At 41.8% G+C, this 65,301-nt stretch overlaps 1 protein-coding gene and 1 non-coding gene across 2 annotated transcripts; both read left to right on the top strand.

Moving 5' to 3' along the window:
- The first annotated feature begins 7,838 nt into the window (after positions 1–7,838).
- LOC129080577 (nuclear body protein SP140-like protein) lies at positions 7,839–62,853 on the top strand. The gene is given in 28 exon segments (XM_054586113.1): positions 7,839–8,093; positions 9,015–9,183; positions 11,420–11,503; positions 13,288–13,437; positions 15,931–16,014; positions 17,788–17,791; positions 18,179–18,297; positions 19,379–19,509; positions 20,204–20,336; positions 22,979–23,059; positions 24,974–25,051; positions 26,177–26,257; positions 28,727–28,813; positions 29,026–29,142; positions 29,961–30,014; positions 36,716–36,781; positions 42,150–42,251; positions 43,166–43,219; positions 46,464–46,529; positions 52,344–52,448; positions 54,310–54,452; positions 55,591–55,638; positions 58,104–58,148; positions 60,214–60,329; positions 61,034–61,142; positions 61,439–61,516; positions 61,711–61,854; positions 62,690–62,853. Coding segments are annotated over 28 exon segments (2,811 nt in total). The 3' UTR covers positions 62,798–62,853.
- On the top strand, positions 41,831–41,975 carry LOC129080827 (small nucleolar RNA SNORA62/SNORA6 family). Its single transcript, XR_008530225.1, has one exon. It is a non-coding gene; the product is annotated as a small nucleolar RNA SNORA62/SNORA6 family (small nucleolar RNA).
- Positions 62,854–65,301: the final 2,448 nt, after the last annotated feature.

The following is a 65,301-nucleotide window of genomic DNA, read 5'->3' as shown; positions in this document are numbered from 1 at the left end:
TTCTAAGATTTTTCTCTTTGTCTTTAACCCTTTGCATTTTAATTATGGCATGCCTTAGCGTGGGCCTCTTTGGTTCATCTTGTTTGGGACATTCTGCACTTCCTGGACTTTTTTTTTTTAAATTACATTTTATTGATTATGCTATTGCAGTTGTCCCAATTTTTCCCCTTTGCCCCCTTCCACCCAGCACCCTCCAGTCCCTCAGTCAATCCCCGCCCTGTCGTTCATGTCTTTATGCTTCCTGGGCTTGTATGTCTCTTTTCTTCACCAGGTTAGGGAAGATTTCTGTCATCATTTTTTCAAATAGTTTTCTATTTCTTGCTCTCTCTCTTCTTCTTTCAGCACCCCCATGGTGTGAATGTTGGTACATTTGAAGTTGCCCCAGATGTTCCTTACAGTACCTTCATTTTTTCCAGATTCTTTTTTTCTTTCTGCTGTTCTGGCTAGGTGTTTTTTGCTTCCTTATACTCCAAATCACTGTTTTGACTCTCAGTTTCATCTACTCTACTATTGATTCCCTGTAAATTATTCTTCATTTCAGTTAGTGTAGTCTTCATGTCTGATTGTTTCTTTTTTTTATGGATTTCATGTTCTTTTTTATGCTGTTGGAGTTCTCTCTAAGTTCATCTACTCTTCCCTTAAGTTCATTGAACATCCTTGTACCCAGTGGTTTGAATTCTGTATCTAGTAGATTTCTTGTCTCCAATTTGTTTAGTTCTTTTTTTTTTTGAGTTTATGTCCTGTTCTTTAATTTAAGACATGTGTCTTTGTTTCCATATTTTGGCAGCTGCTATATCTCCCAGGTTTGGTAGACTGACCTAATGTTGAGGTGTCCTGTAGGGTCCAGTGGTAGAACCTCCCCGTTCACCTGAGCTGGACACTATAGGTGCACCCCCTGTGTGGGCTGTATACACCCTCCTGTTGTAGTTGAGCCTTGATTGCTTGTTAGCATATCCATGGTAGGAGTTTACCCCCAGGTTTATCAGTTACTAGCACTGGCTATAACCTCCATGGAGGATTAGCTGTGCAGGGGCCCACCCCATGGAACAGGACTTACTTCAGTGGGGCTCTGGTGCCTGCTGAGTTTGCCCTTTGAGAGTGTTGCTTGTAAAGGTGGTTGGGTGGTACTTTGATATGGCCTGAAGCTATCTACTGAGTGCCTTTGCCCTGGGCCTCCACGGGGGTGCAGACCAAAGTCAACCACCACCTATGTTCTGCTGAGGCTACCTGGCATAGCTATAAAGTGATCTGTAGATGGCTGCTATTGTGTTGGGCTTGGAGGAGCCTAGGAGAGGCCAAACTATGAAACAAAACAAGCTGTTACTAGTGCCAGGCCTGGGGCCACTTAATGAGAAGTATGGGGCATGCCAAGGTCAGATGCTTTTTGTTTGAGAGATTTTAGGAAAGTCTGAAGCATGAGCCAAGACAGGCTATTCATATGGAAAAGCCACTGGAAGTTGCTTGGGTTGGCTCACCAGTTGGTTGGGGAGGGGTCTCAGGGAATCACCAGGGTGGGGTATACAGCGTTAGCCAGGTTGATGGGGGCTCAGCTATGGTTCCTGCCCAAGTGACTTTGTGGGGAAGGGGTCAGCAAAGGAACAATGGCCTCTGCCAGCACTTTTGTCTGGGAGAAAGCCACCCCTCCAGCCCTTGTCTTAATGCCAGACAATTCAGTTCTTCCTCATATGTCCCTGGTGCCTTTTGTGCTGCTTTCCCAGTGCTGGAGTTCAGAAGGAGTGAGTCCGAGTTAAGTCTGTGAATGGGCCCCTTAAGACTAACTGCTTGCGGCTCCAGGAGCCCTCCATCTCACTCAATCAAAATCGCTGCTGATTTTTACAGTCAAAATTTAGGGGGACTTCTCTTCCTGGCACTGGAACCCTGGAACCCTGGGCTGGGTGGCCTGTTGTGGGGCTGGGATCCTTTGCCCCACATGACACCTTCATAGCCCTCCTGGTTACTATCCTCCACACATGGGTGTGGGACCAGCCTGTTCTGCATCTCTGCCCCTCCTACCAGTCTCAGTGTGGCTTCTTCTATAAGTCCCTACCTAGTTGTAGAACCTCCAATTACCTAGATTTTAGGCAGTTCTGAATGATGGCTGTTCTGTAGTGTAGTTGTAATTTTGATGCGGTTGTGGGAGGATGCTAGGACCACATTTACCTATGTCACCATCTTGGCTGGAAGTCGATGCTACTTTCTAAGTTGCATACGCATTAAGGGTTGCCATGTTTTCTTGGAAAAATCCACCTCTTTGTCGCTAGGTAATGCCCTTCTTATTCCTGACAATTATAGTTGATCTGAAGTCTGCCTTGTCTGAAATTAGTATAGCTACTACAGCTTCCCTTTGATTAGTGTTGGCATGGTATATCTTTCTTCATCCATTCACTTTTAACCTATCTGTGTTTTTATATTCAAAGTTGGATGTTGTTTTTTTACCTCTGTCAATCTCTGTCTTTTAATCAGTATATTTAGACCATTCACATTTAAAGTGATTATTAATGTAGTTGGATTAGTATCTACAATTTTATGTTTTTATTCATTGTACTTCTTTTTGTTTCCATTTTTTCCCTTTTCTTTTTTTAATTTTAATTGAGCATTTTATGATTCCATTTTCTCATCTCTCATTATACCACTTTTACTTTATTTAAAACATTTTATTGGTTTCCAAAGAGTATGCAATAAATATTTACAACTAGTCATATCCATTTTTAAATAGTGTACTGCTTCATGGTTAGTACATGCATCTTATAATAAGGTATAACAAATTCTTTCTCCTGTTCTTTTTAACACTATTGCCAGTCATTTCACCTATCCATATGCTGTTATCACATAGTTGCTATTGTTACTTTGAACAATCAGTTCTCTCTTAAATCAAGTTAGAATAGGAAAAAAATGATGGTACCTACATTTATTTATTTTCTGATGTTTTTCCTTGCTTTATGTAGATCTGAGCTTTTGATCCATATCATTTTTCTTCTTCCTGTAGAATTTCTAAAAACATTTCTTTCAGGGTAATTCTTCAAGGAAAAAATTACCTTAGTTTTTGGTTTGTTTGAAAAAATATTTATTTCTTCTTCACTTTGAAGGTTAATTTCAAAGAATATAAAATTTTAGATTGGTGTTTTTCTTATCACTTTCTTTACTTGCATGGCTTCTGATGAAAATTCTGATGTAGTTTTTATCCTTGTTTTTCCATAAGGTAAGGTTTTTCTCCTTATTCGTTTGGGTTCTTTCAATAATTTCTCTTTGTTTTTGTCCTTTGCATTGAATATGAAATGACTTGATACAAATTATTTGATATTTATCCAGTTTGGTGTTTATTGTGGTTCCTGAATCTGTGGTTTGTTGTCTATTATTAATTTTGAAAAAAACTTTGTCAGTTACTACTTCCACTCTTCTGTTTTCTTTTTACCTCCTAGTATTCTACTTATATATCTATTACACTTTTTGAGATTCTTTCATTATTCTTAGATAGTGTGATCGTTCCCCACCCCATTTTTTTTTTTTTTTGCATTTTAATTTGAAAAGTTTCCATTGACATACCTTTAACTCACTGATTTGTTCCTTGGTCATGTCCAATCTGCTGATGAGCCCATCAAAAGCATTCTTTTTCATTTGTAGTGTTTTTGATTTCTAGCATTTTCTTTTATACTATTTCTCTGAGCTTTCATATTTTCGCTTACTTAGCCCTATGTTCTTGCATGTTGTTTGCTTTTTCCATTAGAGGCCTTGATATTTTATTTAGTAATAGTTATTTTAGATTCTTAGCTGATAACTGGAAAATCTTTCACGTCTGAGTCTAGTTTTGATGATTGCTTTTTCTCCTCATGCTGTGTTTTTTCTTGTGTTTTAGTATGGCCTGTGATTTTTTTGAAAGCCAAATGTAATGTATCAGATAATAGAAACTGAGGCAAGTGAGTGATTGATGTGAAGTTCTATATTAATCAGGCTAGGAGATGGGCCATGTTTAATATTTGTTCTACCTGTTTATGCCAGAGGCTTCAAATTCTTCTAGTATTTGTGTCATTGTCTTCCCTTTTTTCTTTGGATTTCTCTAAGAACTCTTTTATAAGTTGAGCCTTGCAGCATTTTCAGCTTAATCCACAGTTATTTTTATTGCGGCCCTGTTGGTGTAGTGGTAAGGGGTGAGAGAGGAAAAACATTCTATAATCTTATGATTAAATCTCAGTCTTTTAGTGGAACTGTGTCCCTGGACTGAAACTTTTAGAATGATGTCATAGCTATATCTCCTCTCCCTGCAGCATCTGGGGGAGACTGAAATGCTGGAAGGGCCTGGATTTTGGTAATCCCCCTTCCCCTGGGTCAGGTAAGTCTTGGGTAAAGTGTTTTTCCTGGGGAGTAGGCTTTTGTTATGAAGGGTGGCCTGCTTGTTCCAAAAGGTTTTGTTTTTCCATCTTCCTGCCAGAAGCACAGGGGATTTATCTTGGCTCTTTACCAGAGTACCTGGTGAGGTTCCTGGAGGTAAAACCCACAGAAGGTTCTCACTGTCATGCAAATCAACAATCAGCTTCCAGCAATTCATCATACTTACATTGAAGTGTTTCTAGTGGTCTATGGATCTAGTGACTTTTGCTTCTGGTAGCTGATCTTATCTGTGACTCTCCAAATGTGCTTATCAATAGAGATTTTGGGGTGGTAGTTTGCCCTGTGACCTCAATTTTCCTCTAGGTACATAAAGAATCATTGATTTTCAGTTTGTTCAGCTGTTTCTTTCTGTAAGGATAAAAGTGATGACTTCCAAGGTAGTTGCATGTCAGGGCTGAAACCAAAAGTCTAGCAAACTTTTAATATCTCTCTATATTTAGATTTTTTCTTTAAAAAAACTTTCTTTTTGTTTTAAAATTTAATCTTGTTGTAATATGATCTTATTGCCAGAACACGTAACTGTTCTCTTTCTCCTTATTATTTATTTAGATTAATTCAAGACCAAATACTTGATATGTTCTTGTGTGTTTAAGACTAAGGATTATTAATAAATATATTTTACTAATTTGTAAAACTTACCATATATATTTTAAATAATACTTTAGGAGTTAAGAATAAGATGTAAAGTGGTTTTTAATCACCATTAAGTTTGTCTATTTGTAGTCTTAAATTTTACTTTGAAAATACAAATATTGTGAATTTTGCTTCCTAATTTATTTGCATTTGTCTGATGTAACTTGCCCATCTTTTTAAATTTAACATTTTTAATTTGACTTTATTTTTATTGCATCTTTTGTAGTTAGATTCTATTCTACCCATTTATAGATTAAGATGATAATTTAATCTGTTTTAAATGACAAAGTTTTGTTACAGAATATTGGACCCGTTGGGGGGGCAGATACTATTACTGAAACGACACCCCCCTTCCCTGGGTCCCTGGTCTAGGTCCTTTGCCCGCCGCCCTTAGAAATTATGGCTCTTAATGGCAGAGTTTGGTGAAAAGGAAAGGAACTGTTTATTCAAAAGTTATACAGGTTTTGAATAATGGATAAAGGTTGCTGTTAAATCTCAAAATCTCTTTAAAACACCCATCGACACACACAGTCCTGCCTTCCCCGCTTTGCCCAGTCGGGTCAGTCAGGCCAGTCAGGGGTACCGTCCTTCAGAAGAGAAAGAACAGAAGCCCGGGGCTCGGCTAGGCAGGCCTCTCGCGGTTCTCAGCACCATCCTCTGCGTTGCCGCGATCTCCAGCTCTTAATCCAAAACCACGTGGCACCTTCTCATGGCCCACTAGCAAGGGTCCTTTCTCCCCTCTATTTCCCGCAGGGGCTTCACATTGTTCCCCGTGTCTGCGTCCCGTAGTCTCCCACGCAGGCCCTATAACTCCTTCCCCGTTACCTCCTGCATTAAAGTTATGCAAAGCTTCCTGGTGAGCCTTGTTGAGATGCAAAATAACCGTCTTTGCATATGAGGTCTGAAGCTCTCCTGCTGTAATTGACATGCACAATGACTCCCCATGGCCCTGCTCTGTGTTTGGTATGAAGCTGGCCTGTTATTGACACGAAAGTAACTCTCAATGGCCCTGCTCCCTGTCTCCCACCCCTCATGGTGGCCCGCTTCGTGGGGCGGTAGGGGGGGATGAGAGAATATCCCATATTTTTCTTGGATGCCCCACATTCTGGACCCTGTTACAAATCTCCCCTTTGGGGATAGACTTAACGCACCCCATTACAATTTCTTGCTTATGAATTTTATGCACTTTTATTTTATTTTATGTTTTTAAGGATTTTAATTATTTATTTTAGAGAGGCGAAAGGAGAGAGAAAGAGAGAGCGAGAGAAACATAGATTAGTCGCCTCTCGCACACCACCAGCTGGGGACTGGCCTGTAACCCAGGCAGAGTGCTGGCCAGGAATCAAACTGGCGAATTTTCAGTCAGCAGGCCAGCGCTCAACCCACTGAGCCACACCAGCCAGGGCTGCACTTTTTTTTATATCTTATACCTCTTTGCATTTTCTGATTAAAAATAACCGAGTATATTTTTCTACACTTATTTTTTGGTAAGATTTATGGTCTCATTTTGGCTCTATTTGTTACCCTTAGTTTTTCTAATTAATTTTCTGATATATATATTTCTTTGATAGCATCTCCTGTGAAACTGTGTCAGTTGAGTTTACTGTCTTTGAAATGAGTCATTTAACTGACTTTTTATTGTTTAAAACATTTTTAATTGAGTTTTAAAATTGCCCCATTCAATTAAAATTTTAATATGAATTAATATGTTTTACATTAAAATTATTATAATTTTACTATTATATTCTCTTTTTCTAGAACAGTGCTTTTCAAATTTTTTGGACTCAGGGCCCCTCTGTATATATACTTCCATATCACTGAAAGCCCCAAAGAGCTAGCCTTTGTTCATGTGGGTTATATCTATTAATGTTTACCACATAGGAATTAAAACTTTGAACACTTAAACATCTTTATTTATTCATCCAAAACCCCCTCCCAAATTCATTATTTGCTAACATAAATGATACGTTTTATGAAAAATAACTATGTTTTTCAAAATAAAATAAATTTTATTAAGGAGATAACAGTGCTTTACATTTCTGCAAGCCCTTTACTAGCTGGTTCAGTAAAAGACAGGTAAATTTTACATTCTGCTTTTGCATTCAATCTGTTGTGATACCATAGGCCACATATCCTCTGGAAAATACATTTGTCAGAGAAGGAGAGACAGGAAGGGAAAATATACGTTTGTATTTGTTATGAAAAGAGTTTTTACTTTGGCGATACCTGAAGGGGTCACACACAGTCTCAGGGAGAGAGGTCTGAAACATGTATTACCAGAAATTGGCTCACATCACACAGAGGCTGGCAATCCAAAATCTGCAAGTGTGGGTCCATAGGCTGGAGCCCCAAAGAGCTGATGGAGCATCCAGACTGAAAGCACTTTGCTGGAGGATTTCTTACTCGGAGAGACTGGTCTTTTAGTTCTATTCATGCTCTCAATTGATTGGATGAGGCCCACCCTCATTATGGAGGGCAAACTGCTACTCAAAGTTTACCAATTTAAATATTAGTCTTGTCCCTAAACACCCTCCTAATTAACACATAAAATTAACCATTGCAATATCATATCAATTCCTGTAAAGATTTTAACATGTAAAAATTCAGTGTCTTCCTTAAAGGGTTCAGGTGAGTCTTTTTACAGTAATTTTGATTAGCACAGGGTGAACTCTTTCACTTTTATGTACAAATCTTTCTTAAGCTCAATGTTTTTCTTCTATTGCACCCTTGATTATTCTCTAAATAAATAAATTTCATTTATTCTGGTCTTTCCAGAAGGACACTATTTTCATATGTTGGTCCTCTGAGGACTATCTTTCATGTCTAAAATTTTCCAACCCCCACAAACCTCTTAGAAACCCAATGTCTACATTCACATCATGTTTTTGTTTCTCAGGATGCCCAATGGGGAAGAGAACCCAGAGGATCAGAACCCGGAGGAGCAGTTTCTCTATGAGTTCATTTTCAGGCTCTTCAAAGAAAATAAGGTGGAGATTGCAAGTGCAATAACGAAGCCCTTTCCCTTCTTTATGGGCCTCCGAGACCAAGGCTTCCTCCCTGAGCAGATGTATGAAGTAAGTGAGGAGACTTTCCTCCTGCTAAACAGCCCCTCACTGTATTATTGCAAACTTCAGGGTGCCGCAAACCCCTGTGTGGACCTTCACTGTCCTATACCTTAGGAGGCGACAGGCGAAGCAGAGCCACAGAAAGCGTTCCTCCTTCTGTAGTGAATGTTGGTGGAGGGACGGGGGATGGGGACGTGGCAGGATCGGAAGCGGGAATGCTCCATAGGTACAGAGCACCTTAGGTATAGCCATGCAACACGACACGGATAACTATAATTAACGTAAGTGAGTTTGGTAACATTACATTACAAAGCCCTCTTATTTTACGCACTTGAACCTGAGATTATTGAAACTCACAGGGAAGATGGGTCACATTAGGATAAATTTGAAAGCAGATGCTTGCTGCTTTCTCTCCAAATCGTTTCTTGTTTTTTAGACATCTCTGGAGCCCTATAGTGCAGCTAGAGCTGAGCAGTGGGTCTTCCTAAGGATATTGAGGACAAGTCTTCTCCTTATCTGTGAATTTTCATTGCCCTTTGGCCAGGTCCACAGCAGGGGAGACTGGGTTCCTGGGACTTCCAGCCAGATCAGTCCTGGGTGGAGGGTGGTGGGGAATTGTCTGGTCACTAAAGTGGCTGCTCATTACCAGTCAGGCCACTTGTGAAGCATCTTGGCCAGACTCCTCGGGCCCCCACACAATATTCAACTCTGAACCCACTTTTATTCTTCAAAGTAGCTCTCTCAGTGTAAATCAATGTCAAAGAGTAGGGTGCATGAAGTCTATGTGTCTTGTGGAGAACATTTAAGGGGTCATCTAAATATGTGTAACACTGTAACATTTTGTGAGAAAACAGATGGTTTACTTGCAATCGGAATATTCTATGACTCATAAGTGCATATTTACAAAATTTTCCATTCAATATCTTTAAGCATTTTCAAGAAGCTTGTAGAAATCTGGTCCCCGTGGAGACAGTGGCGTATAATATTCTCAGTGAACTGGAGAAGACATTTGACAAGACAGTTCTGGATGCATTGTTCAGCAATGTCAACCTCAACGCCTATCCTGCTTTACTTGAGATTTTCAGAAGCTTCCAAAGTGGTAATTATAGCTTTCTATGACATTGGGGGATTTGAGCCCATTTCATTCACTGATTCATTCATTCACTCTTCATTAATATTTGGCAGTTATTTTGAGGGACTACTGTGAGGCAGGCATGAGATAAGACAGTGTACATGACCTGAGGCTAACCAAGCAGTCCCACAAATGATTCCTCAGCTGGGACCTGAATTTGGTGTTAAGAAACATAGTATTTCAGTCCACTTTTTCGGGGGTGGGGGGGGTGGGGCGGTGGCAAGAAGCGAATTTTGCTCTTGTAGCAAAGAAGAAAGCCCTCTCTGATGTTTGCAGAAATGTTTAAAAATGAAAAGATTCCCTTTGGGTCAGAAGACTTTTCATTAAGTGCTTTGCTGTGCTAACTTATTTCTGCAAACAAAGAGTGAGGAGTCAGAAGAGACCATCAGTACCTACCCACACACTGCGGCCGGGGCAGCCGGTGAAAGCTACAGAAAGCCAAACAAGCTGTACTGAAGTATTCTGTGGCTAACAAATACAGCGTGGGTGAGGGAGCTAAGAAGCTAATTCCGAAGAGGAAAGTTGGAAGGAATTTTTGAGGGTCCAACACTCTGTGCCAAGGAATTGGATGTTTATTACTTGGGAAATAAGGAAGCGTTAATGATTTTTAAACAGAGAAAAAGTAAAAGGAGTCAATGTAAAGAATGGGATGTGTTGGTTTGCGAAAACCACATCTTGATTATAATAGGAGCCATCTCATTTCCACACTGTGCTGTTTCTAAGTCAGAGAAAGGGATAAAGAAATCAAAGGCTTGTCACAAATGTCAAGGGTGTCCCGGGGCCATGGGTACAAATGGAATGGTGGCTTCCTTTACCACCTACATCATAGGGGCTCTAATCCTCTTCACGGACTGGGGGGCACCCCAACCTTGGGCCCAGCGCTCACATCACAGGGGACCCTTAGCAGGGATGATCTCCCCCTTGTGCTCACTGTCACTGCCGGGGTGGGGGGCTGGGACAGCACGGCTCACTGCCTGGCCCAGTGCAGCTGCCCGCCTGCCCCCAGAGGAGGTTGCTGCTGGTACCTTCTAGAACCTGCCATCCCTGGGTGCTGAGGGTCAGCAGCCTAAAGCCTCACTTTTGGAAGGGTGGCACACAGGTGTGAAGAAGGCCCTTCATTTGTGAAATGCCTGTGCTTGGCGACCCTCTTTATGTTCTCCGGACTGCCGACCCACCCAGCGTTTACCCGCCGTGTCCTCCTCCAGACTTTGCCTGGACATGAAGTCAACCTGTCCTCAGCATGGCAGATGCATTCGCTGTTCTGATAGGTCCTGTCTACCTTCACCCCTGACTAGTGCCCTGACTCCTCCATGGGATTTACACCCCGAAAGTCTGCTCCAGTTACCTGTCTTTCTAGGCGGGCATCTTTCTGCATCGTTTGGGTGTTTTTCTCACGCCTTGGGAGTCTGGCTTTTTTATCTGTTTTCTGAGTCATCTTGACATGCAGCTCTGAAGTAGGGTGCCCTGGGTTGGTTTCCTGAACTTCTGGTTACCACTTCCTGGGTCACAGATGCAGCGGTGGTACAGTCATTTCCTGTTTGTGCCTCTAAGAAAAGATTCATTCCTGATTGTGCCTTAGAGAAAGTGACTTTCCTGTTTCCTGGGTCCCTCGCCCTCATTTCACCCTGGGGACATTCTAGTTTCTTTTTAGTTTTATGTCTGTTTGTTACCAGATTATCTTCCCTGACCCAAGATCTCCTTACTTCCTTCCCTCCTTCTTTCCTTCATTTAAAAAAAATTCTCCATCCTTAAAGATGTTGGGGCTTTCTTTTATTTTTAAATGTAGGTCTATTTCTCTATAAACATTACCTTGCTGCTGAAGAAATCAAACCTCTGTGCTTCTTCTCTATTGCTGTTGCATATAGAATTTACAAAACACATTCCGCATATACTATTTATCTTAAATTGGCTTTCACTGTTCTCTGATCATTTTGAAGGGGTTTAACCATGATTTTCAACGTGTCCGCTGTGTGTCATTTTTAAACCTTGAGATGTGCAACTCTGTGTGGAATAGCTATAAGGTTCCAGGAGCCACATCAAGTCACAGGTCATGGGAGACCCACAAAAGCCCAAGATTCCCTGAGAGCTGGAAGTTTTCCCTCTGAACTGCTGGAGTCCGGAACGTATCTGGAAGTGTCATTGTGAGGCGCAGCTCCCCGTCCCTGCCTGAGACCTCTAATTGCATTTTCTTTCTTCTTCTCAGTGGTCCATGACTACCTCCATTCCCAAGCTACTGATGATGAAGAGACAAAGGAGATACTTAACTCCCAACAAAGCTGTGGACAAGGTAATTAGGACTTGATAGAAACTTACTTCCTCATCTACTAAGACCAAAGGAGATCACAGATCAGGGGACTGAGCTCCTGAGTGGGGGGTGTACCCTGTGGGGGGGGATGCAGGAGGAGATGGGGAGCCAGAGCAGTGGCGGGTTGCGTGGGTTCCCAATTAACCAACCGGGTGTGGAATCTAAGAATATCTTCAGACAGATGTAACACCTCAGAAGCTGGAACATACATACACCCGAGGGAGAAGATCTTGCTGAGACCATAAGACAGTATTAAAGAGGGAAGTGACGGCTGTAGTTGTGAGTTAGGAATTCAGTGGGTCTGTGAAGGAGTAGGGGTTTGGTCCTTTGTAACAAGTCCAAAAAGGAAGCCTTTGGTATGTCTAAAGGAAGAAATGTTGTAAATGTTACTCATAATACGAGAAAAGAGAGGAAGAGAGTGAGCGGTAATTGTGTGTAGAAAAGAATGTAGAAGGAGCGGTGCTGTGCAGAAAAGAAGGGAGGGGAAAAGAGGAGTAAAAATGGGAGAAGAGAATAAAGGGCAGTAATGATTTTAACAGTGACGATAGAAACAACACCTAATTTTATGCCCCGCTAGGCATAATATCAGCGCTTCACATAGAACAACTCATTTAATGCTCGTATATGAACTGTGTATGGTTGTAACCAGTAACCACCAATTCTAACTTTTCAACCATCTTTTCATTTATATTATTAGTAACAATTAATCATTAAGTTATAACGTATATAAGACATTAATACTGAAAACTGTGGTCTCTTGTAAAATTACTATAAACCAGATACTCCTTTATGAGTAGTATCCCACTTAATCCTCATAGCAATGCTGCCATAGGGGGTTTGTTATTCCTGTCTTTCAGGAGAAGAAACTGAGGTGTGAGGGAGGATAGTTAGTGATGTGTGCAGACCACACCACTAAGTATCAGCCTGTCTAGGACTCACACCTTCTGCTTCACACCGGCTGAGAGTAAAGTCGCCGAGGCCCCACTGCTGGGCTTCAGATCTTGGCCCTACCATTTGCTTACTTGGGCAAGTTACTTAATTTCCGTGTTCAAATATCCTCATCTATAAATCTATATCTGTAGCTATATGTAAAATAATGTTGTTGTAGGAATTAAATAACTCAATTTATGCAAAGTACTTAATTTGTGGCACAGAGTGGCCCAATAATTCACGGCACAAAGTAATTGCTAAATGCTTACTACAGTTAATACAATGTATATCTGACTACAACAGCTAGACATTAGTTTTCCCTCACACACTTGCTGAAGAAAAAATTATTTTTCAGACTAGAGTAGCATGAGTGAAACAGCCTTTAAGCCCGGGAAGAAGCCATCATCAGGCCAAATGGTCTACAATACATTTATTCACTTGCTAAATGTTGATTTTTTTGCTTTGGAAATAGCCAATGTAAGAAAACAACATAAGAATACAACCAGCTTTGTAGAATGCCATTAATATGTATCCTTTAATTTGTACACCTCAGGTATTATACATTTTTAACTGTAGCAATACATTTGTATAAAATCTGGATCTATTTTAATAATCATACTTACTCTTTTTAACAAAGACAAATTGTTAAAAGTATAAAGTGTACATTGAAAATACAGAGTGTATGAAAATATGCTTAGAGATTCATCTACTACTAGGGTAGGGGAAATGAGACCGGGGTAGTAGAGGGATTAGTAGTTGATATTGGTAAAGAGTAAAAGAGGTGTGTCATGAAGGAAGGAGAAAACAAATTCTTCAACATTCTTAATGTGATTCAGATGCCATCCTACCTGGAGCCGAAATCCAAGAGAATCACAGTGATGGACAGCAGATGAGTACAAGGGAAGAGGATTCATCTCTCGACCCAAATATTTCAATACAAACCCAGAAAATGACAAATGAATCTGCCCAAGAATCTCAAGACGCAGGTAAAGCTGACTCAGTCCAACAATTGCCTGATGATTCTGAGTGACTTCAGCACATAAGGGACGGGGCTAAGGGCTGTGTCATGTGGTCATAACTCAGAAGGGAAGTCCCAAGGAGCCTGAAATAGGGCAGAAGAGTAGACCTGGTTTATATGGCAAAGGAGGGAAGGGGAAAACCACAAAGAGACAGAGAGGGTAGGATGCTCAAATAACAGAGAGAGAACTGGAGGGGAAAGACAAGAGATGAAGGGGAAAGAGGTGGAAGCCTCCTTGAGGAAGGCAGAGGCAAAAACACGGAGTGGCAGGAGTGGCCGGGGAGAGAGACGCCCTCAGAATGGAGGAACAAATAGTTCCTTGGGCAGAGGCGGCAGCAGGAGCCTGACTGGAATCAGAACTGTGAGTAATGGAAAGAAGTAGAATGAGGTGTAAAAAGATGAAAAGAGGCAGAACGAATGTGGAAAAATGAACCTTTACTCCTATTTCATACCATTCCAAGATAATTCTTATTGGGTCACACATTTAAAAGTCAAGGCTAAAGTTATGAAGCTTCTAGAAGAAAACACAGGAGAGTATCTTTGCAACTTAGGAAGGCAAAAATTTGTTATGCAAGACACAAAAACATGGGTCACAGAATAAAAAGTTGGGAAACTGGACTTCATCAAAACTAAAAACTTCTGCTTTCCAAAGACACCATTGAGAAAAAGACAGGCAAGTTGAGATATTGGGAAAAAATATGTGCAATACACATATCTGACAAAAGGTTTTACCCAGAGTATATAAAGAACTCCTATGAACAGATAATAAAATGATATACCACAGATTAAAAAAAAAAAAAAAAAAAAAGGACCTGAACAGACACTTCATGCAGAAGATAAAAATGGTCAACAAGAACATAAAGTATATTATGTCATTAATCATCAGGGAAATGCTAATTTAAAACCACAACAGACCACCATTCACTCACTAGAATTGCTAAAATAAATCAGACTGAAAACACCATATGTTGGCGAGAATATGCAGCAAATAGAACTTTTTCCTATACTTTGTAGGAATGTAAAGTGATATAACCACTTTGGAAAACTGTTTAGCAGAGTCTTATAAACTTAATCTAACCTAGGGTTCAGCCAATCCACTCCTAAGCGTGAGAAATGAAATTGTGTGTGCACACAGAGATTTGCATAAGAGTGTTCAGAGTAGCTTTTTTCTTAATAGCTAAAATCTGGAACCAAGGTTTATCAACAGGAGAGTAAATAAATAAACTACGATATAAAGTAGAACACCAATCAGCAATAAAAAGAGAATGAACTACTGGTATACATAGTAACATGGAAAAATCCCAAAACCATTATATTGAACAGAAGAAGACAGACACAAGAGTACATGCTGAGTGGCCCTGTATGCAGGAGCCCCGGTACAGGCCAGTACTGAATCAGAAGGGAAGAGCTTGCTAATGGTGATAGAAGTCAAAGCAGTGGTTGCTTGCAGTAGAAACTGACCGGAACACAAAGAACAAGGGAGTTTTCTGGTATAAAGGAAATGTTCCAAATCTTTCTTTTTTATACTCACAGTTACATTTATTATAGGAAAAAGATACACTAAAATTAGCCAAAAGGTGCAGAGGGTGTAGTCTGGAAGGCCTCCAACAGGTTCCAACCTCAAAGCATCCCTTTTTCTCAGGATGCATTCCCCTCCTGACACTGACGTGTGACAATGCCCACATAGTATTGCCAACAATATTCCGTGCGCATCACCACTTCAGGAAGTTCGCCCACGCTTTGGTGGGCAGAGTTTTTATTGGTATGATTGATTGAATTGTGGTTGAATTGAGTCTCTAGTCCCTACCTCCCGTCAACCTGGCCGGCCCACACAGAAAACCTGTCTAGTGTGGCTGCCTCCAACCTGTGTCATCTCGTTAACATAAACTACCAGGTGTGGTCCAAGGAGCTCACTGTGAATAACAAAGACACTCCCAATTACTTGAGAATTTCCAAGCATTTAGAAGTTATCTCCAAGAGCCAGGATGATACCAGACCACTGTTTTGGCAAGGCCAAGCTCTTTACTATTACATAGGACCCTTTTTCCTTTCTTTCACTTTTATTTATTTCCTTTCTAAAAATTGAATTTATTGGGGTGATATTGGGTAATAAAGTTATATAGGGTCAGGTGTATAACTCTATAACACATCATCTGATTATTGTATTGTTTGTTCAACACCCCAGGTCAAGTCTCCTTCCATCACCACTTACCCCCGCTTTATCTCCTCTTTCTACCTCCCTCACCCCCTGAAATCTTTCAAATATAGACTATGATGTTGGTTACACAACTGTTTTCAGTGATGTGAGGAGCATCTCAATGAAAAAGGGGAGCAAGTCTCTTGTTTGGCCTCTGGTGGAGTCTTTGGTGCTTGAATATTAGAGTTCAGTTTGAGCACACAGAGGTCTTTTCTCTGGTCTTCCCATATGTGTTTTCTGTAACTTTCTTGTCACCTTCTGCAGTGCGCTGTGAATTCTCACCTGTCCACATGAATAATGTAGGAGGGCCAGAAGATAGAGCCAGCTTATCGCCACGTGATGGACAGGGTAACTATCACCTAACTTATCAAATCTGTATTGTCTTTGTTTTTTTGACCTGTGGAAGCAAAGGGGACATTTTATCTTATTCTAGGCCTGTGCTAGCCCTACTTCCCCTACATGCGCTTAGCTGCCCACAGCTGTGAGAGAGACCATGAGAAAAGGAATCTGAGCTCCTGAGTAGACAGAGTATCTGTTGATGAAAAATATAGAAAGAGAAATTAAAAAAGGTAGACAGGAGGTAATATATGACAAATTACAGGAATGGATCCAGGTTTTTTGTTTTTGAACATACAATTCTACTATTCCAGTTTGGGATGGGAATAATTTTCAATTACTTTCCCAGAACAATTTAGGTTACTTTCTAAATAATGGGACATGTCAGTTTCATGTGGGAAACCTTCATTGTGCAGCCAGCCAGTTGGAGGTCCCTGGCACTGTAGTCAAAGCCCAAGATAATTTTGGAGAGGATGAGAGACAGGAACCTGGAGGATTAAATCCCAGGGAGATGAAAGTTAAAATAACAATGGCAGACAGAACGTCAGGGTACAGTCAGAGATACAGAGATGGAAAGGGAGAAATATAAGGCATATCATAGAACAGATAAGCTTAGAAAATATTTTAAAGATCAGAGGTAAAAATTGAGAGAAAAGCATCTGGAAAAAGAAAGATGGAGAGGAAAATAAATAACAAGAAATGGGAAAAGTCAGGGAGAGGTACAAAGGCAACCACATGGAGAAAGAATTAAAGGTGAATGGATGGAAAATAGGTTGAGAGTGAAAATGAATAACAGGGAAAAAGGCACAGATTGGGACACAGCAGGTTTGAGGTAAGAGCTGGGTATAGGCATCTTTGGGTACAAGCGTTGATAACATTAGCTGTGAAGTTTCAGATGGAGCTGTCCTTAATTATCAAAGTGGCCCTTGCAAAATATTCAGATGGCAACAGGCTCTCCCTGAATGTTCCAATGATTCCCAAGATCGAATCTCCACCCAGGCTATCTTAGACCTGAGGAGAAGGGGTCTGACAGAGGTCTACACTTGAATTTTTGGAAGAGCCTTAAACTAGGCAGTTCCAGATCTGAAAGCAGCATCTTCATTATGCATACTGGACCTAATCCCTGCTCAGCACTCTGCTCTCAGTGAGGAATCACTACCGTCCTGTCGTTTTTCAAGTTGGAAACTTAGCAGTCATCCATGATGGCCTTTGCCTTCAGATACATGCCAATGTCCCACGTAACAGTCATTGTCTTTCAGAGTATCTCCCACCTGTCCTCCCATCACCTGGCCTAGCCTGAGTCTCTAACCCAGATCGCGGTCATGGTTCTCAGAGCAACAGCCATCTTCTCATCTCCTCGTCCTAATCTTGCTGCCATGAAATAGGTTGTTTGCATTTCAAGTAGATGGGACATTTGAAAATAAAAATAAGATTGTATTATTTTCCCACTTATTAATAGATGAGGATTAAATAAGTGTTTCTTTGAGTGGCATCCAAGGTCACCCTCAGTGAGCCACCTGCCTGTTTCCCCAGCCTCATCATCTGCCTCCTACTCTATTCAAGATAGAATAGACCTTCTTTCCCAATGATTTTAATTGTTGACTTTTTCTTTCATTTCCAAGCCTTCTCAAATGCCTTTTCAGAACAGTCTTCATGTTCTACTACTCTCCAATTACCCTCTACCCCCTGGTTAAATCCTGCTTAAATTAGACTATCTCAGAGAGGCTTTTTTTTTTTTTAGAAAGCTAGAAAGAACATTTGAGAGACAGAGTAGGCAAGGAAGAGCAATATCACAGAAGGCAAGAGACAAAGTTGTAGGAACGGAGAAGAGAGAAATACACCCAGAGAAAGGAAGCTCTAAGAGACACCAGCAGAAACAGAGGCAGAGATTGGTAAAATGTACAGAATGAAACAGGAAGGGAAGAGGTAGGAAGAGAATGAGGTGTAAGAATAGGAAAATTTCCCCAGAAGAACGAATCCTTCTCAGTCTGTAGGGAAACCTACTGAAGCAAAGTTAACCTTCAGGTCAGGTTGTTTTGCAGAATGGGGCATTCCAGTTTCTCAGACTTTCTTGGTTTTCTTATTGTTTTCTTGTGGTGATTCCTTTCACCACAATTGTGGGACATTGGCATGTATCTGAAGGCAAAGGCCATCATGGATGACTGAATTTTGTCACAAATTCAGATGTCTATGGGATTTCATTGTTTTCTGAAGAGAACAGCAAGGCCTGCTCTGTGACTTGTGGTGGAGAAGAGCCCCAGGAAGCCTTGAGCTCCCCATTGAGATATGAGCCAGGTAAGAAAGGGGGGATCATCAGTCCTGGGCTTCAGGATGTCAGGCGGCTGAATTCAGGACTGGTGTTTACTGAGGCATGTAATTATGAACACACTCCATTGTCACAAGATTTTGTGTGTCCTAAAGTCTCTTGAGTCACATAAGTGTTCCTAAATGCATATTTTAGTATAGATATATAAAGAAAGGGGATGCCTTTTGCATCTACTAATACTAAAGACTTTAATTTACACTTACCTACCCTTTCTCTTCCTTACAGAATAAAAAACTAAATACTATTCTCTTTGTTTATAATGTTATTATTGTGCGCCTAACTTTGGGAAACCCTCAAAAGAAACATGGTCCTTTAGATCACCTGCTCTCAAATCCAAATTATAATGTTTGCCAAATATTTTGCATTATGTTATGTGATTCCTTAAAGAACTTTGGCAAACAAGGCATCGTTTGATCTGAAGCATATAAGGGTCTTTTACCAGTTCAAATTAGTCAAGCTAGTGGACAGAGCAGATTCCTCAATGGCTCAGTGTGGTGATGGTCATGTGGGACAGACAAAGGGTCAGGGCAACCAGGGTCACCTGGGCCTTCCCAGGGCCTTCGCAGGTAGCAGGGAAGAGGAGCAGGGCTGGGTGCCAGGAGACTTTCATTCAACAAATATATTCATTGGTGAGAGCAGCGAAAAGCAGAAAGAGATGGTAGGATGGGACTTGGCCTATGGGATGCAAGAGATCTAGGTAGAGCTAGAAGGAAAAAGAGAGCCACAGCAGTAAATGGTAGAGAGCAAAAAGAAGCAAAGGACTGAGAGGGAATCCAGAAAGTCAAGGACATGAATGGTCCTTCATGGAGCAGAAGCAAATAGCATGGTGACAGAAAATGAGGTGACTGAGGGAAAACAAAGGGAAAGAGCTAGAGCGAGGCTGTGGGGGATCTTAGGTGAGGTACTTGGAGCAATAGTATTTTTTTACCCAAGAGAAGCTCAGTTGAGCACTGAATATAGAATTCAGCATGAACTCCCTGAGTCTGTTTCTTGTACTCTGAGAGGGCCTGCTCACCATGTCTTGTTGGTCATTTCCATGTTCCTCTTCAGTTTCCAGTGAGCATGAAGCTCTCCAAGGGACTAGTGGAGGTGATTCTGAAGAGATACCCAAACTGCTACCAGTTGATGGAGGAGGTAATCACGACTGAAATGACGAAATACTTCACCAAATTTGTTTGTCTGTCTGTATGTAAGTGAAGCTTCCTTTCCCTCCCTCCAGCATAAATTTGCACTTTTCCTTTTCCTCTCTGGTTGTTTTCTCCAGGTATGTAGAAGCAAGTGGGAAAGGAGGACCAAGCCCCTTAATGAAGGGTCTCCTGGGAGAAGAAGTTAAGGGCACAGAATAATAAATATGTAGACTGGGGGCACCAAATGGAGTTGTTTTCACTGGGCCCAATTTTATCTAAATGTATATGGAATCTAAATACTACCAATTTGGAGTATGGGAAGAAAGATAATTTTAAACTTATTCACCATGGATTGCACAGGAACAATGAAATACTATGTATAAGAAAAACAAAGAGAAGTTGAGTTGAAAGAATAAATAGAAAGACAATGGAGAAGAAATGTCAAGAGCATGATGGAGGAAGAAAAAGACAGAAATACAGGGTGGCAGGAGTCTGGCACAGAAAGTCATAGCCAAAGAGATCCACAAATAGCTTCAGGGTGCAGATGCAGCAGTGTGCAGAAACTGGGCCAGAGGGATAAGAAAGAGAAGGAGAGAGAAGGAGAAGGGGGGAGAGGGTCTATCAAGGTGCTCAATGATACAGAGCGAAGGTTGTTTGATGCTACATACTTTTATTCCCAAGGAGCAGTTCTTCTGCGCTCTAAACATCAGAGCTCTGGTACACTCTGAACATGACCTCACCCAGGTAGAGTTCAGATCACTCTCAATTATTCATCATGGTCCTGTTTCTCTTTTCAATGTCCTTGGGACTCATAGATCTACAAATGGATGGAGGAAGAGAGTCAGAAGAAATGCCCAAGTTGCTGCCTTATGATGGAGAAGGTAATTAGGATTTAAATGACCCATTATCTAATTAAAGCTTTACTTTCCTGTCAACAGAGAAAAAGACCAATTCTTTTGTATTCTTTCCTATTCCTACATCCACCCACCCAACTACTTATCCACCCACGTATCCATCCCTCTCTCTGCCTGCCATTCATCCATCACATACACATAGACTATGCTCAGCTGCTAATTGCTTTCCTCTAGAGACTCAAGCAGTGAAAGAAGGATGAGCTCTGAACATGTGGGGTTCCACTGGTACAGGACACAGGCAGACAGGGAGAAAGATGGAGTCATTATATGGAGAGAGATTGGAGTGTTGCCAATTTTACCTAAATAAAATTGGAATGTAACTATTACCAGGTTGGATGTGTTATCAGGCAGAGAGGTAGTTTTCAAGCTAGGAACATGGGTGTAATGATTTTAATTGCAAAATAGAAAATGCTTATGAAAAACTTTCAAAAGAGACCTGGCAAGGGGAAGGATCCCTGTTCATTTGTCAAGAGCAAAAGAAGAGAAGTTTGATGATATAGGAGAGAAATATGTAAGATGAACAAAATAGATAAGAAGGCTGAAATTTAAATTTTTTAAATTTAAATTTTAGGTTCAAACCTTGGTAATAGAATGTTAAGAACTAGGGAGAACAGATAGAAACAAGGAAATGATCACCACAGAAGAAATGAGGCTAGCTTAATAATCAAAAGAGGTGCAGAATAAAAAGATAGAGAACATGATATCGAAAAACTCAGAGAGGAAAGTGCTCAGAAATAGAAAGAGTTGGGGAGAGGCACATAGTTATACAAAGAGAGGGAGATAAAGGAGAATGAGTGAAAAGTAAGTATGGCAGGAGCATTGTATTCAAGGGATAGAGAGGATGGTTGGGGTCATTGTAGGAACTGAGAGACGACCTGCACAGAAACAACTTCTGGCTCTAGGAGTGACACATGTTAGCAATGAGTTTTCAGATTACGGTGTGCTCAGTTATCAAAGTGGCCCCTGTGAGATCTTTAGAGGCCAAGGGCTTCCCCCAGCCATTCTTGACTATTCCCATCATACCTTGATAATCCCAAAAATCTTATCTCTATCCTACACTTGTCTTCTAAACTCATTCATCTAAGTGCCTGAATATGTTTCTGCAGGGATCTGAGAGGCATCTTCATTTCGAATTTTTTCCAGGAACCTCAGTACAAGATACTTCCACAATTGTGCATACCGTCTTTCTTGACGCCAAATCTGCCTCCTTTTCTGGTGTTCCCTGTGTCAGTATGGGACACTGCTGTTCCTTTCCTCAAGCAGGAACCAGCACCCCTATTTTCTCCAGCTCAACTCGATGACTGTTTGAAAATGCAAGTTGGCTTATATTACTTTCCTACCTTAAATCAATAACTTCTTGTTGTCATAAGAATTAAATCTGTTTTCCTTTACATGGCTCCAGTCTCCTACCTGCCTCTCCTGCAATCACTTCAAAACTTTGTATAAAACTACAGGAATTTTGATTTTTTTTTTTTTTTAACTACTCTTTCCCATCTGAGTCTTTGCACATGCTTAGCTCTGTGCCTGGGACAGTTTTCTTGGCCCACTCTGTTCTCCATTCTGCTTACTAATTTGGTGCATTTATGTGGAAATTACATTCTGTCTCAGAGATGGCACTTGTGACTGACTGCTGGCTTGGGAAAGAAACAGGATGAGAGACAGGGAGAAGACATAATGCATAGCATTGGAGATGCAAGACAGAAAAGAGGGAGGTGGGAACAGACCTGGGAAAAGAAACAAATTTGGACAAAGAGAAGTAACAAGAGATTCCATCAGCAAGATGCAAAGGTAGAAATAGAAGAAGCAGAGACAGTTGAAAGAGGGAAAATGAGAAAGAACAAGGTGTGGAAGACAAAGACACGAGGTTGTTTGACAGTTTCCATCAAATTACGGGATTGTGCAAGAATTTTTACCTTCACAAAACCTAAGCCACAGACACAAACTGTTGTAACTCTGTTTTATGGGTGGGGAAATAAAGCACAGAAAAGCGTTCTGGTCAGTTTTCAAGGACAAAGTTAAAAAGGGAGAGTGGCACAGGAGTCCCTCCCGGGCGTGTTACTGAAGGTGACGGTTTAGGGAAGCCAGCCGACAGTTAGGGCAGAGTCACGTGGTCAGAAGAGAAACAGGAAGTCAAGGAATTCTTCAGGTTCCCATGAAGTGCACCAGATTCTGATGTAAGACCTTAAAAAAGGAAAAAAAAATAATGTTGATGGGGAGGGAAGGGAAACTACTGAGAGCACAGGACTGGCCCAACCTCCTGGGCTGGGGGAGATCTAGAATCAGAAAGATAAAAAGTGTAATTGGAGAAATGACACATTATCCCTGAAAAAAAAACCAAAAAACCCCCTAAAAGCCAAAAACTAGACCTAAAAAGAGATGGGGAGAAAAACCTGATAACTGAAGCAATGCAGAGCAAGGAAACAGAAATGTGTGGATGCAGAACTGTAGGAAGGACACTGAGAAGCAGAGAGAAGCAGAAGGAGGTGCCTTAGGATGGTGAAAAGGCTGAACAAGAGTGGCTCTCAGGAGCAGTGCTTGGGGCAGACAAGCAGGCGGAGGTCCGCTTCCAGTTGCCCTCCACGGTCCATCATTTTCTCGTTTCTCTGCAGTGACCTGGGATCCCGAAGCTTTAGAAATGACTAACCTAGAAACACACAAAGTGCTCAGCCTACTACCTGCTGAAGGACAAGGTAATTATGATTTAAGTTCCCTACTTCCTCAATCCTCGTTTGTTTTCTAGCCAGCAGGGAAAAATATCTCCCTGGTTCCCCACCCTCCCATTCTTTTCCTCACATTCACATGCATACAGATGAGATTGCTTTGTTTTTCCCAAACTGTGAGAGAGAAAAAGAATAAAGATGAGCTTGGCTCCTGGGAAGAGAGGGGATCCTGCAGAGAGAACAGAAGGAGACAGAATATGCCAAAGGTGGGCTAGGGCACTGAGGCCGATGTGCTCAGGTGGTTTTATTAAATGTACACAAAACCTAGATATCAGCAGTTATGGCAAATCAGGCAAGGAGATCCTTTTCAGCCCACCTCTGGAAGTACCAGGAACACGGATCTAAGTTTTGTGAATGATTGACAGGCCTGTCTCAGGCTCTCTGGCACTGTGGTCTATGTGAAATGGAAGGGTTTTTTGTCAGTTTGGGAGAAGGGACCTGTGAGAATGAGGAAAATATGTAAAGTAATAGAAAACCTTATAGATGTCAATTAGGGGAAGACTCAGAGAAGCAGAGATAGAAACAAAGAAAGTGAGAGACAAAGTAAAAAGAGTATAACCCCAATAGGAAGTGAGATACAGAGATAAAAATTAGAGAAATCATATGGACAGGCAAATAAATACAAAAAAAAAATGCAGAAGGAAACACAAGAGAAACTACATAGAGAAATAGTTTTAAAATCAATAAAGAGCGAAAACTGCTCTATAAAGAGGAAAGGAGAGAAGTTAGGATCCTGTAAGGCTCAAGCACAAGTCACTAGACAGAAGCATCTCCCATCAAAAGGGGGCATGTCAGTAATGAATTTTCAGGTTAAGGTTTCCCCAGGTAGAGAGTTGTGCCCATTACATGCTCAGAACAATGCTCTTCTTCCTGCCACCCTCAGCCACCCACAGGTAACAGAACAGGAGTCTGAAGTGCATGTCTGCTAGGTAGACCTGTCTCCCAACCCCATTAATCTATGAACTGATAGCCTTTATCCAAGATCTTGTCCATTTGTCTGTCTTTCAGGAACTGACTCTTCCAAAACTGAAACCGACATCTCATTCTCCTGCTCCAGGATTGACTTCCTCAGTAAGGCGGACATGGATATCCCCCTTTCTCTGGCTCCCATCCCACACCTTTTTTTGCTTTAGCAAGCTGTAAATGAGATCATATTATTTCCCCACATAAACCTTGTGACCTTTGTTGCCCTTGGATTACATCAGTTATCCTTCTTCCTGGGGATTTTTTTTGCTTTCCATTCACCATTGGGCTCCAACCTATTTCTTCTGCTTCATCTCTGATGAGACTATAGACATTTTCAGTGATTACAATGTTCTAGTCTTTCTTCCATAGATGGGCTTTTGGACAACTTCTCCTGTGTTTGATGGTGTCACCTTGGCCTACTTTGCTCCTTATCCCATTCCCTGACCAGGTTACATCATACTATTTCAAGGATGCCTCTCCTGAAAGGCAGTGAGAAGGAGATAAGTGAGACAGGGAAAGTCAGTAAAGAGCAGTGCCAAGAGCTCAAGGGAAAGAGTCAGGAGTAGAGGAAAGAGAAAACATCAAAACGAGAAACATCTGGAAACTCTGGCAGCAGGAAACGAGGCAGAGACACAAACAACGTGCAGAGACAATGGGGCCAGGAAAGAAGTAGAGGGAGGATCAGGTGTACGGGAGGGAGGAAGATGGTGGATGGCTCCTGGCCTCTGGTGACAATGACAGCAGTTAGTCAAACATCAGGCCAGGTAAATGCAAAGGGAAGCCCAGGATCATCTGCCTCAGGGACAGTCTCGCCTCGGGGATACTTGAGCGTCCTACATCTTCACTGTGAGTTTTCTGGCCATGATTCCCCCTGGTTGTATACTGAGACCTCTGAGGGGTTACAATTTTTCTCTGCAGAGGACAGCGATGCCTACTGGGATCTCAGCAATGGAGAACTCCAGGAAGCCTTGAGCTCCTCACCAAGGCGTGAGCCAGGTAAGGAAGTGGGGATCGCCAGCTCTGGGCTGCGAGGTGTCAGGAGGCTGAATCCAGAGCTGAACAGCAGGGCTTCTAATGTTAAAATAGGTGTGTCCCCTCTTCATTTTGTAGTAGATAAATACCAAGGAAAGGTAGAGTCTTTCATGTTCTTTATACTTATTTGTACTAAAGACTCAATAATGTGATTTTAACCTTGCCCACCTTTATTTTCTATATAAAGCATAGAAACTTAGTATTTATTTCCTGCTTAATAATAGTATGTTGCTATTAACTTGGATAGGCTTTAAAAGAAACATGGTTCGGAGATCTACTTGTCAAAATAGGAACAATGCCTCTGAAGCCCAAATTACAGGTTTCCTGCCCGCCCCCCCCCGCCCCTCCCCGCCATATTCTTCACTAAGCTATTGGATTGTGTAGCACTTCTTTTTTTCAAAGTACGTTGGCAAGTGAGATTTCCTCACAAAACTTTAGGACTTAGCCAGGGAAACTGTTATTGTCCCTCCTTAGAGATAAGGAAATGGAACCACAGAAAAGGGGTCCTTGTTTCTCCCCCAAGATGTCTCAGGCATCTCCCTACCGGTGATGGCTGTGAGAGGTTAGTTGGGGTCAACGTGGTGCCACAGTCAGAGTCCAAAGGGGGACCTGTGGGCTCCCAGGGGAGGAGAGCAAGGCTCTGTGCAGTGATGCTCCCACGTCACAAATAAAGGCATGTCAGTAGGGAGGGAAGAAATCCAGAGAGACGGTGAGAGAACATCCGGATCCTGGTGTAGGGATCGGAGAGACCTGGGAGAACAGAACTAGAGAGAATGAGCAGGAAAGAAGAGGCCAAGATGACCACAGAGGAAAAAAAGAAGAGTAACAAGATAGGAGAAGTCAGGGGGAGCAGAGCATGCAAAAATCAAAGGTGCACAAATACTCCTGGTGCAGATGGAGAAATACCTGGAGGCAGGTCTACAGGTAACTGAGATGCAGAAGCTGGAGTTTGAGGTGAATGAGACAGAAGCAGAGGCAGGTCAGGGCTTGGTTGGATCTCAGGTGAGGTCCTTGGAGAAAATGTTCCATTTCCCAAAAGACAGCTCACCTGTGCTCTGGATAGCCTGGCTCGGCACATTTTCTCTTCAGTGTCCTATGAATCTGAAGCTCCCCAAATGACCAAAGAGAAGCCAGGGCGGGTGTCTAGCCATCTACTATGTAACGGAGGAGGTAATGGTGATTTCAATTCCAACTTAACAAAATGAATCTTTGTTTTTCTGCCCATGGGAGGAAAATCTCCCTCTTTCTTCTCCCCTCCTACCCTGCTTCCATTTAATACCCAAACAGACGAAGTGTGTAGAACCAAGGGTCAAGAATATTGAGAGCATTACATGGAAGGGAAAGGCGTGAGATGGGTGGAGTGTTTTTGGCTTCTGGCGATAATGACAAAAGCCATGTTAACCTCCAGGTCAGGTTAACTCCGAAGCAGGAGGATCTGAGGGCAGGGACATCCCCACTAGGAGACCCTGAGTCACCTTCCTGGAGGGTGGGCTTTCCTGCCTGTTTTGTTTCTTGCCAGTAGATCTTGAGTCGTGCATCGTGTAGGTATAATAATGTGCACATTAATTATAAATTAATCATGTATAAAAGAATTTTCCAGGAATTCTAAAATTAGTCTTCCTTTAGGATATCTAATCTATTAGTTTCACTTGTGGAATAGATCCTTACTGACTAAATATATAGGATTTTTCTTTTTTAAACAAAAAGAAAGGAGGTGATATTAGATAATGGTCTGAAAGTAACATTTAGTAGTTGGGACATAGGAACTTTTGGTAATTTATCTCTCTTTTTTATAGAAATATTATCAGATGCATTGTTTACTCTGATGTGCCACAAATTCCCCATTGAAAACATCTGTGAAGTTTTGTGATTTATTAAGCCACGTGCAACAGTTAGAACCACAGTGAGAACACCAAGAGGAAGTGGCGTTCTGCCTGCAGGAGGCGGCAGCTTTGGCAAAGGCAGGCTCAGGGCAAAAAGCAGAGAGGCCACAATACTTGCATAGGGTGAATGGTGTCCTGCATGTGAATGGAGTATGGGGTTCATCCACCAAGCAGAGAGGAAAAAGGGGACATATGATCACTTACACGGTAACAGTTGACCTCAGATTGTGTGCTAAACAAAATGGTTTTCTTAACAATTTGACAGGAAGTCAAGTGTCTTCATGAAGTATTTGGAGTGGGGATTCAAGACTAAGTGTGACCAACTATCTGCACAAATTGGGTGCTGTGCAATGGACCCACACCCATTAAGTAGTCGCTGAGACTAGCTTGGATAGTGGCCTACCAGGTCTATGTCTCCTTCCACTTGCTTTGGATCACTTTTTTCTAACATTCAAGAAGCAGAGGAAAACCAGGAAGAAGCACACTTGAGATAAGATGTCTTATAATAGACGAGAGTGAGAGTAAATGAAGTAGTAAAAGGATAAGCATCTTAACACAATATTTGCTAAATGCTGCACCTCCAAACTAAATGTCTAATTACTTTGCATCTAATTGCATACACATCATTAAATAATAAGATACTTTCAGGCATAAGAGCTTATGAAACAACGAAGAGTTCAAGTACTGTGTTTACTGTGTATAATGCATACCTACTCTTTGGGGCCAAACTTTCAGGAAAAAAAAAATCTTTCATTTTAATTTTTTAATTCAACTTTTTATTTATTCATGTTTAGATATTTGTTTTTTAAATTATAAGTGAATATTAGCATTTATTTTTGAACATACTATGGTACAAGAAATTTTAGGTAACAAATAATTATAAAACACAAGAATAGATACAAGGTATTTCAGATACTACCCATGTATAATGCACATCCTTATTTTTCCCTCAGAAATTTGGGCAACAAAGTGTGCATTAGACCCAGAAATATGTGGTAGATGTTGAGACAGGATTTATACCTATTGGTCCAAGGGTCCCACAGGACTTTTGTAAGCAAAAGTCTTCAAGAGATCTTGGTGGCAACTCTATTTTGAAAGGGGTCATCTATCACACAATATCTGAAGCTAAAGGAGAGATTTATTTCTTGTATAACAAGGCACATGGTAAGAGGAAGAAGTGTACTTATTGGATAATGTTTCTTTAAAAATAGAAACTATTGATTTTATATGGAGTTTTGTCAAGCATGTGTTTCAGGGACTGCAGACTTTCAGAAACAGGAGTGATTATAACACTCCAGTTATATTGAGCCGTAGATGCAGGTTTTCTGGAATATGGTTGTTGCTGACTGGCTGATTTTTAGAATTGTACTGCTTCAACTGATTAGCCAGCTTTAAATGTGGTTGGTGCTGTAAGTAGTCATTGGCCAACTGGGATGAGTTTAAAAGTGGTCTGGTACTTACTTTTACCATTTTCAAAGAATAGTTAGTTCTTTTTCCTGGAAGAATATGATCTTTTTTCTTATTCTTAGGACTACAAGTAGAAAAATAAAAGTAGAAGAAGCAGAATGAGATGCAAAAATGGGGAAAATGTGACTCTATAGGATCTCAGGTGTGATTATTATAACAGGTATATATTTTTTCTGGGATGCAATTCATCTTAGCTCAGAATACCAGTGTGCCACATAGGCACAGCGGGAACTCTTCCCTAATCACTGTCTTGGGATCTGTGGACACTAACTTTCTTGTTTCTCCTCAGTTTCTTGTGAACCTGAAGCTCCCCAAATAAGTGGAGAAGGAGAATCTCAAGAGCTTACCTTTAACCTATTACCCTGTGATGAACAAGGTAATTGTGACTTATAATAAAAACAAAAACAGGGTTCTAATAAAGGGGAGAAAATAAGGGAGGAAAATGGGAGACTTAAAAGAAGAGTCAGGTATAGGGTGAATCAATGGAAGACTGCGGAGAAAAAAGTAGAAAACAGGATCAATGCGTTTACATAAAAGAGGATCCCTGGAGAAAATGAAAGGTCTTTATAAATCATAATTTTGTCCCAGGAGGAGAACTACCAACAGGTGGAAATGAGAAGTGTCCCTGTGTTATGTGCTTCTCAGAAGATGTGCCAGGATGTCTGGAAGCAAGGACTGAAAGAAGCCAAGCATGTGACACAGAAGGTAAGGCTGTCCAAAGGTCATGGTATGTCGGTGGATCCACCAGGAGAGTGTGACAGGTGGTCCAGTGCATCCCAAGGTCCTATTCTCTGCCATTTTTCGACCTGACCCTATTGGGAACAGCAGGGAGGCAAGAGTCATGTTTAATAGGATAGGCTCTGTTGATTATACATGGCTGATACAGTAGAAATATATGTACACTCTTAAAATGACAATATCTAGTTTACTACATTAGTATATTAGTAATAAACTCCGTATTTATGCAGTGATTTCTATCCCTGCCCAATCCGAAAAATCTATGGAATCCCTAAAAAGGAAGGTGTACCTCTGCTAGTAGATAATAGTGTCACTCATCAGAACCATAGAAAGACCTCAAAGGCCACTGATTCTGCCATTTAATTGTCAGTAGGGGAGACTTCAGATCAACTGTTCTTTACCCAGCACATATTTTTAATGGATGCCTTCTAATTTATGTAGTGTTTTCCTATAAACTTTTGCGCCTTAAATAAGACATTATTTAATTCTCATAAAAAAATCTTCAGATCTAGACAGAATAGGATAACTGTTTCCATCCTTGAGTAAGTTGAAGTGCATAGGTATTTAAGAGTGTTTTTCAGAGTCCCATTGAGAAATAAAGGAAGACCCAGGGCCCCTCTGGGACTCCAGCTTCTCAATTCAGAAGACTTGTAGTTCCTTCAGAAGGAAGAGAAAAATGATAACCCAGATACCTTTAAAAACTCAAGTCTTCTGTAGTATGATTCATCCTAGGGTAGGCAATTTTAGTTATTAATTTGTTTCCTTACATCAACCTCATTTTCTAGATACTGTGGACCTTGGAAACCACTCAACTCTAGGAAAACGCAAGAGGAAACGAAGTAAGAGTGCATAAGGTTTTACTTGATTTTGATGTTATGAATTTTTTAATGCCAGAGTTTTATATTATTATTTGCAACAATATGTGATAATAAAAAATCAGTGATAGTAATATGATATTCCCTCAAATACGTCCATATCCTAATCTTTGGATCCTGTAATACATTTTCTTCTATGGCAAGAGGGGTTTTACAGATATGATAAAGCTAAGAACCTTGAAAGGGGAGATTATCCTGGATATTTGCCACCAAGGATAATAAATTGGCTTTAGAGTGAAGAACCATTTTCAGATGTGGAGGGAGAAATGACTCTGGGATGCAGTCAGAGAGCTGCAATGTTGCTGGCTATGAAGATGAAGAAGAAGAACAAGGAATATGGGTTCCATGTAGAGAAGCTGGAAGAGTCATGACAATAGATTCTCCTCCAAAGCCTCAAGAAAGAAATGGTGGCCTACTGAAACCTTTATTTTAACCCTTGTCAGACATACTGTAGACCCTTGTCAGACTTCTAACCAACATATCTGTAAGATAATAAATTTGTATTATTTTAAGCCACTAAACTTGTGGTCATTTGTTATGGCAGCTACAGGAGAACAATACAGATTCTGGTTATCGTGCACTTAAAAAGGTGGATGTGACTTAGGAATTAGGAAATGGGCAGAGGGGAATTTGGGCAATGAAAAGAATTTTAAGTAGAATGGTAGAAAATGTCTGCATGGCCGGGAGCAGTTTGTTAGTAGAAATGTGCAAAGATTACTAGCGAGGACTCGGAGGTGAAGAACGTGGGAAAGAAAACATCTATTGTCTTAGAGAATACATAAATCATGCCAAACAGATGTTAGTAGAGTCATGGAGGTGCAAGGTGTACCTGGTGATGGATGAGAAAGAAATAAGGAATGTGTTTTTGGAAACTGGAGAGAGAGGATCTGGATTAAACAAAGGCAGAAAGCTAGTGAAATTCTTTTCTGAAGATATATGGAAAGCAGAACTATCTGGGTGTATATCTAAGGAGATTTCTGAACAAGTGATAAAGATTCAGCTTCTTTTTCTGCTTAGAGTAAAATGTTAGAAGAAAGATAAAATCAAGGGAAGAACTTCTCAACACAACAACAAAAAATAGGACTTGATTATCTGAAAAATTTTCAGCCTATTCAGGTTACAAAAGATGCTAAACTTAGTTGATTCACTGTCAGGAAAGTGCGCTCTGTAGAAGTGACCAGGAAAGTGGCTGAATAAACTTTTTTGCTGATGCCTTACAAGTAACAAAAGATCAAAGAATTCGGTCACATACAGGGGTCTTCGAAGAGATTAAGCATGTGACTCATAGACCCTCTCAAGCCACCTCAACAGTAATAAAACACAGATATATAATTATAAGGGAAAACTCTGTGGAGGAGCCTCTTTTTAATGGAGTAAATCCCCATGACATACATGGCAGAGCCATAGGATTCTTGAGAATTTTACGCCACCAGAAACAGAGCTGTCGATGTCTAATACCTGTAACCTGGAACCCGTTTCTTTTCTTGGAGAAAGGGAGTTTGAGGATGTGGTCTGGGATCTTGAGGTGGGGAGGTTATTTTGGATAATCTGGGTGGTCCCAATAAAATTCATGGGTCCTTAAAATCAGAAAACCTTTCCTGCTGTGCAGAGAGGGATGTGTGTCCCTGGAATAATAATCTGAGAGATGCAATGAGGCTGGCTTTGAAGATGCAGGCAGGGACAGGAGCCAAGAAATTGGAAGCTGGAAAAGATTAAAAAAAAATGGATTATCCCCTACCGCTTCCAGAATGGAACAGAGCCCTGTGGATAACGAGATTTTAGCCCATTGATGTTTGTGTCGAATGTCTGACCTTCAAATATGTGAAATAATAACTTTGTGTTGTTTTAAGCCACAGAGCTTATGATAATTTATTTATAGCAGCCATGACAATTAATTCTTTTTATAAAATAAAAAAATGAACACTTCCCTTTAATATGGTTAGATTACATCTTTTAAAATAGCAATTTATATTTTTAAATGCTCACATCTGTGTCTCTTTAATTTTAAAATATATAAACTTTGTAAATTTAATGTCCATATTTCTAGATTTTTTCTATATATGTATTAAAATATTCAGAATTTTATATCTAAAAAGTCTATTTGTGATGTTACATTTCTCTTACTTTAAATTAGTATATCATGCACAAGACATTACAAATATTTAACATATTGCCAACTTTAAAAAGTTTTCTTTTGAGATAAAATTTACAATGAAATGTAATAAAGTTGAGGATACTACTTAATACATACTGATAGATGCATTCTCCTGTATAATTCTAATCCTATCAAAATACAGAACACGGCCATCACTCTGGAAAGGGCCCTTATTTCCTTCTTGTATACCCTTCACCTTTCACTCATCATACACAATTACTATTCTTATTTTTTCATGATAACTTAATTTGGCTTGTTTTCAAACTTTAAATAAATGAGGTTTTAAGGTATATTTTCTTTAGGTGCAGTGCTTCACTCAGCATATTTTTTGAGTTTTACCCATGTTGTTGAATGTATCAGTAGCTTCTATTGATTGCAGGTAATGCACTTTGTATGAACATACCAAATTTGTGTACATATTCTCCTATTGATAGACACTACAAGTGTGCCAGTTTTTGGCTAATATGAACAAGCTGCAATGAACATTCTTGTAGAAGTCTCTCTGTGGCTCCATGCCTTCATACCTTTTGTATAAATTCTTGGAAATGAAGTTTCTGGGATATGGTGTAGGTGCATCAGTCCTTTCCCCCCAAAAACCCACAAAGGGGTGATGAGGCACACAGAGACTGTGCCAAGCTAAGGGATACAAGCCTCAGAAACTGTTCTGATCTGTCAGACACTCCCAGTCTTAGAAAAGGTTTAATAAACCTGTTAGTAAACTGGCTGAACCTTACCCATGAAGGAGGCATTATTTCTCAGCAAATATGGGAGACTTTACTATCTTGGGATATTTCTAAGGAGGGAGATGTTCTCTATTTTATACTGGTCAGGGAACAAATCCACCCTCTTATCTGGGCAGCTACATTAACCCTAGATACTCTGAGGCATGTGGAAATGCCACAAAGAATTGCCTCCTAACAAATCCACTTCACCCAGTAGACTGGTGAATATCCCCATGGAGACCCCAGTCCATCAGCCACTTCAATGTTTGTGACCAGTGGGGATGGGACCAAATCCATTTGATTTGTTTCTAGCAGCATTTAATATATTTCACAAGCCACAAATGCTCTAGGTCTCTCATGACCATCTCTAATCTGCAGTTTACCATGTTTGCTTGAGGGAGGCAAGTGAGTGCCTGGCTTTCACCTAAGAAGTATCCGCTCAGGGGCACATGCAGTGACCCTGGAAAGGATGCGTCTATAGTTACTGAGGTCCCCTAATAGGACGTACCCTAGCCAGGAGGAAGATGGAGAGTGCCCCAGTGTGGGCCCTGGCTACAGGCTTTATAGTTCCCTGTTCCATTCAGCGTGTCTAGTCCCTGATGTTCAGAGGGGTTCTGCACGGGTGTGCAGATGCAGAGGCCAGCCCCTATTTTCTCGTGTCTGGTGCAGAATGGCCGACTCGGCAACTCCATGGGGCCGGGGGTGCAGTCGGTCTGGACCATGCTCATGGTCCGGGAAGAAGGATTCAGGGCACCCCTTAAAGAGAGACATTATTAGTGATTCTCCCTCTCTTGTATGTCTTGTATGGCGCTCCTTCCTCAGAAGCCTGGATCTTCGCTCTTCTTTCAGGGCCAGAAAATATGCGTGTACCATTCCAGTGGCTGTAACTTCATCTCTCTTCCCCAATCATTTTTACTTGTTGCTCAGGTCTCTTGTCCAGAAGGGTCAGATACAAGCAGGAAAAGGCATTTTCATGAAATGTAACCAGGATTAAATGCGACTCTCCTAGGCATTCCAACGCGGGTTAGGGAAAGAAGGCAACCTCATCCCTGGGGATGGTCAGAACAGAATGCTGAGTTTTTAGCATTGGTCTATATAACATTATTTATCTTTTACTGCTTTTGTTCTGATCATGATGCAGGAAGGAGGTGATTCTTTTCTGGGGACAAAGAGCCTTACTGAGGTCTGTGAACAGGAGGAGATAAGGGATGTTGAGTCAGACAATCAGTGCATTGGGAGCAACATTTTGTAAAACATTTTTATTTTTATTTATTTATTATTGTTCAAATACATTTGTCTCCATTTTCCTGCTGCCACTTTCCCCTGTCCCAGCCACTCCCCACCTCCCACCCTCAGTCCTTCCCCACTTTGGCTTTGTCCGTGGGTCCTCTATACACATTCCTTGACTTGACCCTTCCCCTTCTTTTCCCTGTTACCTCCCTCCTGTTTCCCCTCTGGTTACTGTCGGTTTGTTTTTTCTTTCAATGTTGCTGGTTATATTTTTCTTGCTTCTTTGTTTTGTTGATTAGCTTCCACTTATAGGTGAGATGATATGGTATTTGTCTTTCACTGCCTGGCTTATTTGGCTTAGCATAATGCTCTCCAGTTCCATCCACACTGTTGTGAAGGGTAGGATCTCTTTCTTTCTTTCTGCTGCGTAGTATTCCATTGTGTAAGTGTACCACAATTTTTTGACCCACTCATTTACTGATGGGCACTTAGGCTGTTTCCAGCACTTGGCTATTGTAAATAGTGCTGCTATGAACATTGGGGTGCATGAGTCCTTTTGAATTGGTGTTTTGGGATTCTTAGGGTATAGTCCAAGCAGTAGAGTTGCTGGGTCAAAAGGCAGTTCTATTTTCAGCTTTTTGAGGAAATTCCAAACTGTTTTCCACAGCGGCTGTACCAGTCTGCATTCCCACCAACAGTGTTCTAGGGTTCTCTTTTCTCCACAGCCTCGCCAGCACCTGTTGTTTGTTCATTTGTTTATGATGATCATTCTGATCAGTGTGAAGTGGTATCTCATTGTGGTTTTAAATTGCATCTCTCTGATGGGTAGTGATGCTGAGCATCCTTTCATATGTATCTGGGCCCTCTGTATGTCCTCCTTGGAGAAGTGTCTGTTCAGGTCCTCTGCCCATTTTTTAAATTGGATTGTTTGTCTTCCTGGAGTGGAATCATGTGAGTTCTCGTGTATATTTTGGAGACCAAACCCTTGTTCGAGGCATCCTTGGCAAGTATATTTTAATAGAGGCCATACCATTGTCAGGCTCAGATGATCCAGCCAGGCAGGCTCATGACACTTGTGAGCTCTTAGGGTCACAATGCTGTGGCCAGAATCAGTTGGCCGGTAAGTTGAAGTGTAGACTGTGTTGGTAACCCACCCATAGCCTCAAGAGGGGTTTGAGAGCTGATGAGTGTGTCAGGAGCAAGCAGAGCACAGCCCTTTGTGATGTGGCTCCCCGACCCATGGGATGAACAGGTTGACTTTAGCAGGTGTCATGAACCTGGTCTGTAGCTTCAGCCCTTGCATCAGAATCACGGTGTCAGCCTCTGTCAGCAGAGAGCAGGTACTTGGGCATTTCCATGAAGGGTCCAGACTGGGCAGTCAGTACGATGAGTTCATTTCTGCAGTCATGGCCCAAGTGATAAGGATGTTAATTTCACCAGCTTGTACTTTTCCACTTGTCTGACAGATAGGCCATGTGTGGAAGTCAAGTTGTCTGAGTTCTGCCAGCCAGAGGAGTGACCGAATTTGCTTTTGGTTCTGCAAAATTGGCTCTGAGGTCAAGCTGCCATGGAAGCCCAGTGGACAGCAGCTGTCACTTCACCAAACATTAGGGGACCAGGTGTAGGTCACCAGGGGAATCTGGGAATCTTGCTGATTTAAGGACCCTGCAAGGCCAATGTTTGCTGCAGGCCGGGAAGGAGAATAGAAAGCCCAGGTGTCCCTGGGGCAACATCTCTGAATTCTTGAATACACCTTTTCCACTTGAAGAGCAAGGCTTTCAGGCTCTTACTGACTTGTAGGTCCTGGAGTTGAATTGACCCACCTCAAAATGAGAATCGCAGGAGAATCATAGGCCTTCCTCCATGGACTGAGGCTTCACTTCTAGCAGTAAAAATCTAATAGCTGGCAGTTATGGCATTCATAATAATAATAATAATAACAAGAAATGATCTCTGTTCACCCAGTGCCAATGGACTTCTCACATTCACCTGTTTTCATATCATTCACAAGAAAGCAAAAACACAACATGCACAAACCCATTGTGGGTCTTTGAGTTCTCCATGAGCTTCAGGCACTAGATTAAATACAAATGAGATAATCTGTTTTATACCTGCAAGAGCTAAGAGATTGTTTCATGAAAATGCTCCACATTGAAGTTAAGCCTGTTTCCTTGACTCCTAGCCCAGTATGTTATCCATGACATTATGCAGGAATATAATAAGAAGTATGCTTTCTCATTGCACATTTGAATGGACACTTGAAAAGGGAACACGTTGCTACATAACCAGAATCATTATTCAGTCTAAGGCACCAGCAGTTTATTTTCTAACTTAAAAAAACTCAAATATACGTCATCTCCGATTGTCTCCCAGGTCCTTGAAGTATAAAGTATAACTCCATAATCAACCTCATGTTACTACATCGGTAGTTAAGAATTTTTTCTCATCCTTGAGGATCGAAGTCTGAAAAAAAGTACTCAAACACTACTGATCTATGAGGCTTTGAGAATTATGTTGATAGTTCTGAAATATTAACTTTATTCTCTTCCTTTTTGAAGGAAAAAAGAAAGGGCATGCCTGGACAATATATAAAAAGAAACAGCGGAGAAACACACATCAGAGAGGTAAGCAGGCGAAGTGAAGAAGTCACACCTTTGGCGTTTATGAGGGCACTGCTTCTGTGCCCTCGTGGCCTGCAGTCACCTGTGGGCCCTGACAGTTTCCCAGTGACTGTGGCAGGTAGGATATAGGCTACGACACTGCAACAGAGAGGCCTGAAAATGCAGTGGCTTCAACAAAATGGTTTATTTCTCATACACGTAATCACCCAGCACTAAATGATCGGGGCTCATAGGGAGACACTGCCATCCGCAGTGCATGGCTTCTTTACTGGGTCAAGAAATTTCTATTAATTTAGAAAAGTGTTCCAGAGAAGGCACATGAAGAAAGCAGAGGATAGACCTCACTGGTGTGGCTCAGGTGGTTGGGTGTTGCCCAGCAAAGCAAATTGTTGTCCGTCCAAATCTGGGTCAGGGCACATGGCTAGGCTGTGGCCTGGTCCCAGGTCAGGGTGTGTGAAAGAGGTAACCAACTGGTGTTTCTCTCTCACATTGTTTTCTCTTCTTCTTTTCTTTTCTGCTTCCCTTCTCTTTAAGAGTAAATGAATAACATCTCAAAAAAAAGAAAAAGAAAGCAGATTATGTGTATGTGTGTGAACATGTGGTAAAAATATAGATATAAGTATGTACACATTTGTGCAAATATGTTTTTATATATGTATAAATGCTTGTTTATACATATTTATCTCTCTGTATAGCAAAACATAGATATAGATATATAGAAAAATGAATGGCAATTTATCCATAAAAATATATGCAGTGATTATATTTGGTCTATGAAGGGTGATATTTATATATTTTTTGTTTTTTAGATGTATGTGTGTACATTCAAAATAATAAACATGTTCAACTATTGTAATGAAAAATATTATTTAAATAGTAACATATGCAAAGAAAAAGTCTAAGAGGATGTTTTTGAACAAGTTAATTGTTGTCATTTCCAGATGGTGATGTTTTGTACAATTTTTATTTTCTAATTTTTCAATAATGTATATGTATTACTTCTGGTCAGATCCTTGTAATCTTTTTTATTTTAGTAGTTATTTAAGGAACTCCTTTCTTCTGGACAAAAAGGGCAAGACCTCATTTTATACATGACTGATGATTTGAATCAGTAGATCTATAAGATTTTTAAGTCCAATTAAAAATTATAAATTTTCACTAACCTGAATATCTTACGTTCTTATCAATTTACACTCCTGCCCTGTTGGTGAATGTGTATAATTTTGTTTGAAACAAAAGAAAAAGTGGTTGCACCCATTTTAAAGTTATTTTCAAAATAGCAAATATTAGGATTTAATCATTTAACATTTTCATTTCAGTCTGTACGTCAGTCAATAAATTCTAAACTGCCTCTTTCCAGAGTACAGTGAAATCTTGCATGTAATTTAAAGTCAACTCTAATATTCTGGAAACCTGAGTCTGACCCTTACCATTAACTTGCCTTCTTGTCCGAACGTGGAGGGAAGGTGTTCAGAATTGAATCCAGCGTTCCTGCGCGTGCTTTTGAAGCCTTGCGTCAGCTGCTATTTTGCCCAACTCTGTATTTTCCCTGCCTGTCCCTAAACAGCAGCAAAGCTGCTGGCCAGTTGGTCTTGAGTAGAAAGAAGGTGAAAATGAATCTCCAGGACACTGCCAAGGTTATTAGGCAAGAGATAAACTTTGTGTTACTTCCACTTTGCACTGTGAGTCAAAACAATATTTGCTAAAGTTTTGCATTCCATGAGGGTGGCTCTAAGATATTTGATGCAGTCAAATGTAGGAAGGCTATTACAGAAAAGTCGGACACACATTGTCTTTAATACTCAATTAATTCTATACATCCTCTTATTTGTCTTTTAGATATGGTTTTGGGTAATTTGGGATACTCTGTAACATTTCTTTACACAATGTTATTCTTTAGCCAATAGATTATGGCTGAGACAATAACCTGTTGTTTTACAAACTTGGAGTTTTTACTTAGAAGTTTTGTATGGTTAGACTTTTTAAATTTGGGATCTATAGAGTATTAGAGGAGGTGACCTGTATCTTGGATCAGACAGGATGCACAAATGAACTTTATATACCTTAGTCTCATTTAAGAATTTAAGACTTGGCAGAGGATGTTAGTCTTACTTTTTCATTACTACATAACAAATTCCCCAAACTTAGTGGCTGATCACAAAACCAATTTATTTTCTCCGATTTCTGTGGGTTGCAAGCCTGGACAAGTGCAATAGAGTTCTTGAAACCAGCGGAAAACCGCAGGTGGAGTGTGAGAGGCAGCCCAGTCCATAGCACTATGCTGTTCTCCGCATTTTCTCGATGTGACCCTTTTGGGAAGAGCAGGGAGGCAAGAGATCATTATAAAGTCACATTTAACAAGACAGGCCCTGTCAATTGTATATGGATAATGTAGTAGAAATGTACTCTGAAAATGGCAATGTCTAATTTGCTGTATTTTTCTATTGGTAATAAGACCTTGAATTTATGCAATTATTTCCGTTGGTAAGTAGTCTTACAAGGTTCTACTCTAGTTGGAGACTATGGGGAGATTTACCCAAAGTGGTGACAGATTCTAGATCCTTGAGGTTGTAAGACTGAAATCCAAGCCTTGTTGCTCATGGTTGGCCAGAGATCATTCTTAGCTCCCGAGGCCACTCACTTTCCTGGGCGTATGGCCCCTGCACATTCAATCCAGGGACTGTGTGTAGAGTTCTTCTCAATCCTTTTTGATCTTTGAATCTCTGGCATCCTCTTTGGACACCAGCTAGAGAAACTCTTCACTTTTAAAGGGCTTATATAATTAGATTGGCCCACCAGGATAATCTTTTCTTTATTTTATTTTTGATGCTCACTAAATTCTCTATTTTTCTTTCAGTTTTTTTTGAGCTATAACTGACATACAATGCTGTATCATTTTTAGGTGTACAGCGTAATGACTTACATATATTATGGAGTGGTATCTATAATAAATTAAGATCCATTATCTCTATAGACACATTAAAAAATAGTTTTTTTCCATTGTGATGACATGTTTTAGATTTTAGTCTCTTAGAAAATATATCATAGAGCAGTGTTACCTATAGTCATCATCATGTTGTATATTACAATTCCAGTACTTATGTATCTTCTAACTGGGGGGTTTTACCTTTTGATAACCTTCTTACAATTCCTTCACTCCGTCAGTTCCCCACTTGTAATAACAACAAATCTGACCTCTTTTTCTATCAGTTTTATGTTGGTGTTTGTTTTTCTAATATTCCACAATTAAGAAAGAAGGTGTTTTTTTAGATAATGGACTGAAAGTAACATTTAGTGAGTGGGACACAAGAACTTTTAGGTATTTTATTCTCTTATAGAAATATTATCAGATGCATTGTTTACTCTGATGTGCCACAAGTTCCCCATTGAAAACATCTGTGAAATTTTGTGATTTATTAAGCCACGTGCAACAGTTAGAACCACAGTGAGAGCACCAAGAGGAAGTGGTGTTCTGCTCGCAGGAGGCGGCAGCTTTGGCAAAGGCAGGCTCAGGGCAAAGAGCAGAGAGGCCACAACACTCGGTCGTAGAGAGAATGGTGTCCTGCATGTGAATGGAGTATGGGGTTCATCCACCAAGCAGAGAGGAAAAAGGGGACATATGATCAATTACATGGTAACAGATGACCTCATGTTATGTGCTAAACAAAATTATTTTTTTTCACAAATTGACAAGTTGTCAAGTTTTTGGAGTGGGATTCAAGACAAAGTATAACCAAGTATCTTTCTACAAATTGGTTGCTGTGCAATGGACCCACACCCATTAGTTAGTATCTGGGACTCGCTTGCATAGGGGGCCCACCAGGTCTATGGCTCCTTCCATCTGCTTTGGATCACTTTCTTCTAACATTCAAGAAGCACAGGAAAATCAGGAACAAGTACACATGAGGAAAAATGTCTTATAATAGACAAGAGAGTGAGAGTAAAAGAAGTAGTAGGAAGATAAGAACCTTCACAGAATATATGCTAAATTTGCACCTCCAAAGTAGATTTCTAACTATTGTGTACCTAACTGCACACACACATTTAAATAATAAGATAAATTCAGGAATAAGAGCTCATGAAACATGTCAAAGCTCAAGTTGTTGTTAAGACAGTACACTTGGTAGTTGATCAGGAAGATGACCTGAAGTGGGCACAAGAGCTGGGGAATTACATCTGTTGGTCCAAGGGTTGCACAGGGCACTCCAGCAAGAGTCTTCTAGATGATCTTGGTGGAAACTTCATTTTAAGGGACAGCCCATATGCAATATCAGAAGCTAAGAGGGGGATTTATTGCTTGCTAAGCTAGGTGCATGGTGGGAGAAGACTGTATTTACTGGACACAATTTTTTTTTTTTAAACAGACACTGCTGATTTTGTAAAGAGGTTTGGAAAGTATGTGTTTCAGGTGCTGTGGACTTTCAGAAACAGGAATGACTATGAACAGGTTACATTTAGCCATAGATGTAGGTTTTCTGGAGTGTGGTTGTTGCTGATTGGTTGATTTTCAGAATTGTACAGCTGCAAATGATTAGGTCCTTTAAATGTGGTTGGTGATGTAAGTGCTGATTGCCCAACAGAGATGAGTTTAAAAGTGGTCTAGTATTTACTTTTATCATTTTCAAGGAATACTTAGTTTTTTTTTCCCTGGAAGAATACAATCTTTTTACTTTATTCTTAGGGATACATTAGAAAAATAAAAGTAGAGGAAGCAGAATGAGGTACAAAATATGGGGAAAATATGGCTCTGTAGGATCTCAGGTGCGTTATTCGAGAGATATATTTTTTTCTGAGAGTGCAGTTCATCTTAGCTCAGAATACCAGTGTGCCACATAGGAACACCAGGAATGGTACTCTAATCACTGTCTCAGGATCTGTGGACAGTAGCTTTCTTGTTTCTCTTTAGTTTCTTGTGAACCAGAAGCTCCCCAAATGGGTAGAGAAGGAGGATCTGAAGAGCGTATAACCTACTACCCCGTGATGAGCAAGGTGTGTCTTAAAGAAGCAGAGTTAAGATAAAGAAAAGAGACAAGAGAAAAAAAAGGGAGAACTACTGAACACTATTAAAGCTCAAGGTGAAGGCCAGTCTTGGCCGATGAACTGGGTGTCAGAAGTGTGCTATGTTGATGGCAGGGTGTTCACTAACACCAGTAGAGCCTGCATCTATGACTGGAGTTTGATAGCACATGCAATAGTTGGAAAAAAAAAAAAAGAAAAGGAGAAAAGAGAGAATTAAAGGAAGACTCAGATATTGAGAGGATTAATATTATGTTTCAGAGGAAGAGGCAGCAAAATAAAATCCACAAGAGTATCAAAAATAGGATCATTGGGGCATATGAGAAGAGTTTTCATAAAATATTATTTTGTCTAGAATCAGAGCTACCAGCAAATGGAAATGAGAAGTGTTCCTGCGTTATGTGCTCCTCAAAAGGTGTGCCAGGGGGTCTTAAGTCAAGGACTGGAAGTCGCCGAGGTAAGATGCCGCACAAGGGTCATGGCATGAGGGTGGATCCATGGTTACTCGGGACCGCAGGTGGAGTGTGAGAGGCAGTCAGTCCACAGCACTATGCGGTCCTCTTCAGAGTCTCCATGTGACCCTTTTGGGAAGAGCAGGGAGGCAAGAGATCATTATAAAGTCACATTTAACAAGACAGGCCCTGTCAATTGTATATGGATAATGTAGTAGAAATGTACTCTGAAAATGGCAATGTCTAATTTGCTGCATTTTTCTATTGGTAATAAGACCTTTACATTACATAACATAATACATTACATAATTTATGTAATTATTTCCATTAGTTTCACACTCAATATTCTATGGGACCCAAGAAAACAAAGTGTATTTCTGCTAGTAGATAGTAGTGTCATATTTTCCCAACCTTACAAAGACCTGAAAGGCAACTGATCCTGCCACTTAATTTTCAGTAAGAGTGACTTCCAATCTGCTGCTTTTGACCCAGTAGATATTTTTGATGGATGTCCTCTGCATGTCAGTAGTTTATTTAGTATTTTCCTACAAACTTTTTGCCATAAGTTAATTCTCACAAAACTTTGCCATAAGTTAATTCTCACAAACTTTAATTCTCACAAAAATCTTAAGGCCTAGATAGGATAGGACACTTGTTTCTATTCATGAGTGAATTGAAGTATGTAGGTAAGAGGTTTTTTTTTTTTTTAAGTTCCATTGAGTAAAAAAAAATGGAAAACCCAGTACTCATCCTGGACTCATACTTCTCAATTCAGGAGATTTTTAGTTCCTTTAGAAGGAAGAGAAAAAAGGTAATCCAAACAACTTTATAAACTCAAACCTTGGTAGTATGAATCATCTGAGGATTGTTAACATTTAGCTCTTAATTTCTGTTCTTACATTCAACTTCTTCTTTCTAGATCCTATAAATCTTAGAAACAGCTCTACTTTTGGAAAACACAAGAAGAAAAGAAGTAAGAGTTCATGAGATTTTACTTGACTTTGATGTTAATGATGTTATTAATACTAGAGTTTCATTATTACAATAAGTGAAAATAATATGATGGTTCCACAAAAATGCCCATATCCCAATCTCTGGAATCTGTAATGTATTTTCTTCAATGGCAAAAGGGATTTCACAAATATAATGAAGCTGGGGACCTTGAAAGGGGAGTTTATTTTAGATATCTGTGTGCCACCAATATAATCAATGGGCCTTAAAAACTGGAGAACAGTTTCTGGCTGTGGAGAGAGGGAGAAGTGACTCTGGGAGATACAAAATTGCTGGCTTTGAAGACGGAGAAAGTGAACAAAGATATAGGTGACTTGTAGAAACTGGAAAAATCATGGAAATAGTAGTTTCTCTGTAGCCTTCAGGAAGGAATAAAGACCTACTGAAACCTTTGTTTTAGTCCAGAGAGAAACTTGTCAGACTTCTAACCAACATGTCTGTAAGATAGTAAGACTGAATTGCTTTTAGCCACTACATTTGTGTTCATTTGTTATAGCAGGTATAGAAGAGCAATACAGATTTTGGTTATTAGAAGTGGGGTGGGGCTGTAATACATTCCTATACAGGTAGAAGTGGCTTAGGAATTGGACATTGGGAAAAATGTTAAGTAGAGTGGTAGAAAATGTCTACACGGCCTGGAATAGTTTGTTAGTAGAAATGTGGATGCTAAAGACAGAGATACTGACAAAAAGCTTAGTGATGTGGAAATCAGATCTTTTGGGTATATATGAGGAGATTTCTAAACAAAATGATGAAGGTGATGCTAATTTCATTTTACAGCTCAGAACAAAATATGAGAGGAAAGAGATATATCAAGGGAAGAACTACTAAATAAAAGAAGTCAGGACTTGATGATTTGGAAAATTCTTAGCCTATTCAGATTGCAAAGATGTTAAAATTAGGACATCTTCTTTCAGGAAATTGCTCTATTGAATAAGAATCTGGTCTAATGACTTTTGGCTAATGCCTCAGAAGTAGCAAAAGATCAGTGTTCATTCACATAAAAGGTTCTTTGAAGAGTTTAAGTGTATGTCTCAGAGATCCCCTCAAGCAACCTCAACAGAAATAAAACACAGATATATTACTATATACAAAAGATCTGTGGAGGAGACTCTTTAATGGAGTAAGTCTGCATGACACAAACGGGAGATCCGTAAGATTCTGGAGAACTTTATACCAACAGAAACAGAGCTATCAATATCTAACCCCTGGAACCGTAAATCTGTTTCTTTACATGGTGAAAAAGAGTCTGAGGATGTAACTAGGGATCTTGAGATGGGGAGGTTATTCTTGATTATTTCAGTGGCCCCAATGAAAATTACAGACATCCTTAAAATCAGGAATCCTCTCCAGCTGTAGAGAGAGGGATTTATACCATGGAATAATCAGAGAGACCAATGAGGTCGGCTTTATTGATGTAGACAAGGGACAATAAGCCAAGGAAAGCAGGCAACTTCAGAAACTAGGAAAGACAAAGTAATGGATTATCTTCTACAGCCCCAGAAAGGAACAAGCCTTGTGGACACCTTGATCTAGCCCAGTGAGACTTGTGTCAGTTTCTAACTACAGCACTGTCACATGTCCCTTCCTTTAAACCAGTCTGTGATGCACAAGACGTTATTAATGTTTAATATTTGCCAACTTCACTGTAAACTGTTTTTTTCTGAGATAAAATTTACAATGAATTATATAAATATTAAGTGTATCATTTGAAGAGTTCTGATGCATTCTCCTGTATAATCCAAATAATATCAAGATATAGAACATGACTATCATTCTGGAAAGAACTCTGATGCTCATCTGTTATATCCTTATACCTCACTCATTAGAGGCAATTACTATTCTTTTTTTAAATGGTAACTTAATTTATCTTGTTTAAAGACTATTTTACTGAATTTTTTTCCACTCAGCATAATGCTCTTGTGTTTTATTCACGTTGTTGAATGTATCAGTAGTTTTTTTCTTTTTTGTTGCAAAGTAGCGCACATTTTATGAGCTTACTAAATTTCATATATATAGTCTCCTATGATGGACACCACAAATGTGCCAGTTTATGGCTAATATGAAAGTACTTCAATGAACATTTTGTAGAAGCCTTTCTCTGGCTCTGTGCCTCATATCTCTTGTAAAAATTCCTAGAAGTGAAATTGCTAGGATATGGGATAGATGCATCAGTTCTTTTTTTCTTGCAAACCCATATAATGGTGATACTGCACATGGAGGCTATGCCAAAGTGAGGAGTACAAGCTTAGAAACTGTTCGTATCTGTCAGAAACTCCAAGTCTTAGAAAGGATTTAATAAACTGCTTAGGAAGCCTGCTCTGACCTTACTCCTGAAGAAGACATAATCCTAAGTATCTGCAAATTAAACAGATATTCTCTGAGGAGAGGAGTGAGTCCCTACTATCCTAAAATACTTCTAAAGAGGGAAATGTCCTCTGGTTTTATACTGGTCAGGAAACAAATGTGACCTCTCACCTGGAGGGTTAGTTACATTGTCTCTCATTTCCAAGGCAGTTTGCTGTTGAAGCATCCTTGGAAAGATAATTTGAGGCATGTGGAAATGCCATGAAGAATAGTTTGTATGTGTCTGTTCAGTTTCTCTGACATTTATTGAGGAGACTGTCTTTTTCCCATTGCAATTCTTGCTCATTTGTCATAGATTCATTGACCATATAAGTGTGGGTTTATTTCTACTCAAGTAATCTACAGATTCAGTGAAATCCTTATCAAAATAACAATGACATATTTCACAGAGAAAAAATAAATAATCCTAAAATTAATGAAACCACAAAAGACCCTGAATAGCCAAAGCAACCTTGAGAAAGAAGAAAACAAGTTGGAGGTATAATATGCCCTGATTTCAACTATAGTACAAAGCTATGATAATCAAAACAGTATGGTACTAGCACCAAGACAGACACATAAAACAATGGAACAGCATAGAGATTCCAGAAATAAACCCATGCTTACAAGTGATTTAAAAAAAAATTCAGAAAGGTCATTTTCTATGGTTTCCCAAGTCCACATACAGAAAAAATACAACCATAATCAACCTCATGCTACTACATCGGTAGTTAAGAATTTTTTCTCATCCTTGAGGATCGAAGTCTGAAAAAAAGTACTCAAACACTACTGATCTATGAGGCTTTGAGAATTATGTTGATAGTTCTGAAATATTAACTTTATTCTCTTCCTTTTTGAAGGAAAAAAGAAAGGGCATGCCTGGACAATATATAAAAAGAAACAGCGGAGAAACACACATCAGAGAGGTAAGCAGGCGAAGTGAAGAAGTCACACCTTTGGCGTTTATGAGGGCACTGCTTCTGTGCCCTCGTGGCCTGCAGTCACCTGTGGGCCCTGACAGTTTCCCAGTGACTGTGGCAGGTAGGATATAGGCTACGACACTGCAACAGAGAGGCCTGAAAATGCAGTGGCTTCAACAAAATGGTTTATTTCTCATACACGTAATCACCCAGCACTAAATGATCGGGGCTCATAGGGAGACATTGCCATCCACACTGCATGGCTTCTTTACTGGGTCAAGAAATTTCTATTAATTTAGAAAAGTGTTCCAGAGAAGGCACATGAAGAAAGCAGCCTATATATGTATGTGTGTGTACACATGGTAAAAAATATATACTTGTAAACATATTTATTTGTGCAAATATATTTTTATATGAATAAATGTTTATTCATACATATTTATTAACTCTGTATAGATAGATATAGGTATGTATGAAAATCAATGACAAGTCATCCATAAAAATATATGCAGTGATTACATTTGGCCATTGAAATACAGGTGAGTTTTATATTTTTGTGTTTTGTAGATGTATGTATGCATATTAAAACTAATAAACACATTCAATTTTCATAATAAAAGTATTATTTAAATAGTAAGATATGCAAACAGAAATGCCTAGGAGGATATTTTTGATCAAGTTAATTGTGAAGAGATACATATATATATATTTTCAGTCTCCTGTCATTTTGTTTATTTTAGTAGTGATTTTAAGCAACTCTTTTATCCTGAAACAATAAGGGTGAGATGTCATTTTTTTCATATCATTGAAAATTTTGAATCAGTTGATCTACATAATAGGATTTCAGAGTCCAATTAAAAGTTTCCAGTTTTCACCAATTTGCATATATTGTTTTTGCCATTTTACATGGCTGCCCTGTTAGTGACTCTGTACAACTTTGGAAAAAAAGAAAGCGGTCTCATTCATTTAAAGAGTAGTTATTTTCAATATATCAAATATTAGGATATGATCATGGTAACATTTTCACTTATGTCTGTATGTATATAGATAAATTCTAAGCTATTCTTTCCAAAATACAATGACATTTTGTATGTAATTTAAAGTTGTCCTTTCTAAAAGTAGAGAATGTTCTGGACACCTGCTTGAGAGCCCTTACCATTAACTTGCTTTCTTGTCTGAGTATAGAGTGAAGGTGGTCTCTCTCACATGTCAGTTGCAATTTGTGCAGCTTGATTTTCCTTGCGTATTCCTAAACCTCAGCAAAGCTGTCAGCCAGTTGGTCTTCAGTAGAAAGAAGGTGAAAATGAATCTGCAGGATCCTGCTAAGATAAGGCAAGAGATAAACTTTGTGCTACTTCCACTTTGCACCATGTGTGGGTCAATATAAATTTTGCTAACATTTTAAGGAACATTGATTCTCCTTAACCTATTATTAATCAAGCTTATCAGTCAGTTTGAGAGCTATGAAATCTAGAAAACCAACCTGTTTAGAACTGTGGTTATCAGTTCTTTGCATTTATATCATAGCTCTTAGCTGCCCAAGACATACCATTTTTTTCCTTGGGGTTTTATGTGCTTTTCATGGAAATTCCTTTACCTTACAATACTGGTTCATTAAAATGGCTGGACTTGGTAACTGTAAGGAGAAAGAAAGTTCATTTTCTCACTGACCTTTGAAGTCTATTCTGTAGATGAGTTTTTTCAACCTTGGGCAGGACTGGTAGCTTTTCTGTTCTCTTATCCAGTAATTGAGAGTCTTTCTGGTCTAGTATTAATACTTCGATATTTTTTTTAATTCAAAGTGCCCCCTCTTCTTCTGCCTGGGCAAGCCTTGGACCGGGTCACCTGCAATGAGAAGGTGGAACGTTTGAACTCTTCTCTCACTCTCTCGTCTCTGTCTCCATTTAAGAGCTATTGGTTTGGGTCCATCCAGGATGGGGAGGTGGAAGGAGAAGAGGGATAACAGTGTGGAAGTATCTGATCTGATGGGCACAGGTGTGAGGTGGCATTGGCTATGGATAGAGCACAGTCACTAGCTCTTTCCTTCATGAGATGTTTTCATCAACTCCATGGTGAAGGTAGACGCAGGGTCAAACACCACAGCTTGACTTCTTTCAAAAGACATGTAACCTCTCTTCTACTGCCTGGATGTGGCTGAAGACCTAGAGCCGACATAACCAGCTCTACCAACGCTTTGTAGGGTAATACAGGTGTTTTGGTTCACTGCCTTTAGGAGGTGGGGTGACCAACCCAATCTGGTTTGCCTGAGACTTTCCCAGTCTTGCCATTGAAAGTGCTGGACCCTTGGTAACCCATAGTTCTCAATAGACTGGGGCAGTTGGTCACACTTTTTGGCATTTAGTGAACTGTTCCCAACTTTTGAGAGTTCTATTAAAATTTTGAGGAAACGAGAAAATTTAAAATTCTAGTCCAAGAAGAGGTAGGAATGGCACATGGACATGGACAACGGTGTGCGGAATGACTGTGGGGGTGTGAGGTGGGCCGGGCAGAGGAGGGCAAAGGGGGAAAATTGGTACATCTGTAATAGAACAAACAAGAATAATGACAAAAAAAGAAAAAAAAGTCTGTCATACTTCTAGAGGTTAATTAATACCAACCATGACAAGTTAAAAAAAACACCTTAAGTGATATTCTGACTGCTGCAATATTTATTAGGGTAGTGATGAGGTTTCGGTGTAAAGTGTATATTACAACCCAGGAACACAAAAATAGTAAAACCTGCCTTGCTTAGCCAATACACTGTGAGAGTAAAACACAATAGCACTATGTTATGAATTAGCTGGCTTTAAACCCCAAACTCCAAGTCTCCTTATACCAAATGTTCCACAGGCTAGGTGAACTTTAATGTATTTATTTATTTTTTTCCCTAAAAATATTAGGCCTAACAAGTTTGATGAAAGCTAAATCCAACATATTCACTAGTTTCAGGAAAGACACAGAAAGAACTCTGTATTTGTTGGGTTGTCCAAGGTTGTAATTAGAGCTTCGTGCCACGCCTGACAGTGCAGGGGAGGCGAGAATAAGCTGTCTGCGTCTCTTCTCCTTGGGCTGTGGGCATGGGCTTTTGGAAGAGGGAGGAATGAAGGAGAGCCAGACATATCTTGGCCTTCCAGAGTCCCTCATCACTTTGGCTTCTTGGGTGAAAGAGGAGGTGGGGAGAGTCTTTCAGAGAGCCATACCTGGGTGGATGACTTTCTATTGCCTGGTGACCCATCTTCCAGGGGGGAAAAGTGAGAGGGAGACAAACAAATTAATCTGAGTCTTCAAAAACTACATTTTCACTTTTTTAGTAGTTCTCCTTTGCCTATGGCTATTAATATCCAAGTCTTCCACTTTCTTACACAAGTTTATCTGTCTTGGTAGACATCTTGTTAGGGCTGCTGTCATCTTGGTTACGTGATAACAAGGTGACAATATTTGCCAGTCTGTAATTTGTACGATTTTGTAATAATATTTGTCCCATTGGACCATTTTGATCTTGAAGAGATAAAAACCCTCTCAGTAATTGTTTAGTCTATATATCAGAAAATGGGGTTGTTTTACTGATAATAGGTCCATTGTGGGTTTGATGGAAGGAAATAGTCCTCTTAATTTTCTGGTCTCATATACTCATTAACGTGCTTAGAGCTTCCTGCACTTTAGACTGGGTAGTTCAGAAAATATTTCTTATTGGAGTCTGCATAACTTCACCTGGTACCACCAGGTAGTGGTCGTTGGATGGTGGGCATTGAACACAGTGAGGAGAAAATGAATTTGTCTTCCTGCCTTAAAAAAGAAGACACATTTGAATGATAGAAAACATTGAGATGCATAGTCATAGCCAATTAACTTACAAATAGAGGAACATTCTCTGCTGCAACATCTATCAAGCCAATCTTTAGTTACTACTTGAAACTACAGTTTTGTAAGACTCACTTATACTCATTTTTCTTGATAAGACTTCTGGTAGTTCCTTAGATTATAATATCTTTGTTCAAACCAAAGAAGACAAAGCCCTTTGTCACATTTACTTCATTTTTGCATCACCTTCTGAACAAAGGTACAAATAACTTTATTCAAGATAATGTGCTTCTCACCTGTAAGCCCACCACAGGGTTTTCCTAAATGCACAGAATTTCTATTTTTTTCTATCTCTCCACTGAAAGAATCCCTATATGTATTAACATAATTTTGTAGTTTTTGCATCAATTTCCTCAGAATATTTAATTTCTGTAATGGGAATAATTACCATCTTGATCTCGTATATTAGTTGAAAAAACTAAATAAGTTAGTAGGTGTATAATTGACATCTATTAAGCACATATCACATGGCTGCTTGAAGTATAAGTGAAAGGCTGATTTCAATTGTTTAATGAATGTGGGTTATGAAAAATAAAGTAGAAGATGAGCCTAAGATTAATTCTTGATAGTTTAAAGACTAGGGATTATATATTGCTCTTTATGCTTTTAGTCAGTCTTTGAGGAAGTTACATTAAAATGGAAATTTAGAAAAGCACTAATATCTGCAATAAAACTGCATGTCTACAACTGTGATTTTTTTTTCTTTTTGTCAGGGGAAAAGAGAGGCATATGTAGAATCTACTACATCATAGTAACAGAGCCCTAGAGAAGAGAGTCCATTTAGAGGCAATGCAGGAAAGGGGAATATATTTTTTTGGAGGGGGGGATATATTTTCAATAACTATACACCTGATTCCCTGTGCTCCAGTCTGTGTCTTTAGTAATGAACCCACTTTCCTAATTGCTTCATGTAGCTTCACTAGTAACTGTTGAGAAATGCATATGACTTTGCCTGTTTTCAAAATGTGTCAGGACAGAAAGAGGATAATCTGACACACCAGTTACTTGGAGACAAATCTAAACCAGGTCCCAGGGTCCAGGGTCCACTGCAGTGCTGCTGTCGCCACTGAACTGATAAGTTTCACGCTGGACCCAGGCTGTTGCCATAGAAAGGGTATACACAACCCACAAATGATTTAGCTGACCCTTCTCTTACACAGAGAGTCACAGGTTGCAAACCACTGGTGACCCAGAGTGGTGGTCAGACGTCTTTCCCTCTCTCGACCCCATGGGCTTGTGTCAGTCACGTAACCACTCTTGCCTCAGTTTCCTCATCTGTAGAGCAGGAGAGTGAATTAGGCCAACCATCGTTCTCAGCCCCTCCTCGTGCTAACAGTCTGTCTGTCTCAAAATTGTTACATGGACAGACCACCTCCTCCTATCATGGCTCTAAAACTTGGCTGAGAGGGCAGGATCTGGTGCACATCATTCTAGAGTTGGTTCACTTGCTGCTGTGGGGGAGGAATGAGGCAAAGCAGCGAACACAAACAGCAGACACCGTGTCCATCAGGTCGGCCCATCGCTGTCCTCTCTGCCCCTGAGTCAGAGCTCACACAGGAAGAGGCCTGCACAGCCTGGACTTTGTCTGCAGCGACCTGAGTGCAGGGAAATAGCCCCGGTGCAGAGCCCCCTCCGACCAGGGCAGCAGCTGCGTGTGCCACTGTCACCTGAGAATCAGCGGGTGACCACATGGCGGGGAGCTGAGACAGTCTCGTGTGGACGCCTGGTGTCTCTGCTACAGCGTTCTGACTGGGGGGGTGGGTTTGAGAGGTGAAATGAAGGTAGATGATCTGTGGTTATGTGATCAAGAGTGCCACTGAAAGATTCTGAAACTCTGGAGATTGGTAGAATAAAGTTCCCTAAGCACCCCTATGTCTTTATAGGAACAAATTCAGCATGGGGAGAGGGGTACATGTCCAATTGCGAAATTATACAGATTGAAGAAATCTTCTGTTTCAGGATCAAGAAAGCACAGAGATAACAGTGTGGATTTTCGCTCAGAAGTACTTCCTGTGACTTGTAGACAGGCAAAAGGGATGTTATATAAAAAGAAATTGAAGCAAGGTAGGTTTCATGGTCTAATTTTCAACTCTTATGTGAAAGAATTACAAGAAATTCAGAGTTACCCATGTGAATTACACATTGTTCAAGGAATTGAGTCTGTATTTTGACTTGAGAGATGGAGGAAGGGAACCTCAAGAATGCACTTTCATCCTTTAAGACACCGTACATATTAGCGGCTCACTGCCACATGGAAGTGACCATGGAAATGCCCAAAGAACCAAGCTGAGAAGTGAATCAGAAATACATGGGAAGAGGCCCTCAGCTGCCACCTTCCTGTCCTCTCTCTTTCCTGGATCATTATTGGCAGGACAGGGTGTTAGATACAGTGAGGAGATCACAGAACTTAGAATGAGAAACCCTGGGTCCCAGCCTCAGCTCTGCCAGATGAATGACTGATTCATCCGAGTAAAAAAGGGCACTGCTCTTGACTCTAAAACAGTCTGAAAAAAGAGATGATGTTTAAAATATTCCTCATGGTATAGCTGTAAGGAATTAATTTACGTAATTGATGTATACTATTTAAACAGCTTTCCAGAGATACAACTCACATGCAATTCACCACTTGGAGTGCACAATTCATTGTTGAGTTTTGTTTGTATGTTCACAGGATTGTGAATTTATGATCTAATTTTAAAACATTTCTTCTCCCCACTAAAGGGAACCTCATGTCTCTCAGTAGTCAATGCCAACTCCCACCTCACCCCACCACCCAGCCTGAAGCAACCAAGCCTATTCTTGGTGTCCTATATAAATCGAATTGTATAATATGGGCATTTCTATGACTGGCTCTTTTCCTCGGCATGATGTTCTTCTCCCATGTAATAGCATGTATTAGTACTTCATTCCTTTGTATTGTCAAATAATATAATACTCTATGGCATGAATATACAGTATATTGTTTATCCCTTCAACAGTTTGTGATATTTCCACTCTTTGGGATTATGAATAATGCTTTTTTGAACATTTACATGCAAGTTATTGTGTGAATGCATGTTTTTAATTTTTTGGTGTATCTACCCAGGAGAGAAATTGCTTGTTCATATGGTAAGTTTATGTTTAACTTATTGAGAAAACACCAAAACATTTTTCGCAGTGCCCGCACTATTTTATATACGCCTGAACTTCTCTCTGTCCTGGTAAACACCTGTAGTGTCTGACATTTTAAATGATGGCCATGCTGGTGGGTGTGAAGTGATATCTCACTGTGGTTCGGATGTGCACTTCTCTAATGACGACTCATGTTTAGCACATAATTATCTTTTATTGTATGATTTAAATGTTCACTGGATACATTTCACAAATATGTTTACCACTAGCTGTCCATGATCAGGGATGGAAACCTCTGCTCCGTAATGCCGTTAAACTTAGATGAAAGCTGGTGTAAGGGAGGGCACGGATGTTGCCACGGTGCCATTCTGAGCTGTGGAGCCCCCATCTGACATCTCGGTCCAACCTGAAGTTCTGTGTCCTCATTGCCACAAGGCCGACAGAGAGTCTGGCCTGTTCTCTCTCTCTCCAGAATTCCATAGCAAATTGAGAACCTCTCATTGTACAGAGAGGATTCGTGGAGGATTCCATATAGGTGATTTTGGAATATTTTTATAGTGTTGATTTTGATGGTAATGATTACTTTTTTGTTGTTGCAAGAAAGTCAAAGAAACGTGTGCGTAAAACAGGTAATCTCCATGGAGAGGTCTCACAGGCTGGGGTGGAAATTCTGGTGTCTGAGAGGAAAGGCCACACTCTCCTGCTCCAGTGATCTTGAGCCCAAACTGGGTGACTCCAGATCCAGTGCGGTGAGAGGCCAGTGTCTGAACTGTGAGAACAAAAGGTTCAAGGTCAACTTCCCCTGGTCTTACAGGAGCCATGAAGAAGTCCATACAGGGTGAGGATGGAACATGGTTGACTCCCGGAGAATTTGAAATCAGAGGAGGTCGTGCAAGATGGAAGTACTGGAAACGGAGTTTGTCCTGCGGTGGGAGAGCCCTACTGTGGCTGATGGAGGTATTCTAGTGACAGGAGGCTTTGATGTGATTTTCCTCGTTGCACCCTAAGATAATGTCATTTTTCATTGAACAAATATCTGCTGAGTTATAGTTAAAGCCTCAAGGCCCCTGACTTTATCCCTTCCCAGGGAGAGGCACCCCGCACTCATAGATCAGTACAAGGGAGCCCATCGATTTCTGAAAGGGGCTCTGTTGGGGTGGATGCAGGAGCCTGGAGGAGGGAAGGTCATTCTGACTCCGGTGCCTGCAGACAACTTTAGTCTCTGAAAGAGAGAAGACGTTCCACAGTCAAACAAGTGGGCAGAAGACACTCCAGAGAAAGAATGGTACAAAACCCAGAACCACAATAACTGTGACTCCATGGGTTGAGGTAGAAGGACTGTGTGATATGACATAACCCATCAATTGGGGCTATTTGGGCGGGATCTAACACCAGGATACGGAGTTTAATCTCCTAATGTAGACAATGCAAAACCAGGGAGTCTCCTGAGGTGTGAAATGGCATATTATAATAGTATCTCAGACAACATGGGGCTCTGAGGTGATTGTACTTTCTTTCTACTCAAGACACCTGTAGTCAACCTGCAATGTCTCAATGTTCCCTGACTGTTCTGCCCTGGTCATCCCTTCCCTGAACCCCTGAGCTTACTAGTAAGGCCCTTCTCATACTGTTTTATTCTCATGCTTCCATGCATTCCCTTTGTCTCTGTAGAACCCTCTAAGGTTTGTCCATGTTTAGGAGCTCAACATTGTCCAGAGTGTCTGACACCCTGTAGGTGTGGGACCCGTGTGTGTCAGCTGAATAGCCCTGGTGTGAGGAGGCAGGTGTGCGTGGCACTGGTGGGAATGGCGAGGAGGGGAGAGGTGTCAAAGAGATTGTGGAGGAAAACCGCTGAAAACTTAAGAAATAGCACAAGGGGAAGGAAAATTGTTCCAAAGATGACTTTCTGGTTTCCATGGATGAATTCTAGAGGAAGAACAGGTGAGGAGAGGGAGATGGTGTCTCCTTTAGACACCAGGGCTTTGAGGTGACAGTGGACCATCACGACAGAAATATTTGGGAGGAGGCAGGAAATGCCAGACTCACAAACCAGGAACACAGGCTGACCATATCCTTGGATATTTTTATTTTTCAGAAAGGATTTCTCTATAATCCTCCAAGAATATGCAGAAGGAGAAAAAAGGTAATAATTACATAAATTACTGCAAATTTTTAATCACATAACTGATTTTAGATACAAAGTGTGTTATTTTATGGTTTCTCAATTGGATAATTATAATTAAGTACCGTTTTTTGTGTGTGCCTTCAGAGTCGCTACCTTGAACATTATGTGGTATGCAAAGTCTTTGAATAACAAACCTTTGTGACAGAGATGAAAAGGAGATATGAAAATAGACATCAGTTGAGTTTTAGGTATAGATACAGATGTGGTAAGGGTGTCCAAGCTGTAAAAGCAAACCAAATTATGGAATACACAGAAACAATTCATAATAAAGTCACAGGGTCACCTTCAAATCAAACCTAGATATTTTTAAAATCAAAGTTATTATTTTCTAACTGTATTGAAATCTGGTGGAGTAAAGTTTGCTCACCATCATGCAGATAAATCCATCTAGTAGGTAGTCTATCTTGGGACATATATGAACCCATACACCATTTCATGATATAGGCAACAAAAAAAACATGTTTGTTTTGTGATAGTTTACTTCCCCTTCCACATTCCAATAAAGTGTATACAGAGACACACAGATTCTTTTTCAGGGTGCAAACTATTAGCCTTCCACGAAGCTGCTACTTTTGGGGAGGAAGCTTTTGGAAGATCCATGTATATAGGAGGACCTGATGTGGAAATTGTTTATTGTGATGCTGCCCCTTTGGCTCCAGCAGAAGAGCTGGACAGGCCTCCTTTCTGTCTGTGAAAGTGTTTGTCCCTCTGTGGAAGAAGGCTGTGGAGACAACAAATACGTAAGGTGCAGTGTAGATTCAGGACACAGTGATGGCTCTTCCAAGATGGGACATGAAGAACTTGAGGTAGTGAGGGAGGAAACAAATCCCGTTCTCGTATACTTCAGGTAGAAATGGCCACCCAAGACATTCTCAGAATCATCCTAAGGTAGGTCAATAGTGCTGGCCAAGCTAACTACATCTTCCACTGGGGATGTGAGGTCCAGGCCTGGACATTGCCTGCACATCTGGTTGATTTAAGCTATCAGTCCTTGGGACATTTCATTCACTCAATTTCCTAATTGGAAACCACTGTTAGACTCATGTAGCGAGCATGTTACAAACCAGCATGTGAACCATTCCTTCAGGGTCAAGAGTTACTCAGTTGGAGTCCCTAAGGGAGCTGGCAACTTCCTAACACTAGGTTCTACCCGCAGTTATGAGTCAAATACTTCTCAGCGCAAGGGGCAGTTGCCTCTGTATTTTGTGCCTCCTTGAAGGAGAACAGAAGCTCCCAACAGTGGCAGGTCCAGGACCCATAACTGCCTCTGTGGGGCGTCTGTGTCTGCCAGAACCTCTCTTGCTGATGGTGCCTGCTTTCTTCCGGAAACTTCAGTGTCACTGTCTGCACTACATGACAACTTCCTGCCTCCTGAAAAGGGCCTGTAATCTCTCTCGGTGACAGCTTCTGTTTTGTGAAATGATATCGTCCTGAAGAACAATCATTCACTCTATGGTGATGTTTGCTTAAGAAATATCAAGTAATCTCTTTTCCTAAATGCAACAATACTCATTCATTCTCTTGTTGAATAGAAAGTTGTTGGGTTCATACTAAATGCCCAATATCCATTAAAGAAGAATCAAACACTGTCCTTGACCTCAAGGATTTTTCAGCGTCACTGGCGAAGAGGGAAGAATGAATAATGGGAAGGGCTGAGGGAACCTAGGCCACCCACAGAGGTGGGCAGTGACATGGCCAGTCTCAGGTGATTTCCCAGTGGTTCACACTTGTCTCTGACCTCTGCCCTGGGGTGGAGAGTAAGTCTGGGGCTGTCTGAGTCCAGGAGGGAAGTCATTCTACTGAATGTGCACAGCAGTGTAAGTCTAGTGGGCAGTAGTCAGTGACCTCAATGCCACCCAGCTGACATCTTGGGATTTGAATGCAGAGGAGAGGAGGGTGACTTTCTGGAAGAAGAGCTGCCACACCGGAGTCCTTGACCACAATTTATCTTTGAAGCTCCACCCTCGGAGAGCTTCAGAGGGTGATGGGATTCTTCTCTGGGTCACTGGCATGGATTGCAGGAATCTGGGCTCTGTGGTTGCTGGAGGCTGTGGACGATGAGTCCTCAGCTTGTCACTCCCATTGCAGCTCTTCTGGTGGGATACCGAGAAGAAAGCCCGAGGGCCCCTCAGAGTGGGAGAACAGAAGAGTCCCTCCATCCCATCTGTGAGAGCTGGGCCACACTCCCTGCCTGACTTCCCAGAGGCCCACCTTGGGTCTCAGTGCCAGGGAACGTATTAGCTTGAACCCAACAGTGCTACTTTGGCAATTTTAATTCTCATTGTAGATATATACCTCCGTAAAAGTATGTATGAAATAATGGATAGACTGTGAATGGAATGCCTCCAAAAATGGCTATTTAAAGAAGTGGTGGATAGACACTTGACATTCATTATTGTCACTCAATCTTTCTCTTTTTTCAGCAGAAAATACCAAAGTCTTGCAACAGCATCATAGTTGACCTGTGTGTAAGTACCAGCTCCCATGTATAGCCCCAATATAATCTAGGCGTTTCCCCTTGGCATTTTACCTGTGTCGTTGTTGCCTTTCCCTGAACTGTGCTCACACTCAGCTGGAACATGTTGCTGTGTGTTTTGAGCAGAAAACAGCAGATGCATCACACATTTGAGCTACGTGTTCTGGAGTTGGGTGTCTCAGCATGAAAGCATTCTTGCCTTTGTTGGTGGAAACCTTCTTGTTCTTCCCTGTTATTATGGGAGGCAGAGTTCTAGTCCATTGGGTTCCTTAGAGATGGGACTTGAAGTAGAAATAGGCAGGGGAGACCTGCAGATTAGAGGGAAGGTGCAAATTTGAGAGGATAGCGGTACTTTAAAGAAGGCAGAGGGAAGGAAGAAAATGCCAAGTATTCAACCCACCATTCAAGCAGAGCTAAGATGGTTGTATGCATCAGGCGGGTGGACATGGCCAGGCCAAGCCGACAAACTGAAGATAAAGATGCTGTGATGAGTCCCGCTGAGACGTGTATGCAGGCCAGCTGGGTCCTTTACTGGGGCCCTGCATCCAACCTCAAGGGAGCCATCCAGGTGCTGAGTTGGAGGTTAGGATAAAACGCATCATCACTTAGCAAATCACAGGCATCTTTAATTACACTGATACCACATGGCTGTCTGCTTTAGGTTCGCCAAATATATGGCAGATTCCATTCTCTAAGCTTTATCATACATCACTTTATTTCATTGTGACAAGATGATGTACACTTTAAGCAGAGTCGCCTTTGCACAACTCCAGGGGGCTGCAATCCAGAGGATGTGATGCAGTAATATTGATACATGATATCCACAGAGGAGGGATAGTGAAGGAGGACGGGGCAAGAGTACCCACACTCCTATTAGTTTTGTTCCTGGAGTAGCCATTACAGACCAATTCAGCATCGAATAACAGTAACCCCCAGCCTTGCTAACCAGACTCTGCTCAGGCTAAATCTCATCTGAAGACATGGATTACCCCCTGGAGACAATCTGATTTAATCACTCTGTCCTAGGATTTGCACATTAGGATTATTTAAGAGTCCCCTGGTGATTCTGATACACAAAATTACCCATTTAATGACTCTAAGAAGAATATCAATGCGTATAGTCACCCAGACCAGTTGATTCAGAATCTCTGGTTTGGGGGCCAAGGCATTAGTATTTTGTACCCCCTCCTTTGAGGATTCTATCGTGTAGCTGGGCAAAGATTCAGAGAGACACGCTCTTGAAGAAGACTATATATGTGCGATTCTGAAACATCTGTTATGTTTGTCATTACTTGTTGTTTTGGAGAGAAGGGTCATCACTTTTGGAGAATGATCCTGGTAGTCCTTGAGTGTCTGCACTGGTAGGAAGAAATACAGCCCAGGGCTCCCCATTAGAGCACCTCAGGCCCACTGAGGGGGGGGTGTGTCAGGACCCCCCAGGATGCCGAATGGGAGCTCTTGGCTGGGTATTCCTTGAGGCTGTGCCCCCTCATCTATGACCGTTTTAGCAACAAAAGAAATGGCCAGAATCCCAATTCAGCCAACCCAAGTATTTTCCACCGAAAAACCACTAAAAAGACTCAAAACATTTGTAAATTAGTGCCTTTTCACCTTTTATTACTTTGCACACTAAGAAGTTGTTTCCATCTTAACAAATTCTCAATACACGGCCATTGCCATTGGCCATCCAATATATGATGCCATTGTGGTACAGACAAATAGGCTTAACACCACTTCAGGATCTTATTTTACCTGCAGGGTAATGACTTTGCTCAGATCTCCATGAGATCACCCTCTTGTTTTGTTGCCTGTCTTTCTGTGTTAGGATCTCTGGTTTTATGGGAAAAACTTCTCTGGTCTGGCACACAGGCCAGTCCTCCTGAACTTCACTGCAGATCAAGAATCCTTCTTCTGAAACCCCCGTTCCATGCTGCCCCTTCTCAGCTCAGGAGAAACACACCAGTCCCTGCACGTGGCACAAATGCCATGAGACTTACATTCCCACAGCGCTAATCATCAGGGGTTCATGGGTATGCGGTCACTGTTTTACCTTCTAGATGAAAAATTCAGACATATGTGAGATCTGCCTGGACGGAGGGAAGCTCTTCTGCTGTGATACTTGTTCCAGATCCTTTCACGAGGACTGTCACTTACCCGCTGTGGAGACTGAGAGGTTTGTGCGATTCAGCCCCCCTCCCTTTTGTAGACCCTTCCCCCTGCCAGGCACGCTCCCCCTGCAAAGTTCCTTCTTGTGACCTGATGGGGACAGAGTGGGGTCAGAGCTACGGGGTCCAGCAGTATGAGCCCGGCAGCTGCTGAAAGACGCTGGCAGCAGGAGGGGAACATTCTCCTCTCTCCTCTGAGAGGGAGAAGCTGGCAAAAAGAAGCCCTTGCCAGCATCCTGGTACTGTCCTTTCCAGAACTTTCTGAGCACAGACTACGAGTTATGGGCGTGGAAATGCCAGTTGCTTGTGTTCCGTACTTATTCAGAAAAAGCGGAAAACATGGCCTGTTTCCCCATTTCACCAGCTTTCCAGCTGGCTGATGAAGGCCTGAGTTCCCCATGGGTTAAGTTACGGTCCCGTCTCTGACACTCAGGCCTGGTGAGCAGAGCTCCTTGGGCTCCCAGCAGGTCAATGGGGAAAGGAGAGCCCGCCACCCACCCTGACACCGCCCTCCACCCACTGACCCCTGCTTTTACCCTTGAGGATAGAAGGTCATCAGCTCAGACTGCACATGGGGGTCTTAGAGTCCCTGGAGGGTGTCCCCTTCTGGCCCCTGCGGTGCCCATCAGCCATCCTGAAAGAGAGCAGCAGCAGCCGCAGGAATGGTGGCTGTTCCTGCGCTTTGCCCGGCTCACGTTGCCCGACCCCTCAGGAGCCCGTGGAGCTGCATCTTCTGCAGGATAAAGGAGTCTTCAGGAAGCCAGCAGTGTGGCAGGGAGCCCGAGGTCCTGGCCAGGCCGATGGGGCCTGAGGAGCAGCTGGTGAGTCCGGTTCAAGCCCCAAGCCTTCTCCCTTCTGCCCACCTGTGAGAAGCCAAACAGCGCCAGGGTGACAGGCAGGGTGTCAGAGCGCGCCTGCTCCTCGAGCCACGTCTCAACCACAGTGAAAACTCCCCAGAACCTGCTGGCGGAAAAAAATAGTTCAGCCATCACATGACTGTTTCATAGAGCGAAAGCTGTTTGGGGAAACTCCCAGGAGACTGGTATGGGCACGTCTGCCCATAAATGGACTCCTTCTCTCCAAGTTGCTTTTCATTCACATCCTCCTTCTTTTGTAGAAATGTGAGTTCCTCCTCTTGAAAGTCTATGGCCATTCAGAGAGCTCATTTTTTGCGAAGATTCCGTATTATTATTATGTGAGTAGCAACAACCATGATGTTGGCTGGCCTTGACACGGGCTCCGGTGGGATTTGCGATGCGGAGCCCCCGGGAGGGGGAGCATGAGCCGCCTTTGTCTGCACGTTGGGTTTCTGCCGGTGCGATGGGAATCCACGGAAGGCAGGCACGGTACTGTGTCAGCAATTCTCTCAATGAAAGTTTCCTCCACCAGATTAAAAAAATCTCCCAAAACATCAAGGAACCCATGTGGTTGGACAAAATTAGAAAGAAGCTAAGCGAGCAGGGTTACCCTCAGGTGGAGGGCTTTGTGCGGGACATGCGCCTCATCTTTCAGAACCACAGGGCATCTTACAAGGTAAGTGGCTCTCTGTTCTTCCATTTCATTATCTGTCCATTGAATCAGTTGGCCCTCATTTCCTGGGTCTGGAAAATTTTAGAATTTCCCTCATCTTGTATTATGAGCCTGTCCAAGCAAGAGTTCAGGAAGTGAGTGACTTTTAAAGCTCAGGATTTCAGCCCACCAGGGAGAGTGACAGTGAGTCAGGGGGTGTCCCTGCAACCAGAACCCCACGCCTTTGACAGCCCATTCTCCTTGCATAAGGTGACAGGTGCCCACGGAGAACAGTCACGTCCTCCCTGCTCCAATCCAAGGAGGAGGCTGTGTCCTAAAGTCATGATGTTGTTTTTGTCTTTCCCCAAATTCACTCAGTGAGACCTCTGAGAATCTCCATACTGCAGAGTCTTTTGCGTGTGAATGTCCATGTAGTTAACAGGGGTCACCAGAGGGGAACAATGTGACAATGTGAAAGGAAGGTCACCGGTTGAATTTAATATTTGGTTGTTATGAAGAACATGTATTCGTTTTCTGTCACTATAATAAACAACCCAAACCAACAAGTAAGACAATAGATTAAAGAAGGATAAAAAAAATAACCAGCTCCAGAAGCTTCACAAAGCAGTAATAAACAGAAAAAATCCCCACATGTGGTCATCATTGCCCATTTTTGTCTAGTTAACATGAATTAATTGTGCATTAGGACACAGAACTTACTCTTAGCCATGGGAGTGTTTTTCTGTCTTAATCTGGTTAATGTGCTGTAGGTGTTTAAGGCAATAATTCTTGAATGCAGTGCGTGTAAACACCGAGAATGAGTGGCGCTACTTTTGTTGTTATTTATCTTTCTTCCCAGTACAAAGACTTTGGCCTAATGGGCCTTAGACTGGAGGCGGAATTTGAGAAGACTTTCAGGGAAGTGTTTGCTATTCAGGAAACAGCTGAGAGCCATTCACCGGAGTAGTGGATGCTGCTGGTTCCCTGGCCCCTCCCCTCTGGGGGCCGACTTCTCCTGTCACAGCTGCTGTGAGGGTGGCTGCCAGTCCACCTCTGAGGGGCATGATTCGTGCTCCCCACTGGGCTCAGGCTGGAGCTACTCCCGGCCGGCCGAGACCACATCCTTGCTTAGCTCCCCCCACCCCATGCTCTCCTGCTTCCCTCACCCCTCCTCCTCCTGAGGGATTCCTTACAATAAATCACTGTTGAAGGGACTTGATCTCAGACTCTTCCTTTAGGGAACAAGGGTAATAGTCCTGGCCAGCAGGCCCTAAGGATGGGGCTTGCGGGTTGGATCGCTGTCTGGCCAGACGGTGACAGGCAGAGTATTGATCCGACATTCGGGGTGCTATATCAGTGTCATTGACCAACGTTCCCCTGTAGGAATCTGGATGAGAGAGAGCAGAAGTCCTGGCTGGTACAATTCTCTGGCGTTGACAAAGGGAGAAAGAGTAACTACAAGAACTGTGGATTTTGGTGGCTATTGCTAAGTGTGACTAATGTGCTGAAGAGAGAACAGCTGGCTGAGGCTTCTGGAAAGTGAACAAAGGCAGCCCACTTTGAAGAGAAGTCAAATCTCACAAGCAGGCAGGCAAGATAGTCCCTGTTCATTATCACCTGGCTTGGAGAGCAACCGCAGGCTTGCATGGGGTGGCTAAAATTCGGTATGAGAGTCCGCTTTCTTCCTGGTAAGATGAGCCAGGGAAGAAGCTCCGCGCCCCCAGGCTTTCTGGGGAGAGAGGGGAAATTCCAGGAAGAAGAAACTCACAGGAAGAACCTCAGATTCTGAGTATGAGCCCTCCCCACGTCTCCCCAACCTGAGTTCCAAACCAGCGGACAGGAAAAAGTGATGCAGGGAGGGGCTCCAGGTACCAGCCTTCTCCTGGTGAAAGCTGGGTCCGGGACGTGGCTTGGATGTGGGCAAAAACAATCCCTAAGTCTAGATTGGATTTACTCAGTCAGCTTCCGACAGTTCCAAGCAACCACACGCGCACACAGGCAGTCCTCAGAGGCCGCTGTCCCTGTGCACCTGAGCTTGGAGGAGCACAGAGCCCCGGCCTCTCCCGCGGGACTAGCCCCGGGAGACCCACCAGGAGCTGAAGCACCTTCACAGGGCTCCCAGCCTGAGCGTCTCCCCAGAAAGAAAAGCGTGGGTGGGGGGACCAGGGGTCGTGCTTGTTGACGGGCCACCTCCTAGAAGGCAACGTTGGTGCAGGGCCTGTGAGTTCCCACTTAGGTCCCGGTGCCCCTCCCCCTCCATTCCTGCATCCACAGAGGCGCCTCGCCTCGGGTCTCCACCCTCAGCTGGTTTCTCCTGCGCCTGAATTCTCAGGTCTGGACTCCCTGCCTCGTCTCCTCGTCTCCGGGGACTAACCTCTGTCCCCGCAGGGTCTCCCAGGCTGGAGACTCAGCCCACGACTGACCTCTGAATGGACGCTGCTCCTGGGGAAGCTCAGGAAGCCCCTCCCCTCACTGCGCCCTCCACCCCATGACCCTCCTCCTTCACCGCCTCTCCTGCTTTCACGGTTTCCAGGCCCCGCGGCTCGGGCGACTTCCCTGGAAACAGGAGTGGTCCCTGTTGGAGTGCCCCTTGCCCCCGTGGAAAATGCCCCAGGCACTGCCTTCTTTCCTTCAAATCAGGACTGTTCAGGGGGCCACCTGCTTCTGAAGCTGGTCTCGTCTGCGTCCGAACCTGAGTGGGTCCGACCTTGTTTTCTGGATCAAAAATCTTTGCTTCTCCGCAGAGGCCTCTTGACCCCACAGAAACCAGTGCTGCTCACAGCGCAGGGTGTGTGCCCCGCTTTCTCTGGCCCCACGTTCTCTTCGGCCAGGGCAGCCCCAGTGTGGGAGTGTCCCCCCAGGATGCTGGCCCCCGTGGATTTCCCACCAGCCGACTGCTATCCACCTCTCCTCACACGGTGACCCTGGTGACTCGAAGCAGACTCAGGGCAAATCTGATACATTTATGGCAACCGCCACCGCGGTGGTGGCCTAGTCTGCCTCCTGCTCAGGGACAGAGGAGGCGGGCGGGGTGAACACTGGAAAAGGCAGGTGTCATCTGTGTCAGACTGTGTCTGGGCCATGAGTCCCACGGAGGTCGAGAGCACAGGACAGCCGTGTCCTCCAGAGGCTCAGCTTTCTAGTCTGCAGGGAGGGGGATCCCCGTGTGCGCAGCACCCGGGACACACTGAGACCCTGCCCGCTGGCAGAGGGCCTCGTCAGCGTCCTGGGATCTGCCCCGTGCTGATTAATATTCACTCCTGTGGGGGAAAGAAAGAACATAGGTGGAGAGAGGGTGGAACCTTCCCTGTATTTGACATGTAATTGGGGGAGAACCCTGAGTCTCGGCTGGAGGGAGTCCGGTTCCAGGAACCATTGCTCTAAGGACGGTGCTTCTCAGACCCTGTGTCTGAACCCCGGGACCAGCTCAGTTGGCTCCAGGCTCTCCATAGGCCTGAGAGAAGATCTGAA

This window comes from Pteronotus mesoamericanus, unplaced genomic scaffold (assembly GCF_021234165.1).
Source record: "Pteronotus mesoamericanus isolate MK-2021 breed Mesoamerican mustached bat unplaced genomic scaffold, CSHL_Meso_final contig_90, whole genome shotgun sequence".
NCBI classification, from domain to species: Eukaryota; Metazoa; Chordata; class Mammalia; order Chiroptera; family Mormoopidae; genus Pteronotus; species Pteronotus mesoamericanus.
The sequence above is the reverse complement of the archived record's forward strand: the minus strand, read 5'-3'. Positions and strand labels throughout refer to the sequence as shown.